We start from the raw sequence: 72,089 nt of genomic DNA on the forward strand, positions 1-72,089 counted from the left end.
CCTGCAAATGCTAATGGGAGCTACTATCTTTGATGTTTTGCTGAAAGAGAGGCTTTCAGCAGATAATACTTCCTGCCCAGTGCTGGCTGCATCCTTCACACCAGCAGTACCATAAACTTGATACCTTTCAGAAAATGAACTCCCTCAGTCCAAACAGCCAGCACAAATCCTCATTACTTTTTTCACTAACTACAATTACAGAAAACACAAGTCATGTGCCTCTCTTGTCTTCCACCTGCAAACTCAAAACATATTCCCAGAACCTGACACTACTAACTACTAGGTCCTGCAAGGCTGGTAGAACTTAGCTGTTTTTCTAGCCTCTGTGCTGTGAGGGACAACACGCAGATAAAACTGAAAAAACAAATACACAAGAAATTTTAGAACTGGCTTTTAAAAACAGATTTCCGTGCAGCCTGTGCAGCAAATGAAGAACGATTGTTACTAAGAGTGTGTGCTAAGAATTTTGCGTGCATTTCTGACTTCCCTAAAGTCACACACCTTTCCCACCTACTTCTGCAAACTCAAGCTTTTGCCAAAAGCCAAAACCCCTCCTTGTACCTGACAGAGAGAGTGGAAGTCTTCCTGCTCCTTAACAGGGTCCCAGCCTTGGGGCAAAGCATCTATTCCTTGCTTATCATGCTGCTAGTACTTCCCTCCCAGACACGACTGGGGCAAAGCTCCTCCTCTCCAGTTGCAAGCTTGAATCACAGGATTTAAATCACTCCACTCACTTCTAAGCTTTCTCCACGTGGGCCTGGCAGTGCTCCCTGAAGTACCTCAATACTGCCCTGCCCACCTGTGTGCCCTGATGCCGGAAGAGTGTGACATCCTTGAGACATCCTCTAGGAAAAGGGGGACTGAGGGGCAGGGGGAAGGTTGCACTGAACTGCCCCAGTGCACCCACATGGCCGCTGTGTCACAAGCCAATCCTTTCTCAGCAGCAGAGTTTACTTTCCTGTGTTGGAGGAACACTGTTATACCTTTGCCCAGACTCGCCTCCCCTGGCATGCTGCTGCAGCAGGCTAAAGGGCACACATCCACCTCTGATTGCTCATTCCCTCCAGTAATTATTTTGTTCTGTATGGCTAATGATAAAGGGCTTAGCCTGCCGCATTTACTTAAGGTACATATCAAATATTATCTCTCTCCCTGTTCTCCTCTAGAAAAGCACAGACTTGACGATGTAAGGTAAATAAAAAGCTAACTCAGATAAGCTGCTGGATATAACCAAGTTTTCCTGTAGTTCCTTTGATAAAAGTGACTCATGGTATCTTCAACCCCAGAGCTAGCAACTTCTGATACAGAATCAAAAGGAGGGAAGAAGAGAAGGTAGAGGATGAGGTGAGAGTCCAAAACACTACATAAGCTGGGCAACTGTAGAGGAAAGCAGGGAAAAGAATGGGGAAAAAAATTCCAAAACTTATTTCAACAGTTTTCTAGTGAAGCTGAGTTTTCCAATAAAGTCACAGTGGCTGAGGAAGCAAAAGAAGAGACTTCAATAGGAAGAACAGTCAAACCTCACAAATTTCTTACGTACTGTGCTCAGGTGGAATCTTGAGGCAAGCAGGCATGTTAGAGCCCACAGGGCCCTCTAAGCTGCCTCAGCATTCTGATACTCATCCAATATCCTCAAAGGAGGAAACTTGAGAAACCTGGGGAACCTGAGAAAACTAAAATGTTCTCAAAACTCTGGGGGCCAAATTTGCTGTTACTGCTAGCTGGAGATCCAAGAAGAAGTCACACACAACAGAGTCAGAGGAAGGAGTGCAGCAGGATGCAGTTCCTAACCCCTTGTGTTGGGTGCTGGGTTTTGCACAAACTTTGAACTGTGACGTATAAGCCTCATGAATATCACATTTAACCAAAACTGATGGATGGACTTGGGTTCATCCAAATTATAATATCGAATTGCTTGTTTTAAAAAAGTTTATTTAAACAAAGTAGGTACATTTCACAGAAATGGTTATAAAATGCATAGCATATTATAAACAATACTGTTACTTCACAGATAGTAGTTATTATCCTAAATACTGTGTTTTAAAAACTAATGAGCCTGCTTGGTGAATCAGAAAGCTAAAAATCCCCATCTTAGGCACTCTGGGAAAAAAACAGTATGCGATATAACAAAGCAGGTGTCCACTTCTTCCCTCACTCTATTGATTGTTTGTATTGCTGCATAATTAATTTGCCAGTTCTCATTATATTAAATCTCCAGTCCCTGGAGACTTCCATTTACTGGACTATGAATTGCACTTGCTCAGTCAACCAAAACCCCACACAACTCCAAATAAAGCTGACTGAGAATCTTCACACTGATTAACTTTAAGGACGGAGGCTGTATGAGTGGACAGAAAACAAGCAGTTTTTCTAAGTTGTGCAGGTGTGTCACACCCATATTGCTATTCATAAGCAACTTGATTGTAAATTGGCAAGTTCATACAGATTTCAGACTTGACTTCAGTGAAACCTGAATGCCCAGCAGAAACAGGTCTTACACTCAGTGGTAAGATTCCACAGAAAGTGGAATTGAGCCTTTTTACAGCACTGGAGAACTGAGCAGACCTCAAACATTCATGACTTTGCATACCCAAACACAGAGGTGTCTGTTTTCTGATCTTTGGGATGTCAGGGTGCAGAGAAGTAAGTAAAAATTAAGAGCACAGCACCAATCCATAATCATAGCTAAAACAGACACCTGATCATTCAGACAACACTTCAGTACATGAACCATGACTGACATTCTTCACATTTATACTTGTATGACAATAGGCATAAAGTAAGTGCTGAGGTAAAAGGATATGCACCAGGTTTGCACTGGTGTAAGCAACTCTAAAATCAAACAAGCTATAAAATCCATTACACACACAATAGAGAAAGAAAAATCCCCACATTTTTAAAACATAGATACATAGAGATCAAATCATATAAGTTTTCAAAATACATAGATACATTCTGAAGAATCAACTGACTTTTCTGCATGATGACTTGAGTTTTAGAGTAGTTTAAGCTTGGCCTGGACTGAAAATAAAGAAGCTTGAACTCTGGCCAGCAGAGGTCCTTAGGAAAGGTTTGTCAAGACAGAAGAATGAAGTCTGAAGCAGTCCAAGAATACCGATGTTTCATTCACCATCTTCAAGTAGCTGTTGTAAGTTGTTCTGTATCTTAGAAAAAGAGAGGGAAACAGTTGGGAGGCAAGAAGTGTTACACTGCATTTTAAATAAAAATAAAATCAAGACATACTCTTCAGTATACTCTGTGCATGTTAATTCTGTCACACCTTTTCATACTAATGGTATTCCTGTTAAATGCTTCCCTTATAATAAGTGTTATATAAGTGCATCAAATGGAACACCTAGACAGTCAAATAGCAGGACATCTAAGTTTCATATGATGACTATCCCCTGAAATTTTCTCTTATAGATTCTCCTCCATTAGTCATAAGAAAATAAGACAGAAATAAAAATCAGAGCTAGAAGCAATGGGACAAGAAACTGAATTATTTTCACCTTGATCAAAATCCAGTAAAAGCCTCAAACTTCCAAGTCACAGCTCTATGGATAGATGGATGATTCAAATAGTTTTGTAAGAGCTTCAGCCATGATGTGTGCACAGCAAAATATAGTCTTCTAATCATTAGCAGACATATCCCATTTACCAGATTTAGTGAATTGATTGTGGGTTATCGTCTTTAATTGCAATGAAAGTAATGCCAGCCAGTTGCATCCTTGAGAATAATTTGAACAGACCTATTTTTACTCAGCCTATTTATCCACTTTTCATCTCCTTGTCCTTAAAAGAAGAGAGGAGGGAATAGAGTGGGTCACCTCCCCAGACACATATGTTCTCAATATCTCAGTATCTTACTAACTTGCAGGCACTGGTTACAGATTTAGTCACAGCTCCTTTCACGCTTTAATTTGAGGAGCCATTTTCCTTTCTGTTCAAGGATACCACCTTTTAGTCCTACTTCATGATTTCTATCCCAGATGCAAACCTTTCTCAAGAAGGGCATTTTGAGGAAAGGAAGACAGTAAGAAGCACCTAATTTTATGAGAGTTGTTTAGCATGTAAACAGGAATCTCCTTTTAGCTTGGGTAAGTTTGTGTAAGGGAACGAATCATATTAGGCCACATTTTCCCTCCCACAATTTAATACTTTATCCTTTGATAGACATGGTGCATTTTAACAAGCCGCTAAATACAATTAAAAGCCAAATTAGCAGAATTTTACTAAATAGTGGTAGCTTATTGGCTCCAAGTATGAAGGAGAACTTCTAAAAATCACAAGGGCACACTGAAAAAGTCATTGCAACATATTAATCCACTAACCATTTTTAACTGCAGAGTAATTTTTAGTTTTTAATCTAGATAATCTCAGTGCTCCAGTTTACAGTTCTGTGGTCACTGGGAAAGTAAGGGGAGACATGACAAGTTATACTAGAACATATATTCTACCTTTGCTGCTGCAGCCAGCTACCAGCACTTTTAAAAAAGGCATATGAAATTGTTAAGCACCTGCAGTAACTTTGCTCAGAGAATAAAAAGCTCATCTAGATTAGAACAGTATGTGGCAATATGCAGCTACAGGCAATTCTGATTTAGCTTGTATGCAGAGCACTTCATTGCCTTGGGTATTTGGCAGATAAAGGTAAGTCTTTAAGGCTCCAGCCCTGTGGACACTAAACAAAGAAAGCAAGACACTAAACAACAAAAAAAAAGCACACCATATAAGACTCTAATTCAGGACAGAAGGTCACTTCTCTGGGAACAGCTGAATGATCTAACTATCCAGCTGTCTATTACTGTCTCCAAGCAGAGACTGTATAAGGGAGTGGGACAGTGCCTAGCCTTGCTGCAAAGGGCTGGCTGGCTGGCTTCCCACTGAAATGAGGTCTCCTATGAACCATCTTGCCAGCCTGTCCCAGACAGCCAGAAAGCAGTAACCTCTTAAATGACCTAATTTGGCTGAAGATTGTATCTGGTAACCATCTGGTAAGCATTTTCCCTTTGTACTATTATCCAAAAAATATAGAGGGGTTAAGACGGCATTACTCTATATTTCCATATCCAAGAGGGTGAAGATGTGGGGGAAGAAACCCCTTCTTGGCAGTATTTCTAAAACCTATGCCACACATATAAACAGTGATATTATATAGTCTTAGCTTCATGCTTGGGGGAAAAAAGGTGTTCAAAGACCTTGGCACAGACTCAGTTTTAGAAACAGAGGCAAAAATATCCCATGCGACTTAAGCACATAGGAATTCAAGTAACTTTTTTGTTCCACTAGTGTTTTTGTCATGCTTGGCCTGTGTAACACACAGCATTTCACCCATCTGAATTTGTGGGTGCATTTGTCAAGGTTTGGGGCGAGGTCTGCAGGGGCAGCAGCTGTGGGCCAAGACCAGGGGCTGCCCTGTGCTGGACACAGCCATCCAGCAGTACCCAGTGGACTCACACAGGGCACAGCAGAGCCCCAGCCATGAGAGCAGAGGAGTCTCTGGTAAGTGTTTTAGAAAGGGGAGAAACACCAAATAAGGTCTGCACACCCACTCGTTTTGCATCGGTTTCCAATTTAAGTCACCAAATTAATTCACCAAATACATTTAGCTTTCCAATTAGAAAATGGTAAAAAGCAAGGTGAGATATAGGGAATTGCACAATACGTGCAGCAATGTTTGTGTTATTGAAGAAAAACAAGCAGATTCCAGCAACTTTGTGTGAAGAAGCTGACTACATATGTAAGCAAGCACCCTTTTCTTAATCAAAAACTCCAACAAAAGCTCAAAACAGAAAAAATCATCAAATACCAATAATGGTTAAGTCCAAAATCCTTAGACCTGATGGACTAAAAAACAACAAAAAAGTTGAGATCACTAAAAAATGCAATAATCACCCTTGAAGTGTCTGCCTCAGGGACGCTTTTCCTGGTTATAAGCATCAGCTCAAAGCAAAGCTTTTACACACACCAATGTTTATACTAGGACTAATTTATAGTCCAAAAACTAGTCCTTTGTCTAGGAAAACATGACGCTTTTTGGTATCAAATCTGGGGGTAACTCAACACTTTTCAAGATAAAAGATGATAGAAACACAGCAAGAACCGATTGGTCTATCAGCATTTGCATTATCTCATATGATGTTACCTTTTCCAATTTTCTAAGATTAGCAGTTAACTCATCACAAAGGGCATCAGCATTAATTTGCAGGTGAGATCCCAAATCTTGGTGTACTTGATGTCTGTCAAATAGAATGAAAAAGTAAGTGTGACAGAGCCAAAAGAAAAAGAGGAAAACAGAACTGGATACACATGTAGATTGCAACAGAATGGCAAAATTGGAAACTGTACTTGTTTACAGAAAAAAAAGTGCTAAGTCACTTCCTGACTACATTTTTTACGTGATCTCATTATCCAGAAGTCTGGATGGAACAATTTATAGCTATTTCCACTGAAAAGTTCTGTAAGTTCCACATCCTGTGACTTGGAGGAAATCGGAAACCCCAAGCCCTTGACACTGCAGAAGTGCACATTAGATCTTCCTTCCTGTATCTTGTACTGTTTGGGAGCAGAGCAACAGAAACAAGATTTTCTTGTATTAGTGTTTCTGAAGAGGGACACATATTCTGCTAATAAAAATATGCCAGAAGTGAGAAAAAGGCTTTTGATATTGCCTACTATGTGAGGCAGGTTTACCCCACTTCTTGTATTATAAAATGGCAAAATATAAATTCAAGGCTGTATAGATAGAACACCATTTCCTTCCTATCCCTTTTTTAAATGAAGACTCTGTCTTCTTACACATGCATACAAGTCCTACTGCTTTCTACAGATGACAGCTGAGACCAGTTGTATCATAAACAATATAGTCGTTGTTTGGTATGACCAAAAGTGCCATGTCAGAGTGACCTGTTTTGTCATGGATGGGTAATCAAAGAAAGCTGAATTTAAAAGCACACTTATGTAAGAGCTTTTGCTAAATTTGAACCAGTTTGCAAACAGCTTCACCATGCCTGAGTCAGCTCTGTCCTGAATTTTATTTTTCCCTCTCTCTTTTTCATGTGGTGCTCCTCCAGCTGTCAGCATTTCCACTCATGTTGCATATGGCTGCAGGTTTTGCACTGAGTTTACAAATAACTTTTGAAACTGTATTTTTCAGAGAAGCTCAGGGAAAAATCTGTTATAAGAAGGGGAGAAGAGTTAATGCAGATCTGAATGCTTGATAAACTGATTAGTATTCTCAGCAGTATCCAGTTTAACTTCCATCTGCCCTAAGGCAAGAGCAGAAAGCTAATACAACTTATAGAGGTAAAATACTGTGGAAAATACACATACCTCTGCACTGCCTGTCCATTTAAGGTTTGCATATTTTCTGTCTATGTAACATGGAGACAAAAACCCACAAAGAAACAAAAAAACTAACTGCATGGGCAGAGGACAGCCATGACTCTAGCTACAGAAAGCAATTATTTATGTAACTGTGGTCCCTTTCCCTACTTCCTCTTCAAACATACAGACACTGTCCCTTGGTGTGTTTGGATTTTGTTGTGGTTTGGTTCTGTGTTGTGGGATTTTTTTTATTTCAGAAAGACAGGACATCAATTTCCAAACAGTATACAGACAACACAAAGCTTTATACAAGCAAGATAGACATATTAGCTCAAAGAGTACGAAGTAAGTTTCTAACATACTAATCAAATTACACTAAATCTGAAGACAGAAGTTACACATTTTTCATGGAATTATTGCTCTGGAAAAGATTTTATATCCCCAATATTTTTCCAGAGTTTATCTTACTCTTTAATATGTGAATCAAAGGCTGTCATGGACATAAGGCGTTCCTCCAGGACACTGATTTTATATCTCATGTAGAAGGTAGAAAGTATTAAAACACAAACACTGTAAGAGAGAAAAATAAAGTACATCAATTAAGGAAACTTTAGCAGTACCTGATAAATTTATTGTTAAAAGCCATTTAAATTGTTACTTGTACATGTTCAGTAATAAAGATATTATTCTTAGAAACATTTCAGGAAGACCATCAATGTCATTCAGACAATTATGAAAATCTCTGAGTATGTGTTTGCTGAGTGACATGCAAAAGAAACCTCTGCAAGTACTTAAACACTTCTAACATTTTCTGAACCAAAAGACCCTTTGCTTTTAAAAGTAAATGGCCAGTTAAGCAGGCTTATATAGATATAAGGCTTACACAGATATGTATGCATGTATATACACATTTTTGGAAAGCTTAAAGGCCACAACTCCCCATAATTTCCTTTTTTCAAGTAAAGCTCAGATTATATCAATCATGTAAACATAAGTTATAACTATAACAATAGTTTTTGACAATCTTGTTATTGCTAACTTACAGAATTGCATAAAATACAAGTACATGGTTCAGAGATAAGAGCTTCTGGAACTTCACTTTGTGGAGGAACCTGAAGGCTTCAGAATGGCCTGCAAGGGAAAGAATTAAGTCTTACTTGGAGCAGAGCAGAATATAAACAGTGTTTTGAAGAACGCAACAGATAATGCAAACAGAGGGAGAAAAAGAAAGAACTATTCCATATTACGTGAACTGACATAATTATGCAAACTTATCCCAAATTACTCCAGCTGAAGATCTGTCCTCGATTGCTTACCATTTCGAGGACTGTTTCGGGCTTTTCCATCAGGCCCACGTTTACTATGTGCATCTGAACGAACAGACTTGGCCTCAGGCTTGGAAACTTTCAAGTGAGTCTCTGTTTCAACAACGTGATAATCTGGCAAAAGAAAGATTTTTAAGAGAGGTGAAATACAGTAAAATATCAAGTCAAAGGAAATCATAGATAGCTTATGTTGGTCAAGAAATAGAGGAAGAGGAGAATTTTAAAAGTTGCATTTCTGTACTTCTGGGTAAAAAGCAGCAGTTGGTTTAGCAGTTAAAACAGTTTACATACTAATTCCACATCAACACAAAATAAAAGGAAGCATCTGGATTGAAAGAAGATGATGTATGTTGCATTTATATTCCAGGTTTTTTAAAAGATGGCAACCCATGAAAATGTTGAAAGCTACTACTGAATTTCCAGGTAGGAGATTACTGTCACAAAAGTAATCTTTCAAAAGGCCTGAATTTACTAGAATAATGATTCCAAATTACTTTAATAGTAACATCAAATGGGAATAGTGCATTGTTACTTTAAAAAGGACATTACAAGTCCCTTTCCCGACTGTCTTTAAAAATGCCAATGGTATCTTAAAAGAAATGGGACAGAAAAATCTAATCATACTCAGTTTTATGCTCTACTAGAGTACCCTGGACTTGATCTAATGATACACAAGAAACAACCATGAGTGACAGATGTGCTACCTTTCACCCCTGCTTTCAATTCCTTTTCCTAGGATGATTCTTTGCCTGGATATTGGTTTTCATTTGTGGAAAAAGAAAATGGAATAGTTTGAAGTAGTTACTAGCCATCAAGAAGTAAGATAGCAACTTAAAACATTCTTCTGAAGCTCTTCTGTGGCATGTGTTGACACCACAATTTAATGAATAGCACCACACAAATAAAGACAGATGCACAGTAAATATCAAATACCAGTGAAAACAACTCCAAATTATCCCGCTGAACAAAAGACACAGAGTAAAAATGAGAGTTTTTATAAATAAAAAATAACATGATATTATTTTTAATAAAAAAAAACATGACAGAAAACTGCTATAAAAATGTCAGTATCTTTCAACAGTTTCTTACACAAATTATAGTCAAGATGGAATCCAGAAAACTAACAGCATAACAATATATAAATTAATATATATTAATTGTACAAGAGAATACTCAAGGTTTTCATAATAACATTCAACATGAGCTAGCTACACAAAATAAGTATTGCTGTACACATGATGTTATGAAGCATGAGTATGAAGTATGAGTTATGAAGAGAGTTTCAATCAGAATGGCTGCTAGTTAGGTGAAAAACTTCAGACAAGAGATTTCAAAGAATGTGGTAAAGAAAAACAACTTTGGGCAGTATCTTCAAGTATCTTAATAGCTGCCAAGAATGAGTGTTTAAAAAACCCCACAAAAACACATGTCAAAATAACCTTGATGACCAAAAGCCAACATGGTACAAACTGTTACTTGTATAGATCAGAAGTTACACTGTGACTTGAACTACTTTACAATGGGTTTTGATTGTTTGGTTTTCTTTGTGTTTTAAAGCATGAATGGCTCCTACATTCTATCTCTGCTTGCATGGCTAAGCAACTGGAACCAGTAGTGACAATTTAGATCTGCTGATGACCAAGTCATTGCCTGTGTCTGGATTGCAGAGGGCTATAGTAACAGAAATGCAGGTACTGGAGCCTTGAGGAGGACCTCAAAATCCACATAAGTCTCCAGGACAGTGGAGAATCTACATTCCACATCAGAAGGGGATACAGAAACAAAACTGAGAGCTCATCCACTCTTTTTCTCTTGAGGCTTCATGATCCCACTCACCTTGGAAGCATTCCAGCTCTGGTGTCTGTGAGCCTGTGCTGCTGGACTCTTCCATCTCTTGTCTTCGCTGCTGCACTATTCCATCCAGATCAGAATAATCTTCGTTGAAATCCTGATGGGGAGAATAAATCACAAAAAGGCTCAGCCCTGTTCTAAATTGAAACAACTTTATTTCCTCTAGAATCTGAACCGAGTATCAAAGCTTTAGAACTGTTTAACCAGGAACAACTCTGGTATCAAGATGTTGAAATTAAAAAATAAGCTCCATAATATCACCAGAATTTAAGCTTCATCTCCTGCCTTGTCTACAAGAAAGACTGTTAAATTAGACAAGTTGTGAAGTCCAGGACAAGCCCTAATAGGCTTAGACTCTGGTCATCACATGTGGCTTCACAGCTCTTTCAGATGAGTAAACTGTTTTACAGAGAAAGGTTTGCTATTAGAAACACTTCAAAAACTGTTCATGGCAGACTTTACGTCAGTACAGTGAAATCTGACTGCGAAACAGAGATATGAAGAACGTACAGACCTTGAATAAATCCAAAACGTATGCATGTATATAAACTGCACGTCACCAGGTAATTATGCTAATTATTTCAAATGTTTTCTAGCGTTAAAGACTCATGGAAATTTTAGAAACAGATGTCATGAATTCCTTCAGTTTCCTTTCTTCAGGCTTTATAAATAGTACTTGCAATGAAAGATGTCGTGCAACAAGAGAACTAACTTCTAAGCCATTTACCAGGGGCAGAGTTCTAGGGCGATCAGCCCTGAAGCTGCTTTCTGCAGAAGAGGGATTTGGACTGTTGCCCATGCTTGTATCCTGAAAAAAAGCAGCACTGTTAACAAGGAACACAGGCAGAAAGTACCTTGTATTTCACAGCATGACAGCAGTAATAATGAACACAAAGCTACATACCCTCTTCACAGCCACTAGTACTTACGTCAAGATGTCTACAGATAGATTTTAACAGCTTGTAGGTGGTATCTCTGGAGAGCAGTGAGACAAACATATACTGCAAAACAAAAGTTCCATGACTGTTTGCAAAAGGCATACAGTTTTCCTTTTATCTAAATAAAACCTGACAGGTGATTTTGCTGATCAAGTAACAATTTTCAAGAACTTTATTATAGCAGGAAAAACCTTGCAGTCCTTCTAAGCCTACAACTTGAGGTTTATCACATGAATGCAAAACAGTTGGCACATAAAAGCTACCATGTTCTGCTACAGGAAAAAGAGCATAATCCAGAACTGTTCTTTCTCTTAAAAACATTTTCCATGCTATGTTTTACCTACCCCTTAAAAAAACTCCAAGCAAATAAAACCCCGAACTTTCTTTTATCTACTGTCTCCTGCACCCACAAAATATTTGTGCAATGAAAAAGCATTTTTTCTGAAGCTGCTCATAGGCTAAAACACCATTTTTTACTGATTGATGCAATTACAATTCCTGAATATCACTGTAAGCAACAGATTTTTGTATGTCTAAGGTATGCCTGGTTAAGGAAGAGATACAAGCAAATGGCAGAACACTGACAGAGCTGCCAGCAAAGCAGGTAACCCTCTGCGCATGCACCCCCTGACTCAGCTTTTTCAGTTCCTCTAGTACTATGAACTTTTGGAAAACAGGGAATGAAATATCACAGAGTGCAGGTGGCAAACAGCTTCTGTTTTTTATTTTCTCACTGAAATACCATTGTCCTCTAACAGTACTTACCCTATCTGTCACTGTTGCTATGATCAGAGCATTTGGCACAAGAAGGGCAGTTTTGGTTTTCTTCAGAAGTGTCACAGACAGCACAGGTATACTAATCTGAAACAAGATCAATGTAACATTCGAATCCCAATACTTGCATACAAATCTGCATCACGCTCTCTCCCAGGGGACCAGAACAGCTACTGGGATAAGCCAGACCTCCCACACTTGCCATTTAAAGATGCCTCCACTGCATTTCCGATTACTATTATTTCACATGAAATAAGAAAAAGTAATAATCTGAAACCATACCAAACTACTTTTACTTCTACTTTTACAAAATGCTAATCCAGGCTTTTGTTTATGTCTTCCTTTCCTGATCCCTTTGGGCTCTCCCAAGACTACAGGCTTAGTGCACTGCAGATCAGCAAAACGAACCAAACATAAAGCTATGCTTTGTCTAGAAACCAAATATTTAAGAACATATCAGACAAGACAAGTTTGTTGAATAATGAGTGTAAAGTCTTCTCACCACTTACAGATCTGCAACAAGCAGGTGAGTAAACAGCTCGTCCTTCAGCAAGGTTGGAAGACCCAATACTGACACACCTGCTGACTTCAACTGATTCCTCTGTGTGCCAAGGAGGCACACAAATCTACATTTACATTGCAAAGTTCTCAATTTTCCTTCCTGCTTTGTGTTTACATCCAATGCCATTAGCTTAAAATCTGCTAAGTTTCAGAGTATTTCACTTCAGGTATTCTGCATGGGATCTTCCTGTAAATCCCAATTTAAAAGGCAAAAAGCCTAGTTGGAGACAGTGAGTTGAAAAGCCTGAAAAGTTGAAAAGGTTTAGAGAGTTATGCAAATATAATAATCCTAGATATGTATATAATATAATAATCATTGATAACAACATCTATGATTAAGAAACAGATCCTGCTAAAAATACCTTTGGCACAGGCTCTCAGATCTACCTCAGAAATTTGGAAGCAAGGTTAGAAGTGTGCATAAATTGTTCAGTTCACAATCACAGCATTGAATTAAAACATGTCATTGGAGGAGGATGAAGTTACTCTGTGCAGTTTCTTGTTAACTTTTGTTCAGAACAGTAATATGAAATCATGAGCTGAAAAACTTCACGAGGTTAAAAAAAAAATCTTTGTGTGTAACAGTTTGGTTGCAAGACTGCAAAATACATTTTGAACAGAAATCCTGCTACAAGTTACAAGAAAGCAGCTTCCAATTTTTCTAGCTGGTTCAGTTCACAATTCACCTTAAAGAACTTTAAATCAGAGGTGTTAACAGCATTCTACTGTGTGTAGTTTTGATGGATAATTACTATAATCAAGACTAACATGTCCATTCAGCACTTGCTTATTGCACTGTTCCCACAGCATTAGATTGAAAGGGTGGAATCATTGTTTGGTAACAACTACTTTTATCTGAAACAATAATTATTTCAGAATAAAAGGTTTACCAGCAGGCAATGTAAAAAGTAATTTAAAAGGGTAAAACAATGTCTAAATCCAAGGAAGACTCATGGCCAACATAAATAGCCAAATTAGAGCTACCTGGAAATGCCTTTCAATGCCTTCAATCCTGAAAAAGCAATCTTTGACTTCTGAATACACACAGTGTCATTACTGCATAGTCAAAACTCCTGAATTGCATAGCTGTTCCTTGCATGAAAGCTTTCAGTAAAAAAAAAAACCCTGAAAGAATTCTTGTCAAAAATTAACTGAAATGTGTAGATCTGCTGTTTCTCACAATAAAACATTTTATCCCTAAGCTTAAATTATTTTACAAGCCTTAAGCAATAGAAGCTCTACATCTTGGAAACTTTGTCAGTGTATCTGACTGCTAAGAATGTTCCTCTTCCCGTCCAGCTTGATTTTCTCCTTCCCCTCCCACGACGTGATTTTTTACTGCATCCCAGATTTTCTAGGTTTTTTCTTGATGGTATTCCTAAACACTGAACAAAGCTGTAAATAAATGATAAAGACTATCCCCTTCACTCCTAATTTTCCCCGCAATGTTTTTGGAAAATAAGACTCAGAACTGAGTAATTTGCAATATTGCTATAATTACATTTACAGTGTTTATCCAACCCCATCTTGTAAAATGTTTTCACTTTTCAACATATACGTATGTATGTACATATTCCTGAATTTAAAACCCTGTTGACAAAGATAATTTCCGAGTACTACACCATCATAATTCTGCATCTTTTTTCACAGGTTTTTCTACTTAGTAAAGTTCTACCATATTCTGGTATACATTTAGCTTAGATGACATTAGAAAGCCATTCCATAGTTTAAAGTAGTTACATTTGTTCATGCTGATCAGAAGATTGCTTGTACAGCAGCTTAAATTTTAATAAATTCCCAAGATAGCTGTTACTAATACTGAATGAAAGTATTCAACCACTTGTTTTTTTCCTTTGTGTCACACAGCTTTCACCAACTTAGACAGCATCCACATTAATGTACTAGTCTATGACTAATAGAATTCATTAACTAGAAATCAACAATAATCCTGGGCCAAGTGGTGAAACACAGTAACCCATAAGGTTGCTATGGACAATGTGCTGACAGTAATTTCATGCATTCTTTAAACCACTTTATAAAAAGTCCTCTAACAACAGATGATTTTCCATCAAAATAGTTGACTGCAGAGAAATGAGATAATCTCAATCCCTAAACTGATTTCAGCATTCAATTCACTAGATCTAACTAGGAGCTTTTTTCAAGGATGCACCTGAAAGGAAGAAGTCAAAGAAATCCTTGAAGCAAATTAATCTGTCTCCTCAGAAAAGGTCAAAATCAAAGCAGTTTGTGTAAACAAAGTGCACTCCAAAAGCTCCAGATCAACAGATCCAAGTCTTTGTTTTTTCTGTATGCATATCATTCACCACAGGGGTACTAATCTTTACGTGGATCACCAATAAAGACTAATATAAGATTTTCCCAACAGTTCACATCTCATTTCTGATCTGCATATGGGTCTCACAAACAAAAACTTTGCCAACATGTTTGTCTTGGGTTGAAAAATGTAACCAAAAATGTGTATTCTATTTTCATCTGTTGAAACTGGTTGGGAGATATTGTTCTTTATCTCTTGTAAATCTTGTGGGGAAGAGGGTGGATGCCTTCTGTTAATGGGACACCTGATAACACCAGAAAAGGCAGTGCCTCCTTATCTCTTCCTTCACCCATCCTCCTCCCAGGGACATCACCTGTGAATGGGCCATTGAAGGCCTCCCACATGACTGAGAACATCACCTCATTCCATTGTGAGATGCTCCACCCAGTGGGAGGAGCCAAAGCCTTTCCACCAGCATAAAACCTGCAATCCCAAACACCAATTTAGTCAATTTTCCACTGAATCCCTGGAGGAAAGACTGGACCCATCTCACCAGCACTGGACCCTTTTTTCTACAGGATCACCTCTACTCCCCAAAACAACATCTGTTACTCCAGGAGGACTTATCTGGACTGCTTCCAACACCCTGAAAACAGGGTGTCAGGTCGTATCTCTGACTCCATCAGGGTTTTCTAGGACTTTTGTATGTTTGCTTGCTTGTTTTTTTGTACTACTGCATTTGTATTTTTTAAATATTCATAGTAAAAGACTGTTATTCCTATTCCCATTTTTTGGCCTGAAAGCTCCTAATTGCAAAATTGTAATAATTTGGAGGGAGGGGGTTTTTACGTTCTCCATTCCAAGTGAAACTCCAGGTTTTCCTGACAGATACCTGTCTTTCCAAACCAAGACAATGTTTTTCTCATCTGTTCTCTGTTTATGCAAAATGGGACTGCTAGACGAATCCCTCAGAGAGCTTTGCTACTCAAGTCAGAAGCCGGTTTTAGTTCTTCCTCTTTAACTGCCTTAAATATACTTGATCCTTCTCTCCAGTGCCCCAACTACTGTCTTGGAGCCCTTAACACCTTTCAGCTTTCATTCCTCCTGCTCTTTCTCCTCTTTGAAATACTTACCCCAAGAGAAACATTTTTGCCATTTGTGTTACATGGGTTTGACAATGCCCTCACTGCTGCTTGTCAGATCCTTTCATTTCACTTGCTTCTTTCAGACATGAAGTCCTTAAACGAGAGATTCAATCTCTAATAATAGTGCTCAGTTCTAGACCGCATTTCAAACATCACTTATAAACAGTGATTGTTTTCAATAAAAGTTGCAAGTATTACTATTCTAGCCTTTCACAATAATTTGAACTTCTGGTAATGAACAAATTGTTAAGAATAGCATTAGTGTTCTATACATAAACATCTTACTAACCTTAGTGTCTTTACCAAAAACCTTGGAATGGAAGCAAATCCAGTTTTCAGATAGGAATAACTTTCCTTGGTACAGAATTTCTTTCTGCAGAGCACAGGTAAAGCCTGAAACAAATACATGTTCCATAATCTTGAACGTAGTCACAACCCAAGCCAAGACAATTTGGATTCTGTTTTGTTCTTTTTACAGAACTGTGATATATTTACGTTTATACCTTTTGATTAATATTGTCAAACCTCAAAATTTTCCATAAGTTTAATTAATACTGACAAGCTCAGAAGATGTCACAGGTCTAAGTTTAGACTCAAAGTAGTTGAAGGACAATAACTGAAATTACTAAAGTGAACAGTAGCATGCAAGTGACCTCCAAAGGCCAAAATTTTTTCTGAGAGAATACGATCTAGCTTTCTATAAACCTTTTACTAATTTCTAGGTAACAGTATTACTTAAATGTGAAGAGCTTAATGAAAGGTTTTATCTTTAAACTTCCAGCTTTATGGCCATTGTCTAAACTAGATGTCCCACAGAGATACAACACAGGTAAAGTAATATTGCTTTAACTTCACAGACACTGAGCAAACCATTTCTCACTCATGAACCACCTTTCCTGCACTCCTTTCAAGAAACATTTGCTATACATGTCTGTGTAGAACTCCTTTCTTTTGAGTACTATAGATAATAGTAAAATGTAAAAATAGTAAAATAGTTAAACATTTAAACATTGCTTTTCTTATTAGTGTTTTTGAATATTAAAACATCATCAACAGCAAAACTTCAAGATTCAGTATCAAAAAATACTGCATTAGGCTACTCTCCTGGAATGGCAAAGTGGGCTACAGTTTCCAAATATACCAAACATGCCGAGATTTAAGTTTTCCAAGATTACAATACAATGCCCAATACACATGGATCATGGCTCTAAGTAATTGGAGTTAAAAGTTTTTAAAATTTAGTTTTTAAATTTTAGATAGTTCCTCTTGTTTACCCAACAAAATCACCACATTTGTTGGGTAACAACATTATCTAGGATCCACATCCAACAATGACACAGGGATTAACACTTACTTTGTTTCAGTGGCTCATCAATGGGAACATCTAGAAACAGCTTATGAAAGTGTGCATTTGCCTTCAACTGAAAAACAAAAAGCCCCACAACAAAACACAAACACTCTATTAGACAGCCTGACTACCAAGTGACCTGCTCCACTTCCTGTCCTCCACAAACCTTCCCATTCTGCCCACTTGTTTTAGAAGAAATCCTCATCTTTTTCTATGTCGGTGTTGACTCAATATTGTGTTTTACCCAGACTCTAACATACTGATGAAAAAGGAACCTGTGTCTTTATACAACCATGAACTATTGTGTTGCTAAACAAAAGTCCTGTCATGGTAGTTACATGTTTACTTTTAGTCTATGTAAGCAAACAAGCAGAATCTCTGCCTTACCTGATTTGAGGCACGTTTTTTCCTTTCAATCTTGGAGTCACTCTTGACTGTCAGGACTGGACTATCTGTGCTGCTCTTGGTCCTGAAGATTAAAAGCATTTGATGTAAGCCTGGTCTCAGTTCATTGGTCCTGGTAAGTTACCAACAAGAGGTGCTTTTCCATGGAACATATTAATCGTTTAGATAACTTATCTAATACATCAAGAATTACGCAGAGATAAAGAGGAGTGTATTTTTTCTTAAACTGTGTCAGTCTGCTGACTATGACAGTCTGATGAAGATCTTTTAATTTAGAAGGGGTATTCTAAATAACTGACTAGATGGTAAGGAAATAGAAAAAGTTCAAAACATTTTTACAGCTTAATGAATTATCACACTGCTTAGCTCCACCTTCATTTCTGGGCAACATGTGAGATACTAATACTAAGCAAGCACATTCCTTACTTCCTAATGCAAGATAAAATGATATAAAACTTAGTAGCTGAGGTGGAGGGCAGTGCACAGAATGCTATGAACTTGTAACACAAGCTACAAGCTCATTTGGAAAGTGCAACAAAGAGTAGGTACACAAGTCAGAGGACAGCTATGAACTGTGTAGTGTAGTGTAATGAAATCATTTAGAAAACCAGTAACCCTACAGGAAACAAAATGGAATTCTGAGTGCCAATTGTATAGGTAGCTGTACTTGTACAGCTCCAGCCATTCATACTGGAAAACCAAACAAAACCTCAAATAACTCTAAAAAACCCCAAGTATGGATCAAATTCTCTGTGGATGGCTGGGAAAATCAGTTTTACCTGTTCTATACAGGAGAAATTAATGGTATGGATTGTTCAGAAACACAAACAGATAGGTGGGATAACTGTTTCATAAAATCAGAAAGAGGAGAACACACTCTGAGAGCTATGCAGCACAGAACAAATGCATATTAACATACTATAAAAATCAGGCAGATCTTTTTCAGAGGTCCTCAGATGCAAATTGAACAGTAGAAGGAAAAAACATATCACAGGACTCATACTGAATGACCTGAAAAAAAATGTTGTGCTAAAGATACAGTAGGGAAATAAAGATGGTACAAAGGTTCCATTACTGCAGGGTATGAGTGACAGGAAGAAAAACCTTGAGTGTTATGAAGGCACAGCTGGAAAGAGATTGTATAGCAATCTGACTTAGCAGAGAAACTGACTGTATATCTCAGGAGGTCTCTCATAGAAAAAACTCTAAAACATATGAGTACATGTATTTATGTGCTTATGCAAAGTATAGGCCAAACGGAAACAAACAGTAAGCCTGACAAAAATCTTATATTTAGCTGTCACCAAAAGTAACCAATTACAGCATATGAGAGGTCAGACTGCAACATTGGGAAAAAAGAAGTTATAACATATTCCTTCATACACCTTTTCTTCAACAATGCTTCATGAAATTAAGTGATGTTTTTTAAATATTTGCCTTGTAACCAAAACAACAGTGTCAGGCTGACCACTGACTTTTCAGTTGACAAAGTGAAAGCGATGCAAAGGTTCAAGCCATCCATGTGAGATTTTAGTTTCTTTTTGAAGCACTTAAAATGCATTCCAGTTCTTCAACAAAAGAAGAATGAGTGTCTTTGAAGAAGAATGAGTGGGGACATTAAAAAAATCTGATGCAATATATGGCACAAAGTCCAAAATTAAAACTTATGTCATAGTTTTACCATGGACAATCGATATTCCAGCATGAAAGTGTTCTGGAAACAAGCCAGGAATAAAACTGTAGCTCAGTTTGACCGCCTGTCAAATTGATTATGAAAGGAATGTGACTAGAAGTGGCATTAAACAGTGCAACATATTTCCTAGAACAGGGGAACTAAGCCAGCTCAGAGTCTAAATCCTGTTGTGACTGCTTGCAATGGGTAACAGAGCAACCAAGGAGGGTACCTGAATTCCAATTCACTCGCATAGTGTGCAAGCTAACCCTCCACTAGTATATCTGATAAATATTGCTACTCAGTCTAGCTTTGGAAGTTGCAATCATTCTAATTATCTTACTAGACGAAAACTGACAGTGTTTCTGACATTACCTAGCAACATCAACTCTTTTCCGGTCATCAAAATACTCCATTTCACTGGTAGGGGTATGCAGTGACACAGTGGGTGATTTTCCAGCCTTTCTTTTTTCATCAGTTCCATTTTCTCCATCTGAACTGCAGGGGGAAAATAAATAAATAAATAAGCACTCAAATAGATAATTAAAGAAACAGAAATGTGTATTACAGCATTCACAGTAATGTTGAATGCCACTGTAGCATGTTGACAATACAGCATATATTAAAGAACAAAATTGTAACATACATTTTTGTTGAGATCCTGAAAAAATCTTTGTCTACTGACTTGACAGTACTATACGTCTGAGCTCCAGTACTGGAATTTCAGCAATGGAGAGTGGAAAATTGAAATACTGCCATGGATATTTCAGCACTCATAAAATTTGTAGCTCTAGCTTCTGTCCTGAATGTCTAGTTTAGGAAAAATGCATTCCATGTTCAGTACCCAGACTCAGATGACTAATGGAAATTAATTTGATTGGCAGACAAGGAGAAAAACATCTTGCATGACAGCACATAGTGCTTAGCAGATTATTTGTGGCTCAATACTGCAAGAGGAAGATGGGTTCCATTTTGCCTCTCGCTTCCCTCTTCTGTGAGAATCCACAAGCAGAATTTTCATAATATAGGTTTCTTTCCAAGTATAAAAAGCATTTTTATTTTATTTTTTATTTATTTTATTTAAAAGCAGCACTGCCACCACAGTGCATTGTCTTTATACAGCACGTGACACTGCTTCAGAAATCTGTGTTTTGGACCCAGACTCTGAAGGCTAAGCAGTGTGTCATTAGAGACTCCCCCTTGTTTCCCTTTCCATAATTTTCCAACAAAATGACAACTGTGAAAACTTAGAGAAAAAGAGCTGTTATTAATAACAGTGTCTGAAGAATGATGGTACTTTACAATGACATGACAAATACATACACACACTTGCCTGCATGAACATGAAGCCACAGGAAAACTATAAGATGCTCTTAGGATTAAAAAGGAAAGCCAAACCATGTTGCTTACTAATTTACTGCCTCGCCTAAATGACTCAATTTACAGAAGCTTTCCATTATAATATTTAATTTCTGCCATTTTACAGCAATATCAGCCATCATGTGTTTACAATGAACAGGTCTTTTTTTACTAAGACAGAAGTTTTGCTAACAGAGGTTATCAAACTAATTTAATCTTCTTTTAGGAAGGGCACAAAAAATCTTTTGCTTTTATTACGCTCTGATGAGTAAGGTCAGAAGATATGCCTCACAACACCTTAATTGAGGTCTAATGGGGTGTTATCCTACCTCACAGCTAAACTAGAGCTTACGTCACAGGACAAATGCCAGAATTCTCAAGGCATCTTGTATTTACATAGAGCAGTTATTTCCATAACCAAGCCTTCCTCAGCACCCTTAGCACTCCCCACCACAGGGGCATTGAATTCCTACTCCCTAAGTCCCACTTTATTAGTGCTGTAATCCTTTCAATTATACAAAAAGTCAGAAAGGACAAAACCCCTCTTATTTCCCCATAAACTCACTCTTGGATCAGCTATGCCTTGACCACACATCATCAGCTTTTATTTTCAGTTGACATAAATGACAATTAAATAGCCAATTCATGAGATTCAAGTGGAACCCAATCTGCCTGAAAACCCAAATAAGCAGCTTTATGCTGTTTGAGATTTTAAGCAAACAGAGTACCAACGCAGGCTGCTCCCTGCAAACATAGGGGAGGTTTGTATTCCATAAGTCTGCAAATACTGAAAACATCTTTTTCACAGTCTTGCTACATATTTATTACCCAAATCCTTAGGCTCCAAGAGTGGCCATAGAATACCAGAAATATGTGGGATGAGGAACAGGGTGAGGCAAAACTGCCAGGTTCAAAAAAGGCAGCTTAGCATGGAAACTCCCAAGTGAACAGGACTACATAACACAGCATTGTTTTTAAAATTAGTTGCTTGAGCCTGAAGCCTGACTGTTTCCATCACTGCCTTGGTCAGCCTGCTATTCTCACGTGGCAATACTGCCAACTGACCAATAGGGCCTGTCGCACACCTCGATAGTAAAAATATCTTTTAAAAAACCTGTAACACAGGTTCTGCCGCTCACTTACACCTGTCAGCATGGTTAGATGCTTTGCTGTTTTTTTTACTTAAAATTCATGCTCCCATTCTCATCCATTCTTCCTGTCTTCCCTATCAAATTCTACTACTCCTGAATCTCTAGTGTCTGAAACCACGCCATCTAGCTGCTTCCAGATGGCAGAGAGCTCAGGCATTCCTGTGTGCAAAGCCTGCTGACAGCTGTGTGTGGGAATGCTGAGCTAACTTGTGCCAGCCTGCTCACCTCTCCAGGATGCCTTCTTCTCAGCTGAGAACAGCAGCACAGCCGTGAGGAGACTCACCCATTTAACACAGGACACTCACTGATGGTAGCAATAGGGTGTATTCCTACTAGCTGATACAGTTTCACTATCCTTTACCTTGTCCTTATGCCTCTTTCACATAATGAAAAACTACAGAGGGATTTGTACCAATATTTCTGATAATTATAGCTCCACACAGCAACTAAGTTACTAGTAGGTGCTTTCCAAGTACTAGAAGAATCTTACTTTCCTTTGCCTTCCTCAAATCACAAGTAAATTAAAGCACTCCTCACATTCTCATGAGTGAGTCAGTACTCATAAATGCTCTGTAAAAAAAGCACAAAAGTCAGGAACAATAACAAAAAAAAAAAAAAAAAAAAAAAAAAAAAAAAAAAAAAATTTAGATTAAGAGCACTTAAAAATGAGTGATTCTCACTACAACTGTTTGGAGTAGATGCACATAAAAGAACTTCGCAAATGTTAGGGGCAAAGCAAAAGAACTTTGTGACATTGGGACCATTTAAATGAAAAAACAACAACAACAAAATATATCATATATATCAATATATCATATATCTGGTACTACCACCAAGCCTATTAAAATAATAGCTAAAAGAAAAGAAGGTGTCTCTAAAAGAAAAGTTGTCATAGGGATTATTTTCAAAGCCATGTCCTGCACTTACAGTGGGATCATACATTGCATCTAAGCTAGTTAAAATAAACATTAGTTGTGTTTAAGGGAAAGTGCTATGAAATACATAAACCAAGGCAGTGGACTAAGTTCCATTCTAATGTAGTTCAGAAACACAGTATTCATCAATAAATTTTATAAGTCAGAGGAATTCACTTCTTCTGATCTTAATGGTTTCTGGGAAAACAAAACTTTGTGGCAGATGTATATCAAGTTCCTTGTATTGCATAAAATTCTCTGAACTTCAAACTTTCTTGTTTGGCATTAACCTTCACCAGGACCTGATAAATTCAGATTCCCTGTGAAAGTTATACCGTACCACATTAATGGGAATTTTTCAAGAGAAAAAAGATGAAACACATTAATCTAAAATAGCAACTTTTCCTCTGTTCCCTTCAAATATAGTTTGAGTAAGAAGTACTAAACAGAAACAATATGAGAGAGAAGTGGTAACAGGCCACAGTTTGGAAAGCAAACCTCAAGGAACAAATGCTGTCTTTGACAACCCAGTACCGAATCAGACACAAACACTTCTCAGGCACACCCAAGAGAGACCAAAATTTCAGAACTACATGGTGGTTACTGTCTTCAATTCCCTGCAACTATACAAATCCTTCTACAAAGCTTCCTCCGGACATCCATGCTACTTGGTCCACCTGGAAACTGCTCTAGAAGTTCAGAAGACACAAGTCATGATAAACCAGTACCCTCAGTCCACAAATTGCAACTAGTTACATAGGAGGAAAAAAGACCTGTTGAATAATCAGAGATGTTAGGTATATCTTCGATTGTTTGCAAAACTGGAGTCAAAGCATATTTCCCAAGGTTTTAATGTGACTCAGCACTGGTGCAACTTTCCTTCTCTGGATGGAGCATACATATTAGATCACTACGTTACCTTAGAAGCTGTGTTGAGCCAGTTTCATTTGTGTTACACAAAAAGGATTAATTTTGCAATAGCAGTTAGGCTGCTGTATTACTGCAAATGACTAACCAAAGTAGTTGGGAAATAATTTCTCCCACAATGTCCACAACCATGCTTGATACAACCTATGAGAAAATATCCATCACAAATACAATGCCATTCTGTATCTTTTGGTTCTGTTTGATTTATTTGGTAGCTGTCGGCAGACTAACAGGAATTGACAAAGTAATCAAAGTAGTGTGAACAGTCCTAATGCTAAGAGATAGTGCCATTTAAGCTATTCTTATTCCTTTACATGAGTCTATGTAGGTAAAGGATGGGGTTACTTTTACAGAAACTTAAAGTCAAAGGGAGAGATTCCAAACACTTAAGGATCCCAAATAAAGATGACAGACTTTGTCCAGTTTTTAAAAGCAGAGAAGATGGAGCAGGATGAAGAGATTTATCTTCATTATCCAAAAGACATACCAGCAACATGCTTCAAGTGGAGATGACTACAACAGGGTAAGATGGAATGTACCAATGCTTGGGAAAATCTCATTGCTCAGCATGCTGAAGGTCACAGATCTCCTCCTAAGCACTTATTTTCCTTGACCTACCATGGGCTGGAGAAGCAATCATCTCAAACTACCTTTTGCTAGGACTAAAGTCTTCAAGTTTTCTTTCAGAAGACATGTCCCATCATTCTACCAGATATATTTTCTATGCCACACCAGTCTGAACAAACCTTTTTTGCATGTGTAATCAGATTCTGGAGTGCTTTATCTGATGAGCTTGCATTCATCCTGTATACAATTCAATTACTTCACACCTGCACTGAAGAAAAAAACCTTCCCACTGTAAACTCTCTTGTTGTCCTCTTCAGAGAAAAGTGGAATTGTCTTCATACTGGAAAAACTAGTAATACTGCAAAAAATGAGGATTTAGGTGTTTTCTGTACAGTCTGGTCATCCAGGAGCAAAATGCCTCCTGCAGCTCTACAGCCATGCTCTGGTGTTACGTGTCATACAGCACTGTTTATGTGAGATAACACATCTTCCAGAAACAATTTCTCAACATAATGTTGTGATTTAATCTGCTTCGAAGACCACATAACATGCTTTCCATGCAAATGGACATCCAAACACTGACTATCACTAAGACTCCCAAACGAACAAAACAGGCAGAAAACAAATTACAGCTACTCTAATCACAAAGGGGCAGACACTGCTTAACAACCACTATAATAGATGCTAGATTGACCTAATGTATCAATTTGGTATTTCTATAATTCCATACACTTAGTACACAGCTTGTACCTAAGGCTGAAATCTGAAGGAAATAAAGCAGCTGATTCTGAAGTGCAGGATTTTGTATGTCTTTTGCACAGTTAATCTACAGCCAGCAGTTGTATTTATACCAAATACAGAGAGCAGAAAAGCATCAATGATGGTGCAGAAATCTGAAACCCTGCATGACAGAGAAGGTCAGTTTGTCAGTATGAATAGGTATGAACCAGACTGAGATTTAACTTCCTCAGGTTGTTCAAGGAACAGGATAATTCTCTTCTCATGAGATCAAACACAGCATAATGGAGGCAGAGTTACACAGCTGCACATTAACTACTGTGTAAAACATGCATATGGATGGGCAACTTGCACATACATAATGTGCTTCTCTAGGCATTTCTAGGATGAAACACACGTGTAGGCACAGCTGGAATCTTGATGTCAGATGGTACCAAAAGAGAAATAAACCCATTGTTTAAGACTTTCTCAAAATCTGAAACTAATTTTTTATATCAAGCTAAATAATTGCAGAAATGCTTACTGTGTTCTATTCCACATCTATCTCTTAGAATACAATTACTGACCTGTGAATAATTTCATATCTTTGTGTTGCAATGTCTTTATTAAAAATGCAAATGAAATTTTGGAGGTTAACACTGAACAGAACCCCCTCCAACACCGTTACAGACAGAGAAAGTCAGGTTTTTCTCCTCAACTGAATAGACATTTCACATAATAACTAGATCAAGTTTCACACTGCCTTACCACTTGGACATCAGCAAGATCACTGTGACACCGCAGACGTCATTAGCAAGTATGTAAATTCTCTGCTCTAAATACCATCTATTATTAACTGTCTGTCGTCCCTGTCTAATCAAAACCAGACTGCTATCAAGTTCCATAGAAAAAAAAAACAACAAAACAACAGAAGAATTCCCTGTGCTCTGAAACAAGAGACACTATAACAAGATATTTTACTAAGTTAACACTAGAACAGGAACACAAGCCATTTAGCTCTCGTCTTCTCAAGAGTTTCCGTTTCATATATCCACTTCAAAAAGCAAAAGCCCTCTCATATGTATCTTCACTCAACTCCACAAGATTCCAGTCATGCAGCTTCCATGGGAGTTTCAGTAGGATGACCAACTATTTATCTGAACATAGACACAGTCAAATCTAGCACACAACAGAAATCTCTGACAGACATATTTCTGGGAGAGAAAAAAAGAAAATTAAGCAAAATACACTCATTCACCTCTACTTCAGATGGGAGCATGTGATTTTCTTATTCTTCTTCTTGCTTATTCTTTCTTATTCTTCTGCTTGCATCCTTTAGGAAAAAATGTTTTCATATCTCCTAGTTCTAACCTACCTAATCGTCTAGCTCAAAGCAAGACAAAAATAGAATCACAATTCATACTGAAAAGGAAGCGTACAGTCTTAATTCTTGTTTTTATCTTTGGCTTCCAGACATGACAGGAGAAAGGGAAGAGAAAAAATTCCTGATTTACTACTTGTTCAGGGTGCAAAAAAGAGAGAAAAGTCACTTAAGTGCCAGGTTTACCAATTGTTCAATACTAAATTCAATTAAAAAGTTAAATACTGCATCTGTATGCAATTCATATGTTCAATATGAACATCTATCAATCAGAGCTGTTCCTTAACTCAGGCAGAAACAACACATATCCATCCAAAAAAATAAAAGCATGTTTACAAATGAGGCCTGAACAAGCATAAAGGTTTGGCCTCATTGCCTGAAGCTGCATCTCTGGTTTCTGGAAGAAGAACTCCAAAGAAACATACCTTAACATACTGAAAGACTTGGATGTCAGTTTTTCAGCATTGTGCTTTTGATAAAAACTAAGTCATTACATCAGACTCAAATATTTTAAAAATAAAACAAAATGCCCCAAAACTGCAAAAAATCACCAGAAAACAATATTAAGAAAAAAATCAGACACCCACAATTATATTAACAATGGTTATTAAGAATGAAGTTAGAGATGAAAGCAAAGGTCTGGGAACAATCTTATCAACACCTTTATTCCATTCACTGCTGTTAATAAGTGAAGCTGTCACAAACCCCCCGACCACCAGTTTCTGTTCTATGGTACATTTAGAAATAATGACTCACTATGCTGCATAAAAAGTGTTTTAATCAATGTACATAAGAAAAAAAAATTCGAATCGTCTGACAGGTTATATACAAAGAGAAGGAAGGTTGGATTTTCTCATAAACCAGTGTCTTTGAAAACTGGCATTGATAAAAAATAATCCAAAATCCCTGATAAGATTTCCCCATTTAAAGTGTGTTAGATTCTGCTCCTACTTGTCTTTCTTACATTTTTGGTGAGGTTCCCTCTTGGAACCCTGGTGCACAACAAAGCCAAATGAAAACAATGAGAGGAAAACGAACTTCTCATTGCGTCTATCTACTGTGCTTTATCATGCTTTCCTTATTTAAAACACAACACTAATCAAGGAGACAAAATTCAAAGTTTCAAGGAATACTCACGTACATTTTTGACACTTCATCACACATTTCACCAAGGACAGAAGTGAACCATTCACCAAGGATCTGACAATGCTGAATTTCCCTTTATTATTTTTCAACCTATGACTACTCTCTACAGACTTGCTCATGTGTTCATGGAAAAGACCAGAACAACGTGGATAACTGAATACAAAAGCTACTATTTCACACTAGGAAATGCTAGGTCCCAACAATGGGTCTAACCAATACCAGTCACAACAGTGCCTTTGATTGTGATGCTGAATATAAGGAACATTCTCCTTCCAGAGCCTTGGAAAAAGGTAGTCTTATTAGAATCAGATGTGACACATGGTAGCCAGACACCTGCTAAGGACAACTGGATTTTAATTTTCACCTTTTTTTTCTATTTTTCTGTCACCACAACACTGACTCAGAATGCTCTCAAAGTCTGCTTCTTCAGTCTGAGCCTTTCCACTGGCCACAAGCTGTCCTCCATGGCAAAACACACTCTCTTTTATGCTGGCCATAGCACATTTACATGTCTTTTAAAATTTCTCAAAACCAAATAGGAATATATATAATTCTGTTATTTACTGGACTTTGTAATATAAACTTTCTTCTTGCTGAGAAAAAGGCTGAACAAATCTAAACAGCTCTTTTTGAACTAGTATAGCATAGACGGCAGCTACAAAAGAACATCAAGAGTCTTTTGCCTAGGTGGTCTTTCACAGATGGACTGAAACTATGGGCAGAGGGCTAAACTGAGGACATGCCACGTATGGCTGGTTTTATGGGGATGTACAGAACTGCTGTTTCATAGTCAGATAACTATGTTTCCCTCTTCTATCCACAAAGGGCGAAGGCTCCAGTATGCCTCTACATTCCCTGTTCTGCTGAAATTGTCTGCTGCCTATCTGCAGCCTACATATTATTTCCTGCCACTCTTTCTGGAGCTCATTAACCTCCCTAACCTTAGTGTGCTATTTTTCAAGGTCAGTGCCAGGTAGAAGTTTACTTAAAGTAACACAGGTCTGAAAAGATTCGTTGGAAAGGATATACGTGGACTTAGCAACAGTTGTGTAGAAAGCATAAATATCACTAGTCTCAGCAGTGGCCGCATTAGAGAAGCACGTAATTTCTAACAACGTGACTTCAATATTTATGGAGATGAAAGTAAGAAGACAATACTGTGATGGGATGTTTATGCATCACCTGTCAAATACCAGCAACAAATCCTGCTGCCCAAAGCTTTAGTTATTATGTTGCCTAACAAACATTTCTTACTGATTGCATATAACTAATAAGTACATTAGCCCCATGAGGCACCTGGGTCGAAAGAAAAAACTCTTCAGATCCATACCACGCATTTACACATGGAAAAATTATTTTTAAAAAGCTTCTTTTAGGCATGCTTAAGCATGCACATAAAGTGAACAAAGTAGGAATGGCAGGGAGAAAAAAGGGAAAAACCAGAAGTGATCAAAAAACATCATCATGAACAAATGAAAGTTCAAACCTAGACTGGAAAACTCCTGTAACACCATAAATTTAAATGCTTCATTTGCAAGCCCCTCCTTTTTTAGAGATCATGTGTTAAAACTTTTGCTATAAAAGTAAGGAAGAACTACTAGGGAAGAATTAAAAAATATGCTACTTAGTATGTGTTAGTATCTTCATCTCCTGAAAGTACATACTTACACTTGTTCCCCTTTGCAAACAAAAACAACAAAAAAACCCCTCACCTCACAGTAGAAGTTTGCCTGCTGGAAAGGAGATAACCTATATCAAAGCTGAAACAAAACTTTAAGTCAGTAATAAATAACTTCCCCTTTTTTAATCTGCATTTTGTGTTTTTCTCAAGTAAGAGATTTTAAAAAAATCAGTGAATTTTGATTAAGCACAAGTCAGTCAATTAATTTTAATTTATCAACTGCTAAACAGTTATTAAGAAACATCTGTTATGGTAGAATAATATGCCAGACAAACAAACCATAAAAATCACATTCTCCCTGCCCAGAAGTATCCAATTTGCTTGCAAGCATTTTCCATTTCTTGCAGTACTATTTTTTCTGCAGTAACTGCAAGGCATTTTTGCTAAAAACAAAACAAAACAAAAACAAAAACAAAAAAAAAAAAAGAAAAAAAAAAAAAAGAAAAAAAGAAAAAAAAAATTAAAACCTTCCACATATTTCAGACTCTTAAATCCCAGTCTCTTCATTTCTTTAAGTTACACTTGGTAATTGCACATTACCTGATTCTGTAAAGTATAAGGGGACAGCATGTGCCACTTACTGTTAGCAGAATCTTGCCATACTGAAACCCATCACACCACACTTATACAGACAGACTGAATCACACCAGGATTGCTAGTGGTACCAGAAAGTGCTACATGGACTTCGTTAGAAACAAGTGTGGGTAAAAGCAGAGAGATGCTGACAAGGCATATGAAGTGCTTGCTATTACTCCTCTGCCATTTCTCCTTAATGTGCCACACACTTATTTTCAATGCTCAAACATCTGTTCCACCAGCTGTCCCTGAGGCAGGGCTGACAACCTCTACTGAAGGTCCAGTGCCACAACAAATAAAATACATCCCACTTTCCAGAAAAAAAAAAAAAAAAAAAAAAATTACTCTAAATACGGTGCAAGAGTTAACTACTTTTTGGCCCAAGGCCACATCAGGATGTAATGGCTAGAATGGCTAGGTAACTTCACATGGAAGGCTTTTCTGTCCACAATTTTTTTATTGTCTTGGAAGGAACTCTACATAATGACAAGCTTTTGGCACATCACTATTTTGGGTCTGCATAGTAAGCGTGCCCATCTTCCACAAAGTGTTATCGCTGGGGTTACAACTCACAGAGATCTACTGGAAACTTTGCAAATATATAAGTATCACTAAACATGCCAGAGTAGCTCATTTTCTGAATCAGTATGAAAGTACTTAACTCTTCCGAATCACTGCTGGATAAATACAAACTTCCAAGTTTCTAACCTTGAGACACTTAAAGAAACTAATCAAAAAAAAAAAACCTGAAAAAAACAAACCCAAAACAACACAAAATACTTTTACAGCTTCAATCCTTCAGATGCACCTATCCCCCAGGGAGCCTTTATGGTAGCAGCAGCAGCATATTAAGCTATAAAGTTCATCTCTAAACTGAACATTTTAAACATAGCTCCAGGAAGTACAGGTTACTGTGTACACATAAATCTCTTTACACACATGAATCTCTCTTGCCCTGAGCTTTAGAAGACACAAAAGATTCCATAAACCTCTATAACCCTGCTAGCATTTTTTTCAAATAGAGGTCATCATGAGCTCTGTTGGTTGGATATTGTTCCCTGCAAGCACATGAGGGGACTGAAACTCCACCAAAGCTACAAACACTTAAATACAACATCTTCTAAAAACAAATCTTCAACAATTCAGCTTGTAGCAATCTCATTTCTAGCTGAACTAAAGCCACACTTCTGTTCTTGAGCTGAACAATCTCTCCTGCAACTTCAATTTAGCCAAACCAAAGCTATCTGGCTTGTGAGCTTAACTCCCAATCAAAGGAACACAGGAGTTTCTCAGACAAGTTTCTCAGTAAAAATGGGGCTGCAAAATAAATTCCAACTTTGTTTCCAAAGAGCAAATACTTTAACAATTTTCTAGTTTAAGACAAAGCTTTTCAAGTTTTTTTTTTCTCTCACAGTCTTTTCATCCTCTGCTGTCAGGCTACTATTGCTGAACACTGTACCTTAAAGTCTAACAGACTGCCTAGCTCTTCTCTGCATGACACCTACTGAACAGCAAAAACTGATAGCTAAAAAAGCCTAGAGATTCATAGTGAGTAAGACTTCTCTGCTTATTACACTGGCTAAGACTGACCTTGCTTCTAAAAGTGTTAACTGATGGAAGACTGAAAGACTAAACACCTGGGAGAAAAACAGATGGTCAGTTACCCGTGCATGTGTAACGCCTCTGAGATCAAGCTCTCCATATCCTATCTTGGACTCCTAGTTCTGTTTTCAAAAGAAATATCAGACACAGGTCTTGCATACCTGAACAACTTCATTAGGTTCACTGGCATAATTCGCAGGGATCAGGATCCAAGGCTTGAAATCAGAAGACTCTAGAGGAGGTCTGCGAATTATGTTTCATTTGTAGTGTGAAGTCACTGATGTGATTACACCATACAGGATAAAGGACACTTAGAAGACACTTTGATTCCCAGTGCTCTCTAATAAGCAAGTTATTTCTGGCAACAGATTTCACTGTGATACATACTTTCGGAATACACTTGCTTAGAGACCACGCACACAACAGCTGGGGGGAAAAAACCAAAAACTAACATAGACTTTTTCAGAAATTCTTTCAAGAGAAAAAGCTAGCTGCTGGTAACTTTTTTGACTTTCTCCTGGAAGCTGTTTACGATTAAATATTTGTGAAGAAAAGTTCTTTGGGAAGGGGAATCAACCCAGATTAGGAGAAAGTTAACTCTCTTTAATTTCTTTTGAGGAGAAAGCCCCACAGGTTTCAGTTTCTTGTTTTACAGATGCTTGACTTCCCAAACACTGTCCTTGGGCCTGCCAAGACCCATGTGAATTGGGAGCCTGATACGGAAACAGACAACTGCTTGATTCCAGCAACGTTTTCACGTGATGGTCATCGCCATGGTGCACTAACACCTAAACAACTTGAGATCTCTGCAGGAAGCAGGAGACCAATGCAGGAGATGAACCTTTAACTCTTGATGTTCCCAGTCATCACCAGAGGCTGGGAAGGTCAGCACCCTCAGGGGAGTTCTCCCACACTTCTGAGCACTCTGACTTCCCTACTTTCTATCAGTTAGTCCAACCAGACTTTACCTTCACCAGCCAGCAGGGCCTCCTCTTCCTCATGAAGAATATTTTCTACCTCTCCACCTGCTCAGTTTTTACAGTACTCCTCAGATTAAAATGCACTAGTGCAAGTATTGGGTATGGCCACGCAGGGTGAGGATGGGCAAGTGACTAGCATCCTTCCCGAGAAGGGATATCCTCCGCTTTTTGGGACATCAGAATGAACTCCCGTTTTAACGTCTCTTGCCTGTATCAGACTTTGTGAACTTTCGACAAAGTTGTGGGTTTTCCTGGCATGCAGAGGGAAGGATCACAGCTTCCACAGGATCCCGTGCATTTTAACATAGGCGATAAAGCACAACTACTGTACTTGAGTGCCATGGCTCAGGAATATTGTCAGGCTGTTGGGTGAGATTACCAGAAGCAGTATTTACACGTCTTGCTCCTAAAACTACAACTTCGGAGTCCGACGCTGAACTCGAGCGCGGGTCTTGGCTGAGCGGGGGTGTTCGTGCTCGATGTAAGCCTGGAGGCGGAGCCCCTTGCTGACTCTTTCCCGGGGACTTCCAGGCCGACGCCCCCAACACCGCGGCCCCACCGCTCGGGGGCCCCCCGCCGCCCCCGCCCGCAGCTCCCCGCGGCCCCGGCGCTGCCCCGCGGGCACAGCCCGGCGCAGGGCCCCTCTCCCGGCGCGGGCGCTACTCACAGCCGCGGAGCGCCCCTGTTCTCCCGCCGGCCGGCGGCCCGCGCTGCCCTCGGCTCCTCCGCATCGCACCGCGGCTCGGTCATGAGCACCATCGGCACGGGCAGCAGCACGCACCCGCCGCCAAAAGGCACTCCGCGGCCGGCGGGCCGGGCCAGGCCGGGCTGCCCGCTCCGCCCCCGCCGCCCCGCCCCGGGGCGGGCCCGCCGCCGCCGTTCGGGGCCGGCGGGAGCGGGAGCCGTCACAAACCGGTTGGGCCCGCCCGGCCGGGCCCGGCGCCGCGGGCTGTGACCGACGCGGCCCTTCGCTCCCCGGGAGGCCGATCCCTTACGAGCTTTAAATTATTCAGTCGGGACGCTGTCGCGTGAGACGGCGGCTCCCGCCGGCTCCAACAAAAGCGGTCCTTAATGTTTTATACGGGAGTACAGGAGATACCGGGTTTGACACAGACGCAGTCCCGGGGGCAACTGGCGGTAGCCGGGGCCGTGTTCTGTCAGCGCGCTTCGCCGGTGACTCGGGGACGCAGGCAGTAGTCCAAATAGTAATACTGGCCCCTGGACTGCTCTACTAATGTGAAGTTCTGAAGTGATTAGCTGGTATTTCCATCTGCTGCTTTACATCTTGAGCAGATAAGTGGGTATTTATGCTTTCTTTCTGAACAGCAGCACCTCACGCTGCTTTGTCTGCACAGAAAAAAACCACAAAACCAGAGAATGAATAATGTTGGAAGGGACCAGTGGGTCTAACATTCTGGCTCAGGCAGGACTATCCTAGATTATATGGCACAAGACTGTGTCCAGGTGGTTCTTGAATCCAGCAAAGGAGACTGCACAACCTCTCTGGGCAACCTGTTCCACTCACATGCACAGTAAACAATTCTTCCTCATGTTCAGGTGGATCTTCCTGTGTATCAGTTCTGCCCTTTGCCTCTCCTATTGCTGGGCACCACTGAAGAGAGCCTGGCTCTGTCCCCTTGGCACTCTCCCTTCAGATACCTACTGACATTGATGAGGTCATCCCTTAGTTGTCCCTTCATGAGGCTGAAGATACGTAGCTCCCTCAGCTTCTCCTCAGAAGAGAGATGCTCCAGACTCTGGATCAAGTTAGCAACTCTCTGCTGGACATCTCTAGGAGCTCATGTCTTGTACTGAGCAGCCCTGTACTGGACACAGCACTCCAGGTGACATCTCGCCGGGGTCAAAGAGAGGAGAAGGGTCACATTCTCCAGCCTGCTGGCAGTACTCTTCGGATGCAGCCCAGGATACCATTGGCCTGCTTGGACACACTGCTGGCTTATGGAGAGCTTGTTGTCCACCGGGACTCCCAGGTCCTTCTCTGCAGAGCTTTCCAGCAGGTTTGGCCTTCAGCCTGTGCTGCTGCATGGGATTATTTTTCCCCAGGTGCAGGACCCTGCATGTGCCTGTGCTGAATTTCAGAAGGTTCCCCTCTGCCCATCTCCCCAGCCTCTTGAGGCCCTTCTGAAGGGCTGCACAGCCCTCTGGGGTATCGGCCACTCCTCCCAGCTTTGTGTTGTCAGGGAAATTGCTGAGGAGGCCTCTGCCCCTTCACCCAAGTCATTGATGGGTAAGTTAAACAAGACTGGGCCTGCTGCTGAACCTTGGGAGGCACCACCATGGACAGGCCTCCAACAAGAGCCTGTGCCACTGATTATGAGTCTGGGATCTGCTGTTCAGCCAGTTCTCAATCCACCTCCTTGTCCACTCATCCAGTCCACTCTTCCTGAGTTTTCCTGTGAGGACATTGTTAGAGACAGTTTCCAGGCAGACAAGATCTGATGCTCTCCCTTCATCCACCCAGGCAGTTGTTTTGTTGTGGAAGGCAGTCGGGTTGGTCAAGCATGATTTGCCTTTAGTGAATCCATGCTGACTATTCCTGATCACCTTCTTGTCCTCCCTATGGATAGAGGTGGCCTCTGGAATGAGGTGCTCAATCACTTTTCCATGGACTGAGGTAAGGCTGACTGGCTGATAGTTCCCTGCATCCTCCTTCTTTCCTTGCTTGAAGACTGGGGTGACATTTGCTTTTTTCAGTCCTCGGGCACTAGTCCTGATCTCTGTTACCTCTCAAAGCTGATTGTAAGGAGCACAGCTATGATGTCCATCAGCTGTCTCAGCACTCCTATGTGCATCCTGCCAAGGCCCATGGATTTGTGTATGTTAAATTTGCCTAGGTGTTCTCCAACCCAGTCCTCCCTGACCAAGGAAAAGTCTTGCTTCTGGCATTCCTTTACCCTGATCTCCTGGGTCAGAGATTCCTGAGGGCTGGTCTTGCCAGTGAAGACCAGTGGAAAGGTGGCATTCAGTAACTGCCTTCTCTGCATCTTCTTAGTTTTCCTTTTGTTACTGATGTATTTAAAGACATTCTTCTTGTTGTTTTTGACATCCTTGTCCAGATTTAATTCCGAATGGGCCTTGTCTCGTTTCTACTGACTCTGACAAAATGACCTAATACCATACAAAAACCCAGCAAGATGGCTTGCCCCTGGCCTTCCTTGGGCCTGTGCTGGCAGAGCTGTGGGGCAAGTTGATTGCCCTCAGGAAGGTTAGATTTAAGGTGGCATTTGTCCCAAGTTGTCTTGCATGGCAGGCACAAACAGTCAACATACCTATGAAAAATGTTTTTGCTACCTGGTTAGTACCCCAGTTAGGTTTCAGTTTGGTGAACTAATGTTTTCATAAAACTAAAATGGACTCTGGTTGTAAGTACACAATCAAAGGAGAAAATCCTGGGATGAGAGTTTAAAGTAACATGTCTAGACAAAGGTCTATTTTCATGTTTTAATAAAATTAATAATAGAATGACTTCCTAACAGCTAAATATTCATGTGAGCTAAAGGGAGAATATGCTCAGTAGAGTGGCTTCTTGTAGTGAATAACTGTGTTGGAGATAGATACTAATGTACATTTCAGATTGAAAAGTGTATGGAGCAAATCAATCACCTTTGAATACTTGGTCTTTAGGAGGTGCAAGAAATAAGCTTTAGGTATTGTTGCAATACTTTCAGGAAGTCAGTGGTAAGAAAGAAGTGTTAATGGTGAAATGACTCAAGACTGCCATAGCTGCTTGGGCACACAGATCCTGCAAAAAAAAGTGAGATTGCTGTATGACTTTTGCTAGGCTGTGTGGGTTTAATTGGCTCCAGTACAGGAAAATTTAAAGACTATGTGCTAAGATGCATAGAAGGGAAGACATTTAAAACGGCTGCATTTCTGGGAGACCCTATTAATTAATGTTCACATACTATTTAACACAGAAGTCAAGGCACTTGTGGAAAAGAAATGGGATTTAATTTACAAGAGAGATTATTCAGCCTGTTAGGCCCTGTACCTGTGGAACACTGATTGCTGCTATTCTTCCCTGTCGGGCACTTGGCACTGCTTTGCGGAGCCTCTCCCACCCCCTTACACCAGATACAACCTGAGACGATATAACAGCATCTCGTTCATCCAACCATAACAGAATAGGAGCCATTTCAGCTGCCTGGACTATGAGCAGAGCTGGAACTGAGAGGGCTGGGGAAGGCATCATGTGTCTATTCAGACCCTTTTCTTGGGTGCAGCAAGGTTTTAGGTACCCTGGGATTTGTTCTTGTGTAAGTATGCACTAACAAAACATACACAGGAGGATTGGAATCAGTAGGAAAAGTGACTGGCCACCCCTCATCTTGATTTTGGAGGCTTTTCATTGCACTAAAAATGTATTTGCTAATTTAGTCCTAATTTTAAGGCAGACTCGTGAATAACTGAATAATTCCTGTATAGCTATACACAGTTCAGCAGAAGTGTTGGTTTTAGTAGGTGAGAATCTGACTTTTAGATATTTGAATAAATAAAATCTGCTTTCTTTTGAGTGCTTTGATTTTCAGTCTATCAGTTTTAACCACCTGTTTAGGAGATAAATGCTACCACTGACTGTTTTGTTTATCCATTGCCAGAGGTTCCTGTCTTTACCTCAGTGGTGCAAGAAGTAGAAAGGAGTTACTTGGTCCTGGAGCCCAATCTCTCTTGTAGTTTAATCTGGCTCCATTCCCAAGATGTGCACAGCTCTCTAAATCTGTCTAGACACTTAGTGCAGAAGAAACTTACATTCAAATAAATTGATGCCTAAAGCGTCTACATTAAAAAATTAATCCTTTCTTAGTAATTTTTTCCATATCACAATATGGATATTAACTCTTATCAGAGACTTGCTTCTGGCAGATTGCCAATACACGTATGCTTAGTCTAGTTTCCTGTTATCTGATAATGACAGTGGAAGTATTAAGCAACAAACCAGAACTATAGCTTGTGAGTTTCTAGGAGGATTTGAGAAAGAAACTCGGTAGCCAAACTCTTTCAAACTATGTGATGCAGCAACTCCAAGGTGAGAGGGGACACTCCTGAGTGGTAGAAGCTCTGAATACCAGGATTCTCAGTAATGCTCAGGGAGGAATCCCTTATATTAAACAAGCAAATGTGCAACTGCTCATGTCAGTGGGATATACTTGAAAACCAAATGCTTCTATTAAGATCAAATCCTACATAAAAAGAAAAAAAAACAAAAAAAACAAAGCACCACAAAGGACCTTTTACTGTACTGTGATAATTGCTCATATATACAGATACAGTAAAGCAAGTATTTGAAGATCAAGCTGTCTCTAGCAGAGATTCGTTGTGAGAAAATCTGGGCTGTGTTTTTCTCTAACTGCTGAAGGGCAGATTGGTGAGAGAAAGTAGTGTACTATAAATTTACTGATTACTTTTTAATGCTGGCAGTACTGGTGATGCTGTATAGACAAAAATTAACATGTTCCTTCTCTGAAGAGTACATTAAACCTTAGAGGGCATTGAGGATTTTCAGTAATGAGGACCTTCAACATTATGTATAACATAGCAAAGGATAAAGAATTAGAGACTAAACAGTAGGAAAAACTTTCATTGCAAAATAAAAAGATTTAAGATATATATGAAGTCACAGAAAAGCAGCATGGGGAGAAATTCACTGAATCATTGAGTTCACTCCCTGTCCCAAGTTCAGGCCTGCTATTCCTGTGTCACTGCTGGCAAGGCACCTGTCTAAGTTATTGTTAAAACATCATCAGTATGTCCAGGCCACCAATTCCAGTATTTGCTCTTATCCAGGGGATGTTCTTAATCTGCAACATGGTTTTGAATCCTTGTTACTGAAATCTAAAGCCTCCTTAATTTATTCAATATGAAGAACAGTGAAAACCTGTCTGTCATTTTTCCTCATTTTCATCTTATCTTTAGTCTCAGCTAAAACATATAAATTGTGCGTTTGAACTTCATTTTGTTCTTTTCTATGAACTGCCTCTGGTAGGTTCAGATACTTTCTAAAGTATGATCCCCCAGACTGGATATCAGTAGTCTTATGAAGGCTGTATAGAGAGGAGTTTAAAAGATTACTTCATCTGTCCTATAGAAAGTACCACTAATCATATTTTGCGGTAGAGTGTTTGTGTTTCACAACAACATGAGGCTGTCTCAGGTTTAGTATTCAAGCACTATGACCGAATGAAGCTTTTATAAATGTTAGCTGAGATATTCTCTAGTACATTGCAGCAAATTTTAAGACTTGACTAAGTATGACCGTCTACATATCCTTTGTGCATTTTGCTCTGTTTTGCTTTTTTTTTTCTTTCCAATCAGTGTCCTCAGTTTATCAGAATAGTTATGAATAATCTTGAAGGACATGAAGAAAGAAAGAGTGGAAGAGCCTAATAAGACACACTGGAAAGGTCAGTATAAAAAGCAGTGGAACAGCTACCCATGCCTGGAGATTCATGACTAGGATATTGCTGCTGAATTATGAAAAAGACAGTCTACCTGAAAATAGCATTAGAGATTGTCTTGGAGGCCATTAAGTGTTGAAAGACCTGCTAAGTCCTTATAGTTGAAATGTGATAATACAGAAGTCTTATGTTAGATATTATAGAAATAGGAGCTCTGACAGTGTGAGACACAAACTAAAAGACAGTTGGAAATATGTTGAAACAGGGAAAAAAATTCTAATTTCTAGAATACACAAAAGTGATCCACAAATCAGAGTGAAGCCAGCTTGCGAGATGCACACTAGAAAGAAAACAAAACAGCTGGACTAAAAAGGTGGTGCAGCATTGGAAGAAGTTACCTGGAAAGGCTACGGACTCTGTCCTTGCAGGATACAAGACCCAGTTAGACAAAGCCATACCTGATCTGAGCTGGTGTTGATGATACTCCTGACTCAAGCAGGAATGTTCAAAAAATGTGTTTAAGTTACTCAGCATACCTGAAGTACGCTCAGAATAGATGGAGCCAAGGTCCAGAATCATCTGTGGAAGGTAACTAGGGCCAGAACACAGTGAATGGTGCCATTTTGTAAGGAGTGAAAAGCAGTTTTAGCCAGTTGAGTCTTGTTCGTTGCCTGGATTAAAAATTTAGTAATTTATTTGTTTTTAAAAGTTTGAGGTTACTTTATGGATACCCATATCAAGTAATATTTTTCTTCTGAGCTGTTTACTGGAAATCTTATCTGACTGTCATTTTTTTGTTTAAGGCCTGGATTACTGTATTGGTTGACCTCCCCTTTGGACAGGGCAGTGCATGGGGCAAATGAAGTAAGCTGGGCTGAAAGCTAGTTGGAGCATTTATCACAAATGGTGAAGCATGCCGGGGCTGTTCCTTGTGGTTCCATGCTGAAACAGTTGGATGAATGAGACCACGATACACTCATGCTGTAATACCCAGCAGGACAAAGGAGAATGCCACACAAAAATTCTGGAGTATTAGTAAAATGGTGTCAGTCCACCTCTCAGTGAGCATGGAACACGTGGCACAGGTACTCGTCAGCCCATTTATTGCCATCTTAGAACCAACGATCTTCACAATGAGCTGTGTAGAGACAGAGAAGAGACACTGTGTACTGTGAGCCTCACCACTGTGTCTTACTCTTCCATGGTGATCAAAAGAAAAGTAACAGGAGGGTTAATGGCAGAACACAGTAGAACTGCGTAAATAAAGGAATGTTCATCTCGCTCCAAATTGTTTATGGCTGCTTTGGTACATTCTAGAAGAAGCCACCTTGTGACATGTAACAGTTTGGTTTCTCTGGCTGTGAGAAAGCACTCAGCCAGCTGGCATTTTGCTGAAAAACACATGTCAGTGTCTCCTCTTAGTTTATGATAAAAAAATAAAGACCAGATATGGCATATTTTCATGCAGTATATTGGCCTGGATGCCTCATGAATGGCAATGCTAACATACTAGAGTATTGTAATGCCTAGATCTTGTCATTTAAAATGATTGTATGAAGTCTTATGGCAGCAAAATCTGCTTTCTCCATTTATAATTTAAAAAGATGTTACCATTTTTAATAAAAGAAATATATGTTCTCATTTAATATGTTGTCCAGCTATGCTAAAAAAGTTAAATGTAAGTATTGCTTATTCTGCTCTTGTGGGTTACATTTGCCTGGTTTGTCATCCTCTGATTATAAATGTCCAGGAAATCCTGGACAATATCCAAGTGTGACATCTCTGTATACAAATGACCTGGACAAAAATTTCAATCCAGCTACAGCTGTATGTTTAGGGTATCTAACAGATGATGTGTTTCTAATGATTAGGTACATGCATGTACATAATTACTCAATCTGTGTATCATAAAGGAATACATGTGGGGCCTTATTGGAACCACGTATTTCTGAGGGCATGCAAGCATTCATGATATGTGTAAATACAGTGATCATTTTGTTGGAAAAAAATCACCTTTAGTCATCTGACAGTCTCTGAAGTGCAGCAGTATGGTACATTAAGTATGTAAGAAAATGAAAACTGTCTTGTTTGAGGATACATTGAATCTTCCTGAAGAAAATGTAGTGCCTAGACTTTGCAGAAGCTCAAGAAAGGTTTGTTCTTACCTTTGGAAGAGGAAGGTTAAAGTGAGGAACACAAGATAATATGAAAGAATTAATCATACTATCAGTTTTCTCACAGTCTTTACATCAGATGGGGTTGTGAATAATAAGCTATTTGACTGTGCTTATACAGTTACTGTTCTGTCTTATTTAGAACTAGGAATTATATTACTGTGGGAGAAAAAGAAACCAAAACAAGTGTAAATATGTCTTCATAGTCAGGCCGCAAAGGGTGAATGCCAAAATCCCACATGCAAACTATTGAGCAGTAGGATGGTTGCCAGTGTTTCAGGTGCTCATAATTGAGCTATAAAAAACCACACCTTTTAGAACGTGGTATAAACCTATCTTTTTAACATGACTTCTTAAATTAGTCTGAGCTAAGCCTCTGTCTTATAGCAGTATGTTGGAATATTCTGAGGGATGTAATTTAAATGCAGAATTTGCCTTTAAAAAGCTTTCTGTGAAAAAATCTTCAGAGAGGAAATCTGGATGTAGGGTTCCTTTTTGTGTCCAAATAAAAACCCATCTGTAGCAAAACCATCTTTATGTTACTAGTTGCTACAGAGTTTTTATGTTATTTTGTTGCAAGCAAAAGATAAGTAAATATTAATGTCAGATGACAGATGCAAAATGTGAGCACTGTATTTACTTTATTTGTGTATTGTATTGCACCAAATGAGCTGTGGGTCAAGACTAGAGTGGAGAACCATTCTGACTTCCTTTTTCATGAGATATTTGGAAAACAAACCTCTCCATACTGTACATTTTTCTGTAATTTTAATTTTTTAAAAATAGTTTTTACCTAATATCAATGTTACTGACAAATGCTGAATATATATTTTTACAGCATTTAATACATAACCTGCAATGTGATTATTGCTAGTATTGGCATAAACATGCATAGCATTATGACATTCACGGAATGGTGGTCTAAATTGCTGAAATTTTTTTTTTCTTGTGTTTAATATATTTGCTTATTTTTTTCTAGAGTCACTCTGAAGATTATTCCAAAAGCCTTGACATTTTTCTAAATTTTAGGAGAACTGGATACAGGGTATTGACTCATATTATAGGGATGGGCTCCAAATGGGAGCTTGAGATGCCTATTTATTTAGCCCATATTTTGTACTGGCCTACTGGAAAATGTTTTGTTCTGATGTCAGAAAAACTCTATGCATTCATGGTGATGAAATGCTGCTAAGACATGTGGCCAGTACTCAATACAAATTTCTGGTTGATAATCCATGGCTGACACCTCAGCTTTAGCTTCAGAGTCTTGATTTGCTTCTGAAATCAGTTTTTTCTCTATGTCAGGAATAACTTGCTGCCATGTTGATAAACTGTGAGCTCTCCTTTATGAAATGTTACTAACTCCCTGGTTTCTGCCAAATTCATGCTCGTCCACATGGTGCCAATTACAGTGAGGTGAAAACAGATGTATATAAGAACTTAGACATATAGTCAGTTTTTGTCCTCAGGCATGAATAATTAGAATGAACAAGAACAATCATTAATATAGTAAATTTTCTCTGTGGGTGCATCTTCATATATATAAACTATGCTCCAAATAAATAGGACTGTATGAAAATTGTACCTAAAAATGCAGAGCATGCATTTACTTTTCCCAAAAGCATTTTCCATGATTTTTCGTGTGGCTCATTTTTCATAAATGTATCATGAAAACATGAAAACACATGAAAAGCATGTTTGGTGAGAGCTCAGTCCATCTAGCTCATTGTGTGCTATCATGCATCCTTCTTATTAGATAGTCTAGCATTTGCAGCCTGCGATTCCATCTTGGCTATTGATAGAGGTGTGGTTTCACAGCAGGGTTTTATGATCATATTATCCTTACTCAACCAGCAACTGATTAAACTGGTTTTCTAGAAGGCCTGCCCCTACCACTCAATACTTGGCAGGCAGGTTGATTATTGAGAAATCTGGGCTAAAGGACTCTGTTCTTTGTAAGGCCTGGTCACATTGCCCCCAGAGCATATATGGCAGCTTTTTGTGTAGTGGTTTTTTAGTGGTAAATAAAAAAGTAGGTAGATCTGTCTGCCCACTGTTCTGGACAGGACACAGAAAAGAGGACAAAAATTATATTTTCCAAATCAGAAAGTGGTTAGAAATCACCAACTTGTGTTGCCACCCTCTGAATACCTCTGTATATACTTATTTCCCACGCCTAACTGGAAAATGAGATCAAGAGATATATGAAAAGTAATTTGAATTTTTATTTTTAAAAACAAGCTCTAAGTGATTAGTTCTAGATTAAAGCCTTTGAAATCTCTAATTAAAACTTAAAATTTCTGGTTCTCTATTATCTGTTCAAACTATTGGATGTTACCTCTCTGACATTCGAGTTGGAAGAAAGGATGATATACAGATGTAACATTAAAACCCCATAATAATAGTTCAAAAGAGAAAAAAATTAGGCCAACAGACTCTTATATACCAACTAGTTACCCAATTAGTGATAAGATCTGTTACCCCATATAAGGAATTTGTGCACAGCCACAAAGAAATGTAATTCAGCCACACAAAGACTATGTAGAGGTTCCAAATCACTCTTCATGGTTGTTTTGCACCATGCAATAATTAAGGACCAGCCGTTGGCAAAGAATTTTCAAGTGGGTTAAGAACCAGTAAATGTCTAATGTTATTCTGAATAGCTTTTTAAGCTATTCTATTTGTGATGGGTTGACATAAGTACTATGGATGTTTACTTGTCTAGATGGGGAAGGATAAGCAGTCAGTGCCAGTAGCCCTCTGACATTGCCTTCCTTCATTTTTCTGTGCTGTCTAAAACGTGCATGATTTATCCAGAACTCTGCATTGCAATGAATTCCACCACAGAGGGAATTTGCAATTCAACAAGTGCACCCTTCCAAAGTAAGAAAACAGATTTCCCCTAATTTTTTTTGCAATGTTCTGTCAGGAAACCCTTTACCAGTATGCATTTAGCAAGTTTTCTACTTCCATAAATATTTTTTGTGAATAATGTGGCACTTATCGTGAAAATAAGTTTAATAAACATTATGAAGTCTTTTAGGCCAAAACACACATATAAATATTTTGTTAAACGCTCTGATCCAACAAAGTTTACATTTGTTTTGTACAGAGAACAAATATTATAAGTATTTGGGTGATCCCATAGAGGTCACTTTAAAACTTGAGTTTTATTAGTATATAGTGTTATACACATTCAAAGCCCTATTTCAATAGAAAAGGAGAAAACAATACCCTTCTATCCTCCGTCACAAGCTTCTCCTTTATAGTAGTGCTCCCCTTCCCAGCGCAATCAGTAACATACATGGAATAATCACCTATTTGTGCATTTCCTTCTCATATTAAGCTTCCTTATCTGTGTATTTTCGTTAATGCACTTGTCCCAGTGTGCTCCTGTATTGTTGCCGTGTTCCCCCATCATCAAGTACATGCAAAAGACTCAGTCATATTGGGATTTACCTTATAAATACGGATCCAACACTCTCCGTAGGACTGGCTGGGGTGTCATTACTTGATTTTCGGAAGCTGTTCTGACTTTCAGAATGAAAAACAGAGTCCTCCAAGGAGCTTCCTTTTTTCAGCATTTTACTGGAGCTAACTGCAGACTTAGCTAAGTTCAATTCTAGAGCAATCCTTGAAACCCACAGCCTTTCACTGCTGCAGGAAGTGCTGTGTTAGTGTGACTGCAGCCCAAACTAGGTTTAAAAATCAGTTAATGAGTAACGCAGTGTTGTGACATCATAAGGGAGTTTTCTTTTTTATCTGCAGCACTTCAGAAGTTTACTTTAAAACAAAAATCATCAAATTCAGGTGAACTGTGTCTTTGAAATTTCATTATAAAAATAACTTGTTTGAATGAATTGAGGAGTGTAAAACATGAACTCTGTTTCAAATATTTTGTTTTCATGTTTGTAGCTAAAACTGAAACGTGGCCTGTCATAAATTCTACTTTGTGAAGTATCTACCTATCTCTAAATATCCAAGTTTGAATAACATATTTGTATAAGTTTAAGAAGTGACTACATCCACTTGTTGTGAACACGCCAAAATTATTCTATGGCACTTCTCTGGTAACAAATTGGTACACATGTGTGCATGTAGTTGCTGTAAAAGACAAATCATTGCAGTTTAATTTAAATACAGGTAGTCTTTTAATTCTCAATGCACAGGAATCCAACTGGACAAAATCAGTTTGTCTAACCAGTTTTTCCATAGGAATTGGCAAACATTAACTACAAACTTGAGTGGTTTTCTGTTTGAAGATTACTATAATGAGTAGGTTAGTGAATGAAATAATCTGAAATCTTTCTTTATATTGCAAATCGTCTTATAGTACTGATTTAGCACCTAAGACATTTAGAAAATCTGTTAAACTTCATCTCAGACCTGCACAGTAATGAAGATTTGTCTACGAGACTGACCAAAGATCTTTATTATAATACACTCTTTCTGTTGTCAGCATCTATAAAGAGCTCGTGAAATCATACAAGTCCATTTGGACTGTTCACAGGTTTTATTTGTAAATGTAAAGACATCTAAGTAAACTGATGTCTTTTTTAAAAATTTCATTTGTTTCTGGTTTCTTTGCATAACTAAATACCTAGTCTTTTTATTAATATAAAATTTGTCATCAGTATGAAACAAATGCAATGAAATCTATAAATGTGTGAAAGATTAGCATAATAGCTAAGAAAGGTAAAGATGGAACAGCTACTTACTTGGAAGCAAAAATTCCAAATAAATATTAGAAGACTTCTAAGAATAAAGGCAAAAAAGGAATAAAATATATGCTTTTCACCATCTTTAAGTATTCCCCATGAAACCTGTACTTAAGGAGCTGTGTTTAAACTACTTGGATTCTGAATTAATGCCTCGAGTCACTGTGCTATACGTGTTTGGTTTCCTGTTATCTAGGCCTTTTTGTTACTCTGCACTTGATCCTGTGTGATCATAGGCTAAAAACAAAGGGCTGCCTAACTAGGCAAAGTCTCTATACTTTATTGATCTTCCATAAAACAAGTGATATAATCTTCAACAAATACAAAAGCTTTTTCCTTCTCTAGTCACAAGAAGAGTTTGCTTTGGCTCTGTTGTGGTTTTCATATCTATTCAGTTAGGATAGGAAGTCTTTATTCTTTTCAAAGAAAGAAACATTCTTAAAACTATTTAGAAAACTGAAGGGACATAGTGAGCCTGTAAATCATTAGTACGATGTATTTATCTTTATATAAAAGAATCTATTTGTACAGCAAAATGTAATGAAACCCCTTCATTAAAAGTCAGAATGGCAACTGTGTTCTTTATGTTAAGGAGCAAGTAGAGTGAGAGAGGGCAATTGAATTTTTCCCTAAAAGAGTAATTGCGGGAACATTCTTAGCACAGAAAAACTATTACATGATTCCTTCCTTCAATTTTGTGCATCTTTGCTGTTCTACAAAACAGTCAAGTTTTGCAGTTTCATACAGGGTACTGTGCCTACTTCTAAACTACTGTTTTCCATCCTATACCACAACAGTAAGTGCTAAGCATAAGCATATACTTTCCAGTCTGCAATCATATGGCTACTTGCATATGCCTGTGCTGAAGGGCTTCTAGGTTTGCCATGGTAGTGCAAAGCTAACCTGGTCAAGTACTAGGCTGGGGCATTAAGTGCTCCTGCCTACACAGCTAGTTTAGGTCAGCTCAGGCCTGACTACATAGAGTCACAGAATCATTTAAATCAAGTCCATTCATAAACATAACACAGCGAATTCCACCACAGGAGCTTTGTCGCAGTGACAATTGGTGTTATTTATAGCCATGTGAGGAAAAACAGGTTTGTGTGACAGTGCCTTAAGACTCTCACTGCTCTTATCTGTCTAGAATGTTGCAGCTGTAACTCCCTGGGAAGAAGGAGGCACAGACCTAAAAGATGCATTTCTAGTGGGAACGAAAAGGTACAGTGGTGGTAATGCTGTCACCGTATGCTCAAGACATGACTTTCCTTATTTTCAGGGCCACACAAACTGAGTTTACTATTGATTTCTAGCGCCTCTGTATAACTGTGATCTTGAGCTGCTTTGGGGACCCTTTTAGGGCTGGAAAAATAGTAGATGGCTGATTGTAGTTAGGAGGCCAGAAGGGCTGACCTGATGATGCCTATATAAATCGTAAGACTTGAATTAATGCAATTTTAATTCCAAGTGGATATAATCTGTTTTATCATCTTTGAGACTGCCCTATTTTGATGCAAGGATATGAAAACCATATAGTTTATAACCACCAGGCGCATTTAAATGCAGTTGATCACTTCATGTCTCTGGTATCCGTAAGTATTTTCAGGGGAGGTTTAGATACCTACAGAAATGTCACCAACAGAGATGTGGGGCAGATACAGAACTTACATTTTGTAACTGCTCACTTCAGACCTCTGAGCAGTAGTTAACAGACACCAGTATCTTTTCTCTTTCTGATGCGATGGATCAGGTGTGGGAAGAAGTTGATACTCCTGATGGTGTGGCTATCTGCTGTACATGGACTTCTCCCCAGAGAATTGTTCTTCATGTTCTGAAGAAACTGGTAGCTCAGTGCCTTGTGAGCTTGAGTAGTTTTTTTTTTTGCTCCAACTCCTGCTGTCTTATACAATGAGAACAGCTTTTCCACTTTATTTCTTGAGTTCCTCTTCTTTTAATCTACTTTTCTTGAACTCCATACTCATATTTGGCCAAGTGTATCCTTATTTTTCTCAATTATCAAACTATGCCCTCTAATTCTGACCTTTGTCACTGACACTCTGTTATCGCCTATCTGCTAGGCGATATCTTGTGGAGTCTAGGACTGTTGCAATTATTTCTGATAGGCAGGCAGAGAGGGAAAAAATGTGCTGGTGTCCTTGAACCTCATACTATTTTATTTTCAGTCTGCAGGATTTGTCACTAAAAGGTTAGAACTTGTCCACAAAATATACACTTTTTTTTGTTGCTGTTCTTATGACTACTGGGTTTTGAAGGTGTTTGTTTTGTTTGTTTGGGTTTTTTTGTTTGGCTGTCATTAAAATAAAAGTGAATTTCTCCAGGAAAAGAAATGGTAGATTATCCTTGCATTCTCAGTCCCTGGAGTATTTCTTTTGAAGATAGAGATACTCAGAAATATATTAACAATGCCAACTATGTTGCACACATTTTAAGTCCTTATGTCTTTACTAAATGTTTTCATGTTATGGGATAGGAAGAAAAAATTGGAAGAAAAAATCTGTGTATTCAGAGCAAGAGATTTCATTTATGCTAGGAAGACCTTTGTGCCTTAGGATAGGTGATTGCTAAGAAACTGCCTAAGTATTACAAGTTGAAGTGATGATACAAGGAGATGCTGTTAGACAGAGTATGTAAAGAGATGTCAGGAAGTATATTTTGAACAAAATATTCAGTTTTATTACCATCCAGAAATGAACCAAATGAGCAATAAACCAGCTGCTGAACCTGTGGCTGAAGGTCATACTAATGACTTAAGATGATAGTGAATGTTATTATGTACAATATTCTAAGAGTTTACATCTTGGCTGGAGTGTGGCCACAAAAGCTTATAAGTTTTTTAGTAAGGAGCAGGGGAATCAATGAGTCATCATTTTATCAGTATGTTCTGAATCTCAGAATTTACTGGTCTCTAAATTGGACTGCATAATTAGTCTGTTATGATCCGTAGAATAATGGCAAGGTGAGTTCTTGCTTAATGGGTTTAGCTCTCATAATTTTTGTTTTCTGAGGTATATATGGAAGCAGCTTCTCTGATCCAGAACTGACATTGTCTTTCATGGTCAGGATTGTCTCATTTCTTTTTCCTGCTTGGATCAAGTCTATTCCAAAACTAATATTTTTTTTTTCACCTGAAAAAGTGCACCTTTCCAAAAATAATTCCAGAAGGAAATATGGGTCCCATGTTAGTCACTCTAAAATCAGTTTGGACATTTTAAAGTAAATTTTATATGTAGTTTCTGATATTCTGTTCCTTTTTCTGATCTTAGATTTCTTTGTTTTCCTCTTGAACTGGGGTTTGATCTGTTCTGCTCTGTGCTTGATTTGCAATAGTGAGATACACTCCGTTTGTATGCAGTGAGTTTTCAGCTGTGCCTTTTCCTGCTTGAACTTACATAAATATTGTGTTGAGTATGTGATATGCTACAGGCAGATTTGTAGAATTGCTGTGCCTCCTCCTGGGCTACTCTGAATGCTGCAGTCATGTAGAATCAAAGACAAATTTGTGGAGCAGGAGGCACAGGGTCAGGTGTAGTGATAGTGAATATTTAGTATAGAAGAATTACGGGTAAAGAGGAATGAAATTAATGGTGTGGTGTCCATATTTGTGGAAGCCAGTGGCTTATTCTTCTTAATCTTATTAGCACATGCTCCTAAAATTATGTCTTTTCTTCTCCCTCGCATGGTGGCCACCTTAGTAGATGCTATTTTGGTTGCTCCAGTGTATGAACATCCAGTTCCCTTCCTCATATTGGAACTCCCATATGCTCAACTTTTGGAGGTCCGTATTTGTGTTTGGAAGCCTCTACTTCCCAGCAGAAAAAGCTTTTTTAAGAAACAAACCCTCACCCAATGAATTTAGAACAAAGCTGTTGGGGTGGAGAAAACAGTCTGATGTGGTTATGAAAGGCAAGGCAACTTTATCTTAGAAGATGAGACTTCGCAAAATTTTCTTTTAACAGAAAGAAACAGTCTAAAAATTCAAGCCTTAATTCTTGAGCATCTGCGGCTGATAAGGAAATGTAAGACAAAAAGTATCTGAGACAAAACCCGCAAGTTTGTTGGCCTGTGTGAAAGACTTGGGTTTGTTATTAAGAAGAAAAAAAAACACATCTGGTTCACTGAAAGGCTATTACTATTAATAAAGACTTGATATTTGTAGGATATACTTTAAAAAGTTAAATAAATTCAGCTTTGTAAATGGTGTGTCCCATTTCTCTAAATGATATCTAGACTCTTGCTGTATTATCAATTTAGTAAAAAATGTGAATTGATATGTTCTCTTCAGTACTGTAGTACTAATACTAATATCTTCATTTACAAAGCTGAATGTGATGAGTTTGTCTAGGTCATGTTTTCAAACTTTCTGTATTAATGATGAAGATTATTGACAGACCTAGAATAAAATGTTGCTAGTAGTAGAGAAGTAACAATATTTTACCAAGCTGGTGGCTACTGATGTGAAAGGAAGACATAAATTCAGTGAATAGCATTCTGAAATTCTGGAAATTTCTGCTTATCCATACTCTTGTCATCTTTGTGCTGAGCTAGCTGCCTCCTGACTAGACCTCTGCTTTATTAAACATTTCATTTAGTAAATGAGGTACTGGTATGTACAGTGTAAATTATCATTGCTGACTGTATAGTGACACCCCCTCTCAAGAGATGCATGGGCAAAGCCATTAGCAAATAAAATAGGAAATTCCAGCAATGTTCAGCTACAGTAGTAGCACCAAGCAGATGCATGAGACCATAATAACATTAAAGAGATAGCAGCTGGTAATAGAGTTATGAGCAAAGCAACAACAACATGGTAATGGGAAGCCAAAAAGCTTTATTAATATATCCATATAGCAAATAATTAAAATAAGAATGGCATTTGAGGTATTATACAAAACTCCACCTAGGTGAACAGAAGCTTCATCAGAATTCTGATCCAATCACTGTCAGACAACCCTGTGCTGCAACACTGAACTTAATTTGCAAATAGGAAGTATGGAAAACCCTCACTGGATAGAAACTTGCTTACCGTAATCATAAAGGTGATCTGAATCACTCATGATTTGGTTGCTTTTATTTTCTCAGGAAGTGGATTAGACTATCCCAGGAGGAAAGTAAACAGATCCATGAAATTTAGGTACTTCAAACCTATTTTTGTGTTCTTTATAAGAAAAGTAGTGGTTTACTGCCTTCATGTAGTCCCAAGCAGAAATTTGCCCCACTTGTTTGTATGGTCCCTTCCTACCTCTTACCATATATTTTTATTTAACACAAACAATAGGAGGAAGAGTTAGAGATACAAGATTAGTCCTATGTGATTGTGCAGTAGAGTGCTTCCTGAAAGTAAAATAAAAAGACATGTTTTGTTTTAAAAGAAACTTTCTCGTTTTGAATGCCTTTTCAGAGATAAATTTTTATCCCTGTATACACAGACATGGTTTTATCTACTGTCTTTCTCTGTGCAACTGTGTTAAAAGCAAAAGACTTTTTGCCTATGAATGATAATTAGAAGTAGCCATACCAAAGAAGAACTAAAGCTTAGGTGCATTTCTTTTCCTTTGAAGGTTTTGTATTTAGCATGATTTAAATTTACACAGGCCTCACATCCTTCCTGCATGAAGAGTACAGAAGAGCACAGAATTGGCATTGTTCAGAAACAAAATTTCTTGCAGCCTGGATATTGCTTTATTTGGTTTTGCTTTTGGTTTTGCCTTGATTTGCTTAATTTCTTTAATTCCAAATGATTTGTTGCATTACTTGTCCTGTGCAGAGCATTTTTTGAGGCATTTTCAAGTTGAGGGATTTCATCTGTCCCTTTTATCACCACAAGCACAGTTCCAATAACACAGTTTAGCTCTTGTGTCTTGGTTTGGAATGACAGGTGTCTGCCAGGGAAAGCTGGAGCTTCCCTTGGAATGGAGAATTATTATAATTTTGCTGTTAGCTGTCCAAATTGTTATAAATTTGCTGTTAGAGGCTTCCAGGCAAAGGTATGAAGATATGGGAATAGGAATAACAGTTCTGTGCTAGGAATATTAAAAATACAAATGTAGTAGTATAAAAAAAAAACCCAAAAACCAAAAAACAAAACAAAACAAAACAAAAAACCCCACACCAAAAATCCTAGAAACCCTGACAGAATCAGAATACAGCCTGACACCCTGTTGGTCATGGTGTTGGAAGCAGTCCAAATAAATCCTCCTGGGGTAGCAGATGAAGTTCTGTTGGAACAGAGATGATCCTGTAGAAGCGCGTAGTCTCCTTCCAAAGGTCCAGTGGTGATGAGTCCAATCTTCCTCTGGGAATCCAGTGGAAACAGGCTGCCTTGGTTTTCTGATTCTCAGTTTTTACTAGATAGGAATGGTTGGCTCCTCCCACTGGATGGAACATCTCACAATGCGATGATGTAATTGTATCAGTCATGTGGTGAGCCTTAATGGCCCATTAACAGAAGATACCCCACCTCCCCCATGGAGTTATGAGGAATGGCTTATACAAAAGGAAGTAAAAACCTTCCCGACTGGTTTCAACAGATGGAAAGTTGAATACACATTTTTGGTTTCATGTTGCAACCCAGGACACTCTTGTGACTGTGCATTTTTGAGAAAAGACTGTCTATCCTGAACTCTGGGCCTGCTTCTCTTCTAATGTGAGAGAAGATAGTGAATTACCTGAACTGAGGGTGACGATGAAGGCTGCTGCTGAAAAACACAGATGTGATGAGCTGAAATCTGTCATTCCTAGAGGCATTTAAGAGACTCATAGATGTGGCATTTGAAGACATGATCTAGTGGTGGACTTGGCAGTGCTGGCCTCAGTGATCTTAGAGGTCTTTTCCAGTCCGAATGATTCCATGCTTCTATCTCACTGGTAGCTGTAGGGCCCATCTGGTGGTGCTATGTAGGGCTGCGGGGAAGGAAGGATTCTGCAGCACCTTTTTGCAAATGGGTGAGGCCCATGATAGGACAGGCATTTTTTTTCTTTTTTCTTTTAAAAATATTTTTTATTCTCTGAGGCTAACAGGCATACAATGTGCAGCCTAATGGGAAGATTTATTTTAATGTACACATCAATTAAAACTGATTGTTGTACCAGTATTTGCCATTTAAAAGAGTTTGTACCACATCAGCTACTTATAAAGAAATTGCAATTAAGCAGGGATAGGTTATAACAATAGAGCCTCATTAGTCTAAAATACCTCTGTGCATGTTCTAATGAGGAGCTTAACACATTGTACAAACAGCACCTAATGAAGTTAATGCCACCCTTGAGAGTTGAGTAACAGTAGACCTGTTTTTACAATTACATTAAGTGAAACTTGAAGATGTGAGGGTATTTGGGGAAGCTTAAAAGAACTCGACTGATTTTAATCTAGTCTCTGTTACCAATTAGTGCTGAGTGTTTAAAAAGCCTATTCAAGCAGCCCACATCATTCAAATAAGTGAGGTAGGGAGAGCCTTGAAAACTTCAGCTCTTCAATTTGACCAGCAATATAGGATTGTGTCCTTGAAAACCATTCTACTTCAGATGAATTACATAAAGCTATGGTTTGGATCATTTTGCAGTAGATAGAATTGCTTAAAGGAGCTGAACCATAGTGATTTTAGTCTGTCCACGTCTGCATGCGTTCCTCAGAAAATGTTAACAGGGTTTAGGTTTTTAGGAACCTTTTTTACAAATCTGTTTTTATATTCTTACGGCAAATTTCCCTATCCCTTGAATGAAGGGATTTAAAACACATTAATGCAGCAAAATTGACAACTTCTTGTCAGTATATCTAGAAATTTGTATCAGTAATTAGTATATCTAGAAATATGTTTGAAAATATAAGGAAGCACTTTTAAAATCTTTACTAGAGCTAGCATTATATAGTAAGCCTTTTTTACTTTTCAGTGCTAGCATAGTTTATTATTAAAAATTAGAGAAATTGAAATATTAATCAGATCATTAATCTCTAGTATGCTGTATTCTACAGTGAACAATAAAATATGTGGTAAGCTACCCAGTAACCTAATAGCATAAGGAGTTGTTGATCTATGCAGAACAATTTTTTGTATTGAAACCTATGTTTTGTAGGGAAGTTTGCTATGCCAAAGTATCAATTTGTTACTGGTAGTATAGTAGTACCCTAAGTGAACAAAGACTGTTTATGCTTAAACAGAAGACATAGCCCAGTGTTCCAGTAAAACTGGAAACAATGCTTCAAGGCTTTTAACATCTTGGACTTCACTAATGTTGTTTTCAATGACTAACAATAAGAATTATAGTAAATATTGCCTATTAATTTGCTGAATAATCTAATCTGGTAGTAAGTTATTTGTGCTAATGAAAGACAGAAAAGATCAGAAATATTTTATTTTCTCAGTTGCTGGTTTTCTTGGTAACCTTTAACACTTTTGTCAGTTTTATATCTGAAAGATTAAATTAAACTTCTGCAGTCATACTTTGAATCAATTTTGGTTCATAATCAGAATGGTTGCATAGTCTAAGAAGTTTGTATTTTATGCCCACCATTCTAAGGCTATGTCAATCCTATGTGATAGAATCATGGAGTCACGACAGTTGGAAAAGACCTTCAAGATCATCAGGTCCAACCTGTGCTTGAACACCTCCACAATAAATAAACCATGGCACTGAGTGCCACATCCAGTCCCTTCTTGAACACCTCCAGGGACAGTGACTCCACCGCCTCCCTGCTCAGTCCATTCCAATGCTTAGCAACCTTTTCAATGAAAAGCTTCTTCCTGATGTCCATCCTGAACCTCCCCTGGCATAGTCTGAGGCTACATGCTCTTGTCTTGTCTCAAAAACAATTTCTTTAAAAATGCACTTAGAGTCACTGTTGTATACTAGGTTCTAGAGGCATGATGGTGACTTTGCACATATAAGCAGTTTTCACTAGCAGATTTGCTTCCTGTGTATTGTTACTCAGGCAAGCACTGGTATCACCGTGGAGGCCCAACCAGGAACACCGACTGGGGACACAGATCTGGGTGCAACAGAGCAGCAGGGCAGAAGACCCTGCCCTTAGTTTATTTTTCCATTATATACCTGTGGCAAGGTGACCATGGATTGGAGAAGGGTATCGCCACCTCTCCTGTCACATTGGTCTAGGAGGCTGTCATTCAACCTCCCCTTGTCTTGGAGAAAGTATTCATAACATTGCCAATATTTACAAAACATGGTCCTGTGTTTACAATTCACCAGCGTGAGAAACTGCACGTTTCTCCTTTAATATGAACGCTTAGCAAACCAGGAAAATTCATGGCAACATCTCACCCTTTTAAGTATATTAAAAAGAAAACAGAAAAAGAAAAATGAACAATTCTATGACAGGAAAAAAGAAAGGAAAAAAAAACCTGTATAAAGTTCACCGACCTTCATTTAGGTGACGGTGTGAGGGCTACATGTTGGTCTGATTCTGCCTTTGCTACCCAGGGTTTCACCCTGAACCCCTTGCAATAATCTGCTCAAAATATCTCGAGCATAGTCTAACATAATTCAACCAACACCCTCATATTTTTAAATTTTTATAAGATACAAGGGAATATACGGTGCAAAAGGCAGGAGCATTCCAAGAAAAATTTAATCACTCAATTCAAAATTCTGAACCCCAAAAGTTCTGTCCCAAAACCACAACCCCCAAACAACATGCACTTTCCCCACAGAGGTCACAATGGCTACCATACATAAAACTGAGCCATAGCAAACAATTCCTCTAAGTCCATGATTAACAGTCCGCTGGCTCTCAGCATCACACTGCTTCAGTCTGTCCTTGTCCAGCAGCTCCACAGGATCCAAAGTCTCTATGGAGGCCATATAGGAAAAGAGAGGATGCCAGTCCGTGTCCATGTTAATCAGATCTCGAAGAGGCTTCTCTGATGGGTGGCACTAGGGTGGCACAGGGTGCACAAAGTTTCAGGATCAAACAGGATCAGTCCAATGCACCTGAGGCAGCTCAGCAGACTTTCAACGGCCACCTCCATGGCAAAGATCCCAGAACCTGAGGATAGAGAACTTAGAAAACACAAATTGAGCAATTGACTTTTTCTCAAAGAATGCATGCAACATAGGATGTGGACGTAGAAACCCACTGCAAGGTCCAAGGAAAACTGACCATAGCTATGTGGCAACATCAACACTTCCTACACTTGAGATGATGGCTGTACACCAGCCAGAGAATTTTGCTCTTGTTCTAGAGCTTGGGAAACTGTTTCGTCCCCCTGACGTCTTCGTCTTTTTCTTCGCCTCCGAGTTTTCGGGTTTGGCGTGGGCTCAGCATGACCCACTGCTTTGCATGTTTCTGCAGTATGGTCTGAACCCACACCTTGTGCGCAGAAAAACAAGGGAGTCACTTTCTGTGCCTCCTTTTCCTGTTCTCCACTAGGCTGAATATCTGCCTGTGTCTCATGTCCATCATTCTGCCCCTTTTCTGCCGGCTGTGAAGCAGCCGTTGGGGTCATCACCATAGAATCACAGGTGTTTAGAACTGCACAGGTCTGGACCATCTCCAGGACAGTAGAAGTCTCTGGAATGGTTTCCAGGAGCCTCTGGCAAGCAGAATTAGCATGGCTTCTTGCTAATTGCTCCAAAATTATCATTGTCAAAGTTATATCCTTGACTCTCGTCTTTAAAAAATGCATCAGACGCGATATAAATTCATTAAAAGCTTCCTTTGGCTTCTGTGCTATGTCTAAGAAGTCTTCCTTTGGGGAGAAGGATAACTTGGTTTTTATCAATGCAGATATCCCTATGTATCTGCACGAATCTAAAACAATGAAAGAAAGGCCAGCTTGCACATCAGGGCAATCATATTGACTCCTCCCCATAAGTAGGTCAACTCCGACCCCAAACAAGGGATCATCTCGAGGCAGGTGGCTATTTTCGACAGCCATTTGTCCAGCTAGGAATTTCCAATTTCTTTCAAAGGTAAAAACCTGTTGAGGTTCAAGCATCATTGTTGCAAGACCTCTTATTACATAAGGAAAGATCAGATCCTCAAATTCTGCACTGATCCATTGAATTGCCTCAGTGAAGCTTATCTCATCTTCTGCCACGTCCCTTGATAAGGGAAACGGGACTGCCCATGATGGGTCATCATGGCTATGATGCTGTGGACCCAAAACCACAGCTCCCTGAACTGGCTCGGGCAAAGCTGCATCTTCAGGCAGCAGCTCTCTTAGGTCAGCAGCCTGGTTCACCTGCGGACTAAAAGCCTCATCCGATTTCATGACAGGAAAAGCGTGCACATCAGACAACGCTTTTGCCCCGTTATCATCTCCCACAGCCGACCCGGCCCCGTAGGGGGGGTGGGCAGGGGACAGTGGCTCGCTCAGACTCCTCTCTGAGCGGGGGGGTGATTGTCGTGCTGGGCAGGGAGGCGTGGCCGATCGGCCACAGCTTTCAGCTCCTGCCCGGCCAGCCGATGGGTCGGTGGCCGGGGCCAGAGCCGGCAGCAGCTCTGCGGCTCCAGCGCTCGGCCCCGTCCCCTCTGAACGGAGGGGGCATGCGGCGGGGCCGCGCGGCGGCGCGGGGGGGTCGTACGGCACGGGTGGCCCCGCAGCAGCGGGCAGCGTTGCGCCCAGCCCTCCCCCCGCGGCGCCGGACCGGCACCGGACGCGTGGGGCGGGGCGCGGCGCGGTGGGCGGCGGCGGCGGCTCCGTTGCGGGCACCGCACGGACCGCCGGCGGCAGCGACCCCGCGCACAGCATTTGGCGCGGCGGGGGGACGGGGCAGGGAGGGGCCGTCCCCGCCGCTCTCGCCTGCCAAATCCTGCGCGGAGCAGGTCGCGGCGGGGCGGGGCGGGCCGGGGAGGCGGCGGCAGGGGGCGGCGCCGGCAGCGCCGGGGGCGGCGTGCACGGCGGCCCCCCCGGCTCCCCGCAGGGGGCCCGAGGCGGCGCGGCTCCGCGCGGCAGCTGCAGGGCGGACCCCGCAGCGGTGGCGGGCAGCGGGGGGGTCGCCGCGGCACGGCGGCCCGGGGCGGCGCGGGCGATCCCCCGCGCTCGGCGTGGGACCCGAGGCCGAGCGCTCCGCCCCCTCGGCACCCCAGCTCCCCGCCCGGCAAACCGCGCGGGGAGCGGACCGAAAAAAGCTTCCCCGCCCTTCCAAAAACCCCGCTGGGCGCGCCCAACCCCCGACATGGGGGTGGGGGTCTCCTGCATCGGCTCTAACCCTGCAGAGCAATCCTCGTCAGAAGCGACGGAGCTCACAGGGGAGCCAGTCCTGCTTCCTGTCGAAAGCCCAGAATCAACTTCAAAGTCCTCCCCAGCCTCTTTTAAAAGTGGGAAGACTGTTGTCCATGCCCGTAAAAGAGTGCCTGCCTTAGAGTTTCCGTCAAGGACGGCAGAGAAAAGGCTTTTTCCCAGGGTTCTCCATGGGCCAATATAAAGTGCCTTTTCAGCAGTATAAAAAATTCCAAGTTTCTTTCCCCAGCTAAATAGTTCTCTCACGTGTTTCCTGGTCAAGTCAGCGTCACAGGACAACAAAAAGGAGTGGAACAGTTCCATCATCAATCGTTCCTCTGAGAACATCGTGGGTTTCTTCTTTTTGCAGCTGTAGAAGGCAGATTTTTTTTTTCTTTCTTCTTTTTTCTTTCCTCACTAGCTTGCAACTTGACCACGTATAGGCGCCAGTTATCACCGTGGAGGCCCAACCAGGAACACCGACTGGGGACACAGATCTGGGTGCAACAGAGCAGCAGGGCAGAAGACCCTGCCCTTAGTTTATTTTTCCATTATATACCTGTGGCAAGGTGACCATGGATTGGAGAAGGGTATCGCCACCTCTCCTGTCACATTGGTCTAGGAGGCTGTCATTCAACCTCCCCTTGTCTTGGAGAAAGTATTCATAACATTGCCAATATTTACAAAACATGGTCCTGTGTTTACAATTCACCAGCGTGAGAAACTGCACGTTTCTCCTTTAATATGAACGCTTAGCAAACCAGGAAAATTCATGGCAACACACTGGATTTGTTATTTACCTAAGATGTGGAAGCTAACTTTTGGGTTCAGCCTTGTTTCTGAACTTTCCATGAGAAACCAGAAAAAGTAGATTGCAATGTGATTCTCCTGTGACCATCTGCAATTGCTGTCTTGGATGCTTCTCTGTGAAATTTATTTAGGCCTCTGGCAATAAGAAACCTATTTTCTAAATTCTATTAAATCTGCTGATGATTACACCTTCACTGTCTCTTATCATTCTTATTCTTCTGATACAGTCTGCTGTATATTAATGGCTTAGTGCTTTACACACTTTGTCCCTGCATCTTCAGTAAAAGTTCCTTTTGACTCAACCTATTGTTCTTTGCCTCCTGATCCTACATGTCTAACTTTTGCATGTGTGGGTGTGTGTGTTTGTGTGTGCAAAATTTTCTTTTGCTAGGAGAAAATGACCATCTTTTGTGGGTTAGCTACCACTTTTATACCAAAATTTCCTGAAAATACAATACGTTTCCCCCCTGCCCCCCGCCCCGGTTCAAGGTTAACAGAAGTTAGACTGTTATAGACTGTTATTTTGAAATGAAGACAAAATGGAATAAGCCATTTGGAAAAACTGAATCAAATGTGTTAGTGTTTGTGTGCAGTGAACTTATGATATTTATCAATGAGTAAACTGGAAAAGGTTCAGGAAACAAAAGGACATCTTCTGTTTCCTGCAACCTAAGTTTTGCTTTTTATTTAATCTGCAATGTAAATTATTTTCAAACCTGACAGTTTCTTTGAATTAATACAATGAGAGGTCTCTTCCAGGCTATAAGTTAATATATGGTTGAATAACAGACATTATCACTAGAGCAGCCTAAGAATTGGATTATTTTAGACAACAGCATTTAAAAAAGAGAGAACATATATCTAAGCCCACTAGGCCAAAGTTTAATTTTCTAATCTAATGTTGTTTCAAGAAAGACATTTGTGTAGACCAGTACCAGAGACCACTACCATTCACACGAATGAAGAGGAGAAAGCAGATTTAAAAAATTGTTCTGAAACTTTATGCTATTTTCTTTTTTTTTACAGAAATTGCTGCCCTCAGTGGGTATTTTCCTGTCCTGTTTTTTTTATATTTTTCTAAGACAGAAGTGCTAAATTTGTGGGCAAACAGCATCATCTAGCGGGTCCTGCCATCCCGGTGGCCTGTGTGGGGGCATCTGCTTTTCTCTTCCCGCCGAGCTGCAGTCCTGGACCCACACCATTACCTCTCTTGCTGCTGCTGCTACCACTTCCCATTTGCTTGGGTTAGGCCTAATGCAAATGACAGACTGCTGATCCTGGAGTCAATTTGGAAAGCATTATGGAGAAATTCAGTGCGTGACTTCTCTACAGCTGAGAGCGCATTCAGGATCTTTAAGAGTTCATTGATTTATTTAATTGTTCTAAAGGTATTGTGATAACATATCATAAGCATCCTTTTCAAAGTTCCCCATTTGAGAAAGCTCTTGATTATCTCTGCAGTGCATTTACGAATATTTACAGAAGTGCCTTATTTTTGCAAGAATTTAAGCTAAAGCTACTTTAAGTGGTTGAGCCAAGAATGATGGAACAAACAAGAAAGCTGATATCCGAAGGCAGCCAGATGTGAGAACAGGTGCTTAATAATTTACTTTTTGGGAGTTGTTAGTTTTAGTGCAAAATCAAGAAATTTATAAACAGAAGGAAATTTAATAAATTTTTCCTATTTTTTTTTGTATGTGTCTTTTTACACAATGTTGTCTACCTTATGTGTCAACACTGCATTTTCAACATTTGAGGTTACTGGATAACAGATAACATGTGTCCACCAGGTATGAGTATTTGTGAGATCCTGATACATACCCTATATCTTATTTTGTGATTGAGATGTTTGTCATTTGTTATTTATGAGGGAGGATATAAAAGTTAAGGTGAAGAATTCATAGGAACAGAATCATAAAAAAGTTGGAAGGGGCCTTAAAGACCATTTATTTCCAACCCTCACACCACAGGGGCATCATCCATTAGATCACATTGCTCAGGGCCCCATTCCAACCTGGTCTTGAACACTTCCAGGGATGGGGCATTCACATCTCCTCCAGGCAACCTGTCCCAGTGCCTCGCCACCTTCACAGCAAAGAATTTCTTACTTAAGAATAGATATACTTCATGTGTGAAGCTCTTAACCTGTTTCCCATTAACTGTCTATCTTACTTCTTTATATGCACAAATGCACTTAGTTTTGATACTGTTTCTTTCCTTTGTAGCTCCTCTCAGTACTAAAGTACTAAAGAGTATGATAGTGGCAGAACATGCTGACAGACTGAACCTCTGGATATAAACCTGAATAAAAATCTTACAGCAACATTCAGCTGGAAACATAGAGCTTGCATAGCTAAGTGAGATTTCATTTGAAGCTGGAGAAAGAGAAGTGACACAGTGTTCTAGTTTCACCCCAGGCAGCAACCAACCCCAGGCAGCCACATACTCATCCCCTGCCAGCAGAGAGAGAATCAGAAAGGTAAAGGTGAGAAAACTTCTAAACTTCTGCATTGAGACAAAGATGGTTTAATAGGGAAAACAAAATGCAGGCACACAAGCAAAGCAAAGCAAAGCAAAGCAAAGCAAAAAAAAAAAAAAAAAAAAAAAAAAAAAAAAAAAAAAAAAAAGAAATTATTTCACTGCTTCCCACAGCAGGCAAGTGTTCAGCCATCTCTGGGAGAGCAGAGATGTGTAACACTTACTTGGGAAGACAAATGCCATCACTCCAAATGTTCCTCTCTGCTTCTTCCCTCCAGCTTTATGTACTGAGCATGATGTCACATGGTCTGGAATATCCCTTTGGTCAATTTGGGTCACTTGTCCCAGCTGTGTCTCCTTCCCATGCGCCCTCAACTTCCTTGTCAATGGGGAAGTACAAACAGTAGAAAAGTCATTGGTTCTGTGTACGCCCTGCTCAGCAGTAACAAAAATATTTCTGTATTATCCGCCCTATTTTCAGACCAAATTCGAAACACAGCCCTACAGCAGCCACTGTGAAGAAAAGAAAATTAACTCTACCCCAGCTGAAACAGCACACACAGTCCTAAAGCTGATAATAGAAGTACATACAGTGCTGGTTGGTATTAGCAAGAAGTGCTACTCATTGAGTACTTGAAATTATATGTGGAAGTGACTACATCTTAAATTACAAAAAATTCAGTGCAAGCTCTTCATTAGAATCCTTTATGGGGGGAAAAATATTTGTGTGATTTTCTTATTTGGCTTTTGCATTTTCAAAAGAAGTCCTACCCCTTGGCTAAAAGGGAACCCAAAATCACTTTTAGATTCTTTGGACCAAGCATATAAATTACACTTTTTGAAGGAGACAGATAGAAGAGACGTCAGAAATATCAATTTTGTCCTAAAATGTGCTGAAGTGTTTTACTTTACTCTCTTTTCACCTACATCCCTCTGTTTCTAAACTCATGACTTTTGAAGGCTTCTGCAGTGTTTGACTTTATTTTCTAATCCAGAGACTGATTTTTTTTGCCCAATTTCTCTACAGAGTGCGTAGTTGTGCCACTTACCTTCACAAAGGATAGTCACAAAGTTTGTAGTCAGGGTTCTGGATAGCTGGAATAGTTGATTGCCCATATTTGCATCATATTTAAACTAGACATTTTGTGCTTTTGCTTATGAGAACAAGCTTTTTTGGTCTTGAGAAACAGTACTGCAAGAAATTAAAACAAAGATTGAGTGTGCTTAAGCTCTGTTTCATCATAAGTGCTAAATCTCATTTAGCTAGATTTAGTTACATAGATACAGGACCAAGTATCTTTTTAGTGGACATTGTGTCCTGTCAAGGCTCCTTTGATCTTGGCACAGCTAGGGTGTTGAGGCTGGAAGAAACTTTGCTTCAAATTTTCAAAATCTGACTCTTAGTGTATTCTTTTCATCTGTTAAAGCTCATCCTTATAGGATAGGTTTCCTTCTTCAAGTAGCTTTTTGGCTTGTAAGAGGTTGCAGTCCTTTTGCCTTGAAGAAGAGAATATCTAGTATCCTCTTGATTTTTTCCTGAGGAAAGTAGTTCTTCAGATATTTCAGTGTTAAAAGTGAAGTCCCATCCACTGTATCTTTTGTTGTTGTTGTTATGGTAACAACTGGATGAGCTAGTGCATCCTAGGGAAGACTTGGAGGTGCTTTGATTTTCTATTATGATTGATTTCATTGTATGAAGCCTTTGTGTACAGGAAGACAGAAGGGTGTCAACACACTTCTTTCAGCAAGAAAGAAAGAATTGGCAAGAAGAAACTATTAATTTTGGTAACGCTACCAATGTTACTTATTGAATGGACTTCATTGTAGTAAATACAAAACTCTTCCCTCATCTGCCAGTCAATCAAAATGCAGGCGATTGTGTACTTTTGGCAAATTGGCCTTTCTGCTCATCCCAAACCATGGAAATTAAATCCAAAGTGTGCAGATGGTGATATGTAATCTCCAAGGCCTGTTATAAAGCTAGATAAAACTGCTAGCTGAACATGCCTGTGTTCACTTATCCTCAGAGGAGCTTCAGCTGGTATATGGAATTCATGATGCCTTGCTTTTATTTCAGGGTTCAGAATACATAGTATTTAAAAGGTTAAAAAGTATGTGTGAAATGTGCAAGGAATGTAGTGAAGAAAGCAAAGCTGTCCTGGCCCGTGTTGCTTATATTGAGAGTACATAGCAAAGGCTGCACTGAGTCCTGTGTTGCTTTTTGATTGTGGGCTATGCAGTATCAAAAATGTATGCGTACCTTGTGAGGCTTCAGCTTTTATTCTTGATGTCTCATTCGGTCTCTGTATAGTTGTTTTGACTCTTTGAATAAAAAGTGTGCTCTTACTGTACTTAACAGAGCAATAGTCTCTTCAATTTCACATAAAGAGTTAGAAATGCCATTCTAAATAGAACTAGTGGCTGGCTACACCGGTAAAATGCTTCTATATCTGAAAATACAACTAATACTAAGAAGAAAAGGTAAAAAATTTGAAAGAAGGTTTTTTTATTATTAGTCTACACAAATTTATGGTTTGTGTAATTGGAATATATTTTTTTCAAATAGTTCTAGACCTTGGATGATCAGGAATGGGGTTTAATTTAATTAGAAATTGGGATGCAAACAGCTGAGGCTTGCTAGCAAAGTACATGTTCTCATTCTTGAATCTTCATATTTCTAGGGTATGATTTCAACAAAACAAAAGAAGACAGAAGGAGAACACATATACAGGTGCACATCTTAAAACACAGGGATAATTTGTAAATCTCCAAGTTGACCTTATCTGATGCCTAAATGCTGTAACTCTTAGTATGTCACTTTAGGTGAGTTTACAGGGTGGAGGGCTGTCCTTGTAAACATGCAGAGGAAATGACTGTTGCAAAATGATGCTGAGAGCCTAAAAGTCTATTAGGCTCCATGCCTTGGTGCATTGTTGGGAAAGTGTGGGGCAAGGGGTTGGGCCCCCTTGTGCACCAGTTACAGGGCTGCACTTGTGCCACATGAGAACTGCAACTTCCAGACACTTCACCTTGTACCTCAGGTGATGCAGGATTAAAAGAAGGCTGACATCCATGAAGGGACACTGAGAGGAGATCAGCTCATTTGGTCAGAATATGGTGTTAATAACCATCGAGGTTTGTGAGTGAAATCCCTGTATAGGCCTTTTACTTACAAAGTGGACTTGATGATCATCGTGGGGTTCATTTCTAAGTTTCCCAAATTACAGTATGCTATGAGTCTGTATGTGAGATAAGAGGGTCCATGCTTGTTCCTGGGGAATCTACAAATGTGTGTGCGCGTGTGAATCTAGGAAGGGGTGTGTGTGTCTGTGTATGTCTCTGGAAAGGTAAAGTCATCAGCTTCACTAGAGCACTCCTCTTAACAAAGGGGATGGATTCTGTTGGTACTTTGGTAATCAGTGCATGGAATCATTCCGTTTGGAAATGCCTTTTTTTTTCTTGAGGGATGCTAGATCAGCTTTACAAAGTACTTTCTTGTCCCATTCTGGAGGGACAGGAGAGGCTGAGTCTTTCACCTGGAGGGACTCTCTGGGCAGAAGTAGATTATGTTTTTCCTGGAGATGGCTCCGTTCAAATGTTCTTGTCAGGGTTAAAGCAGAGTGATTCCTAGCCATAGGCATTTCCCTGGACAGCTGGTCTTGGTCCTGCCAGACAGCTAATGCCAAGGAACTGGCACTGGCTGGCTGCAGGTTCCTAGGGGATGTTCTTAAATGTCACCATGATGCTTCATGGTGGTGACATTGCAGCCTGGAACTTATGTCCTGGCATGCTGCAGCAGCAAGAGGGGAAGATGACAAATAGCAGTTATCACTTTTCATTTCCAGAGCCGCAGGTGTTTGGACTCAGGAGCTGAGCAGTAAATCTAACTGTTGTGAAACGCTGTAGGCAATGTCAGGGCAGTGCAGAGTCCTGCTGTCTGTAAGAGATGTTGGCCAGGGATGGAGAGGGAAGACTGCAGCATTAGGTGTCTAGTACCCCACTGTGAAAGTTAGCCAGTTGGGCACCTTTCCCCCTATGCAGAAATGTCCTTGTCATTTTTGCTGAAGTGGTGGCTTTGAAGCTCCTACTTGAGAACCTCTTGAGCCAGAGTTTTCATGGACAGGTCTTCAGCCAGTGCCCAGCCTGCTGGGGTTGTGGAGTGGCTCCTAGCCTGAACATTGGAATTTATGCTGCATGGGCAAGTCAGACTAGGAGGAACATCTGGGATTTGGGCATGCAGTGGCCCCAACGTGGCCAGAGCAGGAGCTGCTGCCAGAATGGACAACCATGGGAAGCAATGTGTGCCCGAACGGAGGCGGGACAGGCTTGCAGAGCTGCTCTGCCTGACTGCAGGTTTAGAAATGTGTGAAGCCTCAGCTGTGACGTGCAACATCTCCAGTTCCTTCTCGAGCCTTACAAGAGTTCTGTGATTTCAGTAGCTTTCCTTTAGTCCTGTGATGCTCCCAGATTTCAGCAGCCTCTCCATGTCTGCTCGGTAGGAGCAACTGGATTTAAACAATTAAGTGCATTTTGCAAACAATCAAAATGGGAGGAATTCTGCCTCCAATTTCTTTGCATGGGATCTTATGCTTTCATTTTATTTTTAAAATTCAGAAAGGGAGTCGATAAAATCTGCTATGTCTTATAAAGGTTTTAAATTATGCACTCCCTACCCGAGAACTCAATTAGTGAATGTTATAGTTTTGAACACTTTACACACGGAGAAACATACACCTGTACACTCTTTGCCACAATCTTATTTTTTTTTCTGACAGTCTACCTTTTTTTTCTGACAGCTGCTACTTCATTAACAAGTCCTAATGCTCTATTGAAACTTATTATTTCATAACCATAATATAATTTTAATAACCATATTAAGCCTCAGTAGCTCTGATTTGATCTGCCAATAACTTGCATATTATTATTTCATTATTCTGTGCAGTGTCTGTTTTGCTACATGGTATTATCAAATACTTTTCTCAAATTAGTACCGTAACAACAGACTCTTCATTCAATAAAGTAACTTTAAAACTTAATTTTTGTGCTAGTTTTTTGGAATGGAGTCTAAAGATACCACAAGAAAGTGAACATGTAAAGTTGGGCTCCAAAACAGGAGAGCTACAGTTTGTTGCAAAAACATGAAGGAGTCATCCCTTGCATTATGAAGCACCAGTGAAATTAATCTTGATCATGATATTCAAGTGCTTTTAAAACTTCAGGTGCCACAAAACCTGACACAGAAAAAGGTCTGACAGTGTTCACAGCATGTGTGGTGTCTCTTTATCGAGTAGCACAATACTCAATTAGCAGGTACTGAAAAATGAAAGACATTGAATAGTAGTAGCTTGACTGTCTTGCTTTCTGGGGAGGCAGTGCTCTCCTCAGGAGCTGTTTGTGTCCCTTCTTAAATGTTTGCAAGCTGATTGATTCCTTGACTGCTGCTGCAGTACAGCTGCAGATCACAGGCAAATGAGGTGTGAAAGCTTGCTTTTTTTAATCTTAGAGGTGTCTGAAATTGAAACTGCATAAACCATCTTATTTCTGAACAATTACAGCATACCACACATGGTAGTGTGCTAAGACATGCTATCATAATAATGACAATAAAAAAAGTTTAGAAAAATTACATCTTGTTTGACCCTGCAAATAAAAATAGTAAGTGATATTGCAGGTTTTCAGGAAACATTTGCTGTAGTGACATGTTATATCTGAGGGGCTTCCTACTCTGCAATTACTTTCAGTTACATGAAAGGATCTGTTCTGTAGAGTTAGGTTTATATGTAAACACAGGAATGGGAAGAATTTGGTGTTCTTTGCAAAAATTAAACTTGGAGGATATGATTTTACTGATCAGATGGAGCTGTGCAAGACTTAAGCTACTGATTTCATTTGCAACATATATTCAAGAAAAGAAAAGATACTGCATGAAAACTCTGAAAAGCCCATATGTACTTCACAAAACAGTTACAACCTGGCAGATAGTGGCTTTGGTGCATTTCTGAAGGTAGATAGTTCCTGAAACTGTAAACATGATTTGAGAATTTGGAATACTACAGTCAAAGAAACTGTAATGTATGATACATGGAAATCTAAGGTGTTGTCCAGAAAAAAACTGCATTGTCCCTTAGAATCAGCCAAAGAGAGGCACACCTTTACCTATAGGGTGGAAAAAGCTTAGATCAGTACTTAAATTTGAAAACCTAGTATGGGAAAAAAAAAAATCAGGAACTACAATACAACTGTCATAAGGTTGCTCTTTAAGTGTAAGAGGAATTCCTCATGCTCAATGTAGTGTGTAATGTACTGAGTTTTTAACATTTTTGTTGTTTGTTTGAAGTTTTAGTTGGTTGATTTTTGCTTTTGTTTTAATCTCAGCTCTGCATTGTCTAGTATCCTGACAGAACAGTAGTTTTAGTATTACTGTGGGAATCCTGACACAGAAGAAAAGTTTATTTGTTTCCAGAGACCAATTTTGTATCTTGTGAGGCAAGCAGGACTTAACTCTTATGATCAAGTTGGGAATTGGGACAGATGTTACATGCAAAAACCCTAGGCAAGATAACACCTGTTACTAGATAAATATGTAAATGTGCTTGACAACTTTCAGAGAACACTTTTAAGACACAGCCTGAGAACATCTGCCTGTGGTAAAGAACTCAGCCAGGGCCATAACAGAAATAAAAGTACAAAAGCTAAAAGATAGGTGGCTTCAGTTCTTAAAAACAACAACAACAAACCAACCCAACCCCCTTGGATTCTCCAAGACAGAATACTGCAACAGTATGGAAGAAAGCCATAGACTCCTCATTATGTGTGGAAGTTTTCCAGTTTCCATTTCCTGCAAAGGAGAAATAATTGTGAGAAGAGAGAGCATAATTAAGAATATTTTTTAATTTAGGGAACTTCTTTCAGCTTCCAGGATAAACTGGAAGAGTAGAGGACAAAGAACAGAAACACAATACATTTCTGTTGTGAAACATTTTTTCCAAAGCAAGTATTTTTGGTTTTTTTTTAAAATTAAATCCTTGAAAGGTGCCACTTGATTTGACTTGAGCATAAGAATAGAATCTGCAAGGTCTAAAGACCCTTGCAATCCTGCCACATTGAAATATTTTCCTCTGGCAGCAGTAGAACTGTTCACTCTGATCATGGCCTCAATTGTTCAAGTATAATTAATGAATTTAGTCTGTTTGGATATATGCATTTGAAATAGTTTGGGGCTGGGAGACAAATGTTGGGGAACTGCTCATTTCATGCATGCAACACAGAGGCTTATGCTATAAAGTAGCGTAAGGGGACAGGTGAATTTATCCCCAAGCACTCTTAGAAGATGATTTGGAATAGCATAGTTTCCAGCAAGATATAGCACATCTTCATGTGTAAGTAAATGGACAGTCTCTTAGAAGGTGCTTTTCCTACTGCATTTTGAACAGTAGTATGTTTGCACAGTATACTGAACAGTCGTGATGTTAACAAGAAAATAGTAATAAACATTTCGAGTATGAGATCAAACCTTTCAAAGGTTTGTGGAGATTGAGTGATATGTAAACAGTAGCACTTGATGACTGATGTAGAGAAGAGAGGTCTTAAAGCTAAGATAGATGAAACTTGTCCTTGAGAATTTAATTTTCATTGCACAAAGTCTTACTGAAATTTTTAGTGGCTAGTCACTCAAGTCAAATTCCTACAAACAAATCAAACAGAATGACCCAAAAAACAGAGCTCCAAGTCAAACCCCTCATTAATTATTTGCATGTTACTTCTAACTCTGAGCATCCCAGTTCACATACATGTTGAGATTTCACAACTACACTTTAGTAAATGGAACTTCTGTCCTGAAAACTTGAACAATGACATCATATTGACTTGAAAAATTTGTCATCATAATGTTGACTTTGACTTCCATGCATTCATTTACCATCCGTAAAAGCAAAGGAATCATAATGCTCCTTTACCTTGTGGAGTATTCAGAGGAGCACTCTAAGACAACGTGATGGGTGACAAACACTTGACTTTCACACAGAAATTAATAGGTCACAGCACCACAGAATATTGTGTTGGAAGGTACCTATGAGGATCATCAAGTCCCACTCTTGGCCCATACAGGGACTGTACCCACAGCCCTTGATGGTTTTAGCACCAGGGTCTAACAAGCTGATCTAATCTCAGGTCAATATTCAGAATAAAATGTGAGGAATATACTAAAATGTGTGTCTGTGATGATTAGTAAGAGCAGCATTATATTGCTGAATACTTTCTGTTCAATGAGCATCAGCATCCAAAGACACTCAGATGATTGTCTTGTAGAAAGAAATTTGATTGTGTAATTAAGGCTACTGCTGCACACAAAGTAGAAAAAACTTGTCCACCTGAGCCTCTTTGCTTCTATCACAACTGATATAAACAAAAATCTGAATAGGTATGGGGAACTGAATAATATTTTGTTTTGCCAAGTCTTAAATTCTCCCTAGTGAAGATTTAGATAAGGGGATCCAACTCATTCCACTGTTGTGGGTATTTTTGTGTAAAGGTGTTTTAAAAGGCTCTTTTACAAGACAGAGGAACACCTTGAAGGATGCAGCAATCTCTTTTCAAATAGGAAAAATGTGTGTACCCAGTGTCTCACAGGGAAGATAACCCAAATTCCGAGTGCAATTATTCTTGCTTGGAACAAATAGGAGAGATAATGAAATAGGGAGGAGGTGGTGATAACTATCTCTGCCTAACCTGCCTGTAAGAATGTCATATTAGCCCACAGTCTTCCAAACTTACGCATGAATTTTAGAAAAGTTCCTAGACAATATTCTTTCTGTGTTATTTTTCTAAATAAGGAAAGGCAGTAGTAAAGATAGCTGAAGAAAGGGCAGATATGGTGATCCTGAAGAGTGAATCTGGTTTCTAACATGGACTGGTGCTGTCTCTGGAGCACTCCAGGTGGTATGTCATATGTTAGGACTATTAGCTACACTGAGGTTTTTGAGGGTATTTTCTTTACATGTTTTGATTCCTTCTGAGATTGCAATTCAATGAATGAGAATCATATATGAGCAAGATAAGGCTGATATCTATTTGGCATTTATTCTAGAAAAATCAAAGTATTTTGCAAGACAGCAAGCACCTTCAAATATTCTTCAGGATGAAGGAAACAGGCAACGTGCAATTCAGTTATCTTTAAGGTGCTGCTAATCCGTACTGGTAGTAAAAATTTAATTTTACTGTTGCCTGTGGCTCAGAAGCTCTTACATTAGGTTGTTTATGTTGTCATTTTTCACATGCTTTAATATCTACTTAGCACTTTGAAATCATAGCCTGAAATGCAGTGAGGAATTTTACTGTAACTCAATATAACTTCACATGAAAATTTTGAAAAGCTATGATTGCTGTGAAGTCCAAAGGAAAAAATATGATATATGGTTAATTCAAGATGGTTTTATGATTCCTTAAAAAACACCAAAGCTGCAATATCCAACCAACCTTCCCTTAAAATCTAAATGGAAGAAAATAGTCTTAAACCAAGAGTGAGTAATGTTAACCACATTATCTATATAACTACATAAGAACTCAATTGAGTTATTTTCTGAAACTCTTATTGCTTTCAATTTAAAGAAAGGAGTATAAACACTGAATTCCAGTTTGATTCTGGCCACTATTAGAGGAATTTAGGTCTAGAACTCAACTTTTTTACAAGAAAACACAGATCCAGTTTCTTCTGTATTGTTTCTGCTCATACAGTTGATCAGCTGCCTTCATAATTCCTCAGATGGAAAACAAAATGTTTTGGATATAGAACATTTTTTAATTTTTTTAATATTTCATCTGCCTGACTTAGACAAAGAGAAGAGGGAACCCTAAATTTCCCCCAGATCACAGTGTAATTATGCCATCTATTGCTGCATTTCTGGTATCACATTTGAACAGTCTGCCTAAGTGTGAAATACCACCATGGGCAATACACAGTATTCTAGCCAAGATAACAGCTTGGCATGAGAAAGCATTGTTGTGCTTCAGGTGAAGTGTAGCTTTAAGTGAGACACTGAACACTGATCAGGTGTCTTCTATTTCTTTAATCCTGTCTTCCAGTGGCAAAGGTCACAAATACTGACATGGAACTGCATCATGTCCTTCTTCCTTTTCATGATTCAGTTACAGAAAACAGAGATAATATCCAATTTGCAATGAATACATGCCTTAAATTGGCAATCTACTGAGATTTAAAAGTTAGCGAAACACAGTTTGGATAGAGAAGTCACTGAGAATCAGAAAGGAAAAGAGAGTATGTGACAGTATGAGACATTTTTACTGTTGTGGTGCTTTTGACCCTGACTGGATACTAGATTCCCACCAAGCAGCTCTATCACTCCCCTCCTCAGTTGAACAAGGCAGAGTAGAAGTAATGAAGGCTCATGAGTTCAGATAAGAACAAGGAGATATCACTCAGCAATTACTGTCACAGGTAAAAGAGAGGAAATTAATACAAATTCTTGCCAAGCAAATCAGTAGAGTAATAAGAAATAAAAACTAAATTGTAAAACACCTCCCCCAACATACTCCTTTCTTCTTGGGCTTAGTTTTAATCTCAGTTCTCTCTACCTTTTCCCCTCCAGTGGTGCAGAGGTACAGGAAATGGAGACTGGAGTTCATAGTTTTCTCTGCTGCTCCTTCCTCTGCAGGGGCAGGA

General features: G+C 39.3%; 1 protein-coding gene across 4 annotated transcripts; it reads right to left on the reverse strand.

Annotated features, from left to right (window-relative positions):
- Window positions 1–1,911: 1,911 nt before the first annotated feature.
- Window positions 1,912–44,868, reverse strand: GRAMD2B (GRAM domain containing 2B). 4 transcript variants are annotated; one of them, XM_063421788.1, is made up of 14 exons: window positions 44,671–44,868; window positions 19,996–20,118; window positions 17,931–18,012; window positions 17,550–17,616; window positions 16,485–16,588; window positions 12,206–12,301; window positions 11,432–11,503; window positions 11,230–11,310; window positions 10,488–10,599; window positions 8,643–8,765; window positions 8,370–8,457; window positions 7,795–7,896; window positions 6,146–6,239; window positions 1,912–3,158 (listed from the first exon to the last, which is right to left on the reverse strand). In XM_063421788.1, exons 1-14 carry the CDS (start codon window positions 44,793–44,795, stop codon window positions 3,123–3,125), a joined length of 1,305 nt encoding a protein of 434 aa, XP_063277858.1. In that variant the 5' UTR covers window positions 44,796–44,868; the 3' UTR covers window positions 1,912–3,122. The 4 variants fall into 4 exon arrangements, with proteins under 4 accessions (XP_063277858.1, XP_063277857.1, XP_063277859.1 ...); XM_063421787.1 differs by having other exon boundaries at window positions 1,912–3,164; XM_063421789.1 differs by lacking the exon at window positions 44,671–44,868 and adding an exon at window positions 33,289–33,480 and having other exon boundaries at window positions 1,912–3,164.
- Window positions 44,869–72,089: the final 27,221 nt, after the last annotated feature.

The sequence above is a fragment of the Prinia subflava genome, chromosome Z, assembly GCF_021018805.1.
Source record: "Prinia subflava isolate CZ2003 ecotype Zambia chromosome Z, Cam_Psub_1.2, whole genome shotgun sequence".
Lineage (NCBI taxonomy): Eukaryota > Metazoa > Chordata > Aves > Passeriformes > Cisticolidae > Prinia > Prinia subflava.

Excerpts from the sequence above, each read along its gene's own strand:
- GRAMD2B (XM_063421787.1), bottom strand. The coding sequence starts at position 44,795 with ATGCTGAAAAAAGGAAGCTCCTTGGAGGACTCTGTTTTTCATTCTGAA. Across the intron at positions 11,311-11,431 it reads CTATCTGTAGACATCTTGAC|GATACAAGCATGGGCAACAG; the intron begins GTAAGTACTAGT and ends GCTTTTTTTCAG. Across the intron at positions 8,766-10,487 it reads AGAGCTGGAATGCTTCCAAG|ATTATCACGTTGTTGAAACA; the intron begins GTGAGTGGGATC and ends TTCTTTTGCCAG.